The following is a 56,565-nucleotide window of genomic DNA, read 5'->3' as shown; positions in this document are numbered from 1 at the left end:
TTACTGCCATGTGTGTATGGGAATAGCCATTAAAAGTGATTTCAAAATCTCCTTTGTGTGTAGTGACTTCACAAGGGAGAGTTTCCACCTAGATGTATGATGGATAGAAAAGCCTCCCAGTTTGTATTTTCCACTGGGTAGGCTGGTATGGTAGATAAATCATAAATGCATACATTTAGATTAAAAACACAATATTTACTGTCATAGAAGCAGTCAAGCAGATACATATTTCAGTGATTCTGTCTTCATAGTCCGTATGGATTTTACTCTGTGTCTTCAAATGTCTGAGACTGTATAAGGAATTGGAAGGTTTATCTATAAGATAATTTATAGATAACATTTTGAAAGATTTGGCGCCTTATTGTGAAAAAGTGAATCTCCAGACGAAACCGATTGCATTGTAAATGGTGTTAAAGTATACACAAGCTCCCATAGACTTTATGCAGATGGCAGAACATTTGGTTTTTTGGCAAAGTGTGGTAAGGAAGGGCCACAGCATAATGCAGTGTAACATGTTTCACTTTGTTGTGTCATTTTCCTGCAAATATAAAAACAATACCAAGAGGGTACTTCCATTCTACATTATAATCCATATTTGCATGGGATGTACTGTGAAATGCTGCTGGGAATCCATGCAAATCAATTTCGTCACACTGCATTTTAAAAGCAGAAGTTTCGATCAAACGACTAGGTGCACATGGGGTGAAATTCACAACAATCCCTAGTATGGCTTTACTTCTACTTAGGTAATATCATTACATGAGAATAGATATCCTCATATCAATATCCATTGGAGTCTGTTGATATTATCTTTGGCGTTTTTTCCCCTAGTTATTCATGGTTCAATGTTGGCCAGCAACCAGCAGGGAGAGCCGTTCACCTACTCAGCCGAGTCCCTGCTGTACTGTCTACAAACGCTGGCCTGGCCCCACTTCAGAAACACCATCAGTGCAGCGGCGTATTTTACACAGGATGGAATTGAAAAAGCACACCACATTCTTGCCATCGCTGATATAGTCATTTACATTTACATTTAGGGCATTTAGCAGACGCTTTTATCAAAAGCGACTTACAATAAGTACATTTGTCATAAGAAGTGAAACAATATATCGCTGTCAGTACAGTAAAGATGTTCATAGAACCAAGTGCATGTAATAACAATCGCTAGGCTAACCCATTCCCTGTGTACAGCACTGATAGCAGCTACTGCAGATGCTACACAATTAAGTACTATAAATAAGTGTGTACAATAAGTATGTACATTAAGTGCCAGGACGTACAACATACAATGGTGGCCGGGAGGGGGCTGGGTAGCTATGCAGAGTCGAGGTGAACTCTGAACAGGTGAGTTTTGAGTCTTTTGAGGAAGCTGGTGAGCGATTCTGCCATCCTGACACCGGCAGGGACCTCGTTCCACCACTGAGGTCCCAAAACAGAGAAAAGTTGTGACTTTGCTGACCGACCATTGCTTGCTCTTAGCGATGGTGGTACCAGACGTCCAGCTGAGGTAGTTGAGCGGAGGGATCGAGCTGTGGTGTGTGGCTTGACCAACGCTTGGAGGTAGGCAGGGGCAGTTCCATTGCCTTGTATGCCAGTACCATCATATTGAATCTGATGCGGGCTACTACAGGGAGCCAGTGGAGGTCCCGGAAGAGGGGGGTCACAGGGGAGAAGGCAGGTTGAATACAAGGCGAGCTGCCGCATTCTGGATGCGCTGCAAAGGTTTAATCGCAGTGGCAGGGAGTCCAGCCAGGAGCGAGTTGTAGTTGTCGAGGCGGGAGATGATCAGTGATTGGACTAGAAGCTGAGCTGCTTCCCTTGTGAGGAAGGGCCAGATCCTGTGGATGTTGTAAAGTGCAAATCTGCAGGATCGGGCCACCGCGGTGATGTTTGCGGTGCAGCATAACTGATTGTCCAGTACCGCACTGAGGTTTCTGGCAGTTGGAGAAGGAGATACAGTGATGTTCTCAACAGTGACCAGTAGGTCCATGTTTGGGCAATCTTTCCCTGGCATTAGGAGGAGCCCAGTCTTGTTGAGGTTAAGCCTCAGGTGATGGGCAGTTGTCCAAGTGCTGACGTCTGCCAGACATTCAGATATGCGTGTGGCAACCAGGGCTTTGTCAGATGAGGGGAAAGAGAGAAATAGCTGAGTGTCATCAGCATATCAGTGATATGAAAAGCCGTGTGATGTCATTACAGAGCCCAGAGATCTGGTATAGAGGGAGAACAGAAGAGGCCCCAGTACAGAGCCTTGAGGGACACCAGTTTCAAGCGTGCAAGGTTTGGACAAGGAGCCATTCCATGTTACCTGATAAGTGTGATTCGTCAGGTAGGACGTGAACCAGGAAAGGGCAGATTCAGCAATGCCAAGTTCGGCGTGAGTGGCAAGGAGGATCTGGTGGTTCACCGTGTCAAATGCTGCAGACAGGTCAAGGAGAATGAGAACCGATGACAGGGACGAGGCTCTGGCAGCACGGAGGGACTCAGTCACCGTGAGAAGAGCCGTCTCAGTGGAGTGTGCCTTCTTGAAGCCTGACTGGTGAGGGTCAAGCAGGTTGTTAGATGAGAGATAGGAGGACAGTTGGTTGGCAATGACACGTTCCAGTGTTTTAGAGAGAAATGAAAGAAGAGATGCCGGTCTGTAGTTCGGGATGTCGGTGGTATCAATGGTCGGTTTTTTGAGGAGAGCCTTTATTCTTGCAGTCTTGAGGGACGCTGGAACAATGCCTGAAGTGAGGGAGGAGTTGATTAGCGCAGTGAGAAATGGCAGGATGTCGCTCAAGACAGCCTGGAAGAGAGAGGAAGGGATAGTGTCAAGGGGGCAGGTGGTGGCATGGTTAGATGTTATTATTCTGTTGACCCCGTCGGAATTGACATGTCACGCCGCATCCTGCTACGCGGTCCAATACCTCCATCTAGTGGCATCTTGATGCCAGTGGTCCTTCTCCCGACACATCAGTCTACAACCACCAATCACCATTCCCAACTTCAGCCGGGGATCTCCTATGAGCCGGCGCCAGTTCGTCGTTACGTCTACCCAGTTAGTATCGGTCCTACCAGCATTCTTGAACATCTGTTTCGTAGCCTGTCCTCGTGGTAACCATCTCTCCTCTTCTCTAGTTCTCCCCCTGCCACCAAACCCCTGCCTGCCTGACTACCCGCCTGTCGTCGAGTCCTTGCCTGCCTGACTGCCTGCCTGTCACCGGACCCCTGCCTGCCTGACTACCCACCTGTCGTCGAGCCCTTGACTGTCTGACTGCCTTTTGGTCCCGTAGAAGGCAGATTTGGCTGTTGACAGAGTTGAGGTGAAATCAGAGAGAAGGAAAAGATAGAGCGATAGATCATTAGGACTGATCTCTTCCATTTCCTCTCAGCTGCCCGCAACTCTGCTCTGTAAGTCCGTAGAGATTCGGACAGCCAAGGGGGGGGGGGGGGGGGGGGGGGGCAGAGGTGCCGCAGGACCTTGTGAATATCAGGTCAAGTAAGTTCCCGACCCCGTGTGTGGGAGGAGAAGGGGATAGTGTTAAGTCAAAGGTGGCGAAAAAGTAGGTTAATTCAGGTGAGTGCAACTTCTCTGGTAGGATGTTGAAGTCGCCAAGGATAACGAGTGGTGTGCTATTTTCAGGAAAGCAGCTGAGAAGGGCATCCATCTCGTCGTAGAAGTCACGAAGGGCACCTGGAGGACGGTAGATCACCACAATGAAGAGCTTGATGGGAAGGGTGACAGTGACAGCGTGGAGTTCAAATGCAGATCTGGCCATATGTTTTAGTGGAAGGACCTGGTAGGACCACTACGGTGAGATGAGGAGTCCGGTCCCTCCTCCTCGCCCTGATGGTCTTGGGGTGTGTGAGAATGAGTAGACGGTGGAGAGGGCAGCAGGAGTCGCAGAGTTATCTGGAGTGATCCAAGTCTCTGTCAGGGCCAGGAAGTGGAGGGTCATGAGGGACGCGTAGGCCGAAATGGAGTCTGCCTTCTTGACCGCTGATTGACAGTTGCTTGGCCTATTTGGACAATATTAGAGTGGTTATGGATGTTATTAGATTTGACAGATAACTCAAAATAACTTAAACTCAGTGTGGGGGGTTGGCGACGTCTGGCCTGCAAGGGGAGTATGGGCAGGTTGGGAGCACAGCGGATCGGCTGGGGGGGGGTTGGACCTGATTGCGGACACCTGCTCGCAATCAGGCCAATCAGGGAGTGTGTACTTATGTGCCTGCTTTGTGTTGTAGTAGGGGGAACCGGGAGCAGAGAGAGAGAGAGATTCCACGCGGTCCCAAGACGAGATCACCGATCGCGGAGCGCGGAACAAGAGGACTCTCCCGCCCTTTGTTAACTTATAGTTTCAAGCCTCTGTTCGGCTTTACTTTTGGTTGGAATAAACAAGCTCCCAGTGAGGGACGACAAACCGCGCGCTCTCTGACTCACTACAGTGGAGCCCAAAGTGGGGCTCGAGCGCAGGAAGGATGGACCAGTCCCCGTTTGGAAGCATACTCGGGCACCTGGCCTAGATGGCCAAGCGGCAAGGCCAGCTCCACCAGGTACAGAACGAGGTGCTCGCGGAGCTGGCCCAGTCCTTGGCCACCGATCGGGACATTCTCCGTGAGCTCCTCGCCTCCGGCGGACATGGCGAAGGACCCCGAGGGGCGGGACCCACCGCACATATCCATGTCCCGAAGATGGGAGAGGCGGATGACGCGGAGCCACTCTCCTGCCACTCCTAACAGCAGAGGCGCAGCTCGTGGCCCACAGTCTGCCGGCCGGGGCCCAGCGAGATTACGATGTCATCACCAGGGCCATCTGGGACCGGCTGGGCCTCTACCCGGAGGAACATCGGCGGCGGTTCCGGGCGCTGGCCTTCAGCGAGGGGGACCGACCCTTGACCTTCGCCAAGCAACTGAGGGATCAGGCAAGGAGGTGGCTGGTCCCAGACCGGAATACGTGGTGGGGCAGGTGGCCCTGGAGAGGTTTGTGGAGGGGCTGCCGGCTAGGACCTCCGCCTGGTTCCGATATCACCGGCCCGAGAGTCTCTCCGCCGCGGTCGTCCTGGCGGAGAGCCACCTGCTGCCACCACCAGCGAGCCAGCGACCACCGACACCGGGCCCACGTACCGGTGCGGCTGCCCCACAGCGGGATAGGCCAACCCCGGCGCCGAGGGAGAGATGGGGGGGAGGGGGGGTGGGCGGTCCAGAGCGGGCACATGAGTCGCCTCCCCCCCGCTCCACAGATGGGCGCTCAAATGGCAGGGGAGGGGTGTTGGCGGTGCAGGCGGCCTGGCCACTTCCGGCGGGAGTGCCCTATGATGGAGGTGGGTCAGGTCGTCCGCGTCACCAGTGCCCCGTCTCCTCCCCATGGTCCCGGTGAGGCGTAACGTATCCCGGTGAGGATACAGCGGGGTATGCACCAGGCGCTTTTGGACTCGGGCTGCATGCAGACCATGATCCACCAGCGCCTGGTGCGTTCCGAGGCATTGGTGGAGGCGTCGAGCGTTTCAGTGAGGTGTAAACACGGGGATGTGCACGAGCATCCTTTGGTCCCTATCGAAATTCGTTGTGGGGGAAGAAAATATAGGGTCAAGGCGGCGGTTAGTTCGAGCCTCACGCATCCCCTGATTCTTGGGTTGGATTGGGCGGGGTTCCACAGGCTGTTAGGGGGACTACGGGGATGCAGACACGACAGGTAGGGACATGTAAGTCGTGGGCTGTGTTCTGTGCCGAGGCGAGGGCGTCCGACGCTGCTCAGGGACCGGGGGAGGCGGGGGGTCCCCAACCCGAGGTCCCAGCGCAGAGGTTCCCACCGGTGGAGGACTTCCCCCTCGAGCAGTCTCGTGACGCCACATTGAGCTCAGCCTACGACCAGGTGATAGTTATTGATGGGAGTCGGGTCCGGCCAGACGCAGCGCTGACTTACCCACACTTTATGGTGGTTAGGGATAGGCTTTATCGGGTGAGTCATGACAACCAGAGTGAGGAGGTTACCACCCAGCTGCTGGTACCCAGGAGCCGCCGGGAAATGGTTTTCCAGGCGGTGCATTATAACCCAATGGCGGGCCATTTGGGGTACGATAAGACACATAACCGGACAATGGCCCAGTTCTATTGGCCGGGGATTCGGGCGGAGGTGCGCAGGTGGTGCGCATCCTGCACCGAGTGCCAGTTGGTGAATCCCCCGGCCGTCCCCAGGGCTCCCTTATGGCCCCTTCCCCTGGTGGAAGCTCTCTTCGACCGCATTGGCATGGACATTATCGGGCCATTAGAACGTTCCGCACACGGGTATCGATTTGTTTTAGTCCTCATCGACTACGCAACCCGATACCCGTAAGCAATTCCGTTGCGCAACATCTCCGCGAAGAGTGTTGCGCAGGCGTTGTTTCATGTCATATCGCGGTTGGGAATCCCAAAAGAGATTCTCACTGACCAGGGCACCAATGTCATGTCACGCACGATTAGGGAACTTTACGGGTTGTTGAAGGTCAAGGCAATTCGCACAAGCGTCTATCACCCAGCCACGGACGGCTTGTGTGAGAGGTTTAACCGGACGTTAAAGTCTGTGATCCGTAAGTTCGTACCAAGGATGCTCGAAATTGGCATCAATGGCTAGACCCTCTGTTGTTTGCAGTGCGGGAAGTGCCCCAGACTTCCACTGGGTTTTCCCCATTTGAGTTACTTTATGGGCGCAAGCCCAGGGGCGTCCTGGACCTCATTAAAGAAAACTGGGAGGAGGGGTCCAGTGACAGCAAAAACGAAATCCAGTACGTCATGGACTTGCGTGCAAAGCTTCACTCACTAGGGGTATTGTCACGTGAGCACTTGCACCGAGCCCAGGAGAGTCAGAGACGCCTGTACGACAGAGGGACTAGATCATGCGATCTCAACCGGGGGGACAAGGTCCTTGTACTGTTGCCCACCTCTAGCACCAAATTACTCACGAAGTGGCAAGGGCCCTTCTTGGTCACGCGGCGGGTCGGGACGTGGATTACGAGGTAGCGCGTTCGGACAGGGGCGAAAACAAGCAGGTCTACCACATCAAACTCCTTAAGAGGTGGAACGATGTGGTCCCTGTCGCGTTTGCGTCGACGCTGCCGGAGAGAGAAGAGCTCGGGCCAGAAGTCCCGGGCCCAGGTCCCATCCCTCCGGTAGGTCGGGGCGAGGACCTCTCAGGGAGTCAGGCGCGGGACGTTGCCGGCCTGCAACTCTGGTTCGCCGATGTCTTTTTGCCCCTGCCCGGTCGCACCCCGTTAATTACTCACGACATCGAGATGCAGCCCGGGTTAACAGTGCGGACACGCCCCTACAGGCTGCCCGTCCACAAACAAGATGTGGTGCGGCGCGAATTAGCAACCATGTTAGAGTTGGGCGTTGTCGAGGAGTCTCACAGTGACTGGTTCAGTCCCGTTGTGCTTGTGGGGAAGCCTGACGGGTCTGTCCGGTTCTGTGTGGATCATAGGCTGAACGCGGTGTCGAAGTTCGACGCCTATCCAATGCCTCGGATTGACGAGCTCGTGGACCGACTTGGCATGGCCAACTATTACATGACTCTGGACAGCACGAAGGGCTACTGGCAGATTCCGCTGTCTCCAGCAGCCCGGGAAAAAACGGCTTTCTCCACTCCGCTCGGTCTACACCAATTCAAGGTGCTTCTGTTCGGGTTGTTCGGGGCCACGTTTCAGTGACTGATGGACTGGGTATTACAGCCCCCATGCCACGTATGCTGCTGCCTACATTGATGACATCGTCATCTATAGTGGAACGGCTCCCCACTGGAAGGTAAGAGAACTATTTTTCAATAGATGTTCAAAAGAGGCCTGTGTGTCTGAGAAAGTCTCAGTAGGATGCTTGTTTCAGCATGCGTTGGGATGGAGGGGCTGTTTACTTTGATAGGCATGGGGTTTTTAGGGGGTTCAATTATTATCATAGAATGGAATAATGATTAATGGAATAATTTACATAAGTTCAACGAAACGTAAGCAAACAACACGGCAGTGGTTAAAGTCACAGCCTATCCGTACCAGTCTCCACAAGGTCACTCCCATCACCTTTGGTTTGTTAATATCAGACCTGCAATCCCACGATGTGAAAGTACCCCTTTCAGAATCATGGACACCCGATGTATCTCTGAAGATGCTTGGTAAATGCTGCAGGCGATTTAGCGATTGTTTCTTTCACAGTTTCGGGTCCGACAGCCCGGAAGAAGAAGCCCATGCTTTGATCAAAGACGTCAGCCCTACAGCTCAGAGACCTCAGAGACCTTTCTCCTACAGCTCCAAACAAAACTGGATCTGTGAGAAAATAAAAGAATGAGCTCACCATGGCAGGGTCCAGCCAACCCGCACACAGACACACTGATGTGGAAAATGGCATCATTTTAATAACATCACATACATTTGCTCATCTTCTTTACTGTATCACGTTTTCACCTAGAAAGCCCTTTGTGTATATATTGAAGTTACATAATTTGCCGTCTATACTTTCAACATGTGCACATTCCACGGTCCTATTTTGCTCCTTCTTGCACAGCAGTAAAGCTTATATTTAAATAACAAACAGACTGTTCTAAATCTCTTTTATATTCCTCAGATATTTGCCATATTGTTTTCTTAATGTAAATTTTTCTATTTTTATATTTATGTTTTCTGCTTTCAGTACTTGTGGCTTATTTTCTTACTCTAAACCAGGGGTCGCAACTGGCGGCCTGCGGGCCATAACTGGCCCGACAGACATAATATCTGGCCCGCCAGATTATTCTGAAGTTATACAGTGGGGCAAAAAAGTATTTAGTCAGCCACCAATTGTGCAAGTTCTCCCACTTAAAAAGATGAGAGAGGCCTGTAATTTTCATCATAGGTATACCTCAGCTATGAGAGACAAAATGAAAAAAAAAAAATCTAGAAAATCAAATTGTCTGATTTTTAAAGAATTTATTTGCAAATTATGGTGGAAAATAAGTATTTGGTCAATAACAAAAGGTCATCTCAATACTTTGTTACATGCCCTTTGTTGGGAATGACAGAGGTCACACGTTTTCTGTAAGTCTTTACAAGGTTTTCACACACTGCTGCTGGTATTTTGGCCCATTCCTCCATGCAGATCTCCTCTAGAGCAGTGATGTTTTTGGGCCTTCGCTGGGCAACACGGACTTTCAACTCCCTCCAAAGATTTTCTATGGGGTTGAGATCTGGAGACTGGCTAGGCCACTCCAGGACCTTGAAATGCTTCTTACGAAGCCGCTCCTTCGTTGCCCGGGCGGTGTGTTTGGGGTCATTGTCATGCTGAAAGACCCAGCCACGTTTCATCTTCAGTGCCCTTGCTGATGGAAGGAGGTTTTCACTCAAAATCTCACGATACATGGCCCCATTCATTCTTTCCGTCACACGGATCAGACGTCCTGGTCCCTTGGCAGAAAAACAGCCCCAAAGCATGATGTTTCCACCCCCATGCTTCAATGTAGGTATGGTGTTCTTTGGATGCAACTCAGCATTCTTTCTCCTCCAAACACGACGAGTTGAGTTTTTACCAAAAAGTTATATTTTGGTTTCATCTGACCATATGACATTCTCCCAATCCTGTTCTGGATCATCCAAATGCTCTCTAGCAAACTTCAAACGGGCCCGGACATGCACTGGCTTTAGCAGGGGGACACGTCTGGCACTGCAGGATTTGAGTCCCTGGCGGCGCAGTGTGTTAGTGATGGTAGCCTTTGTTACTTTGGTCCCAGCTCTCTGGAGGTCATTCACTAGTTCCCCCCGTGTGGTTCTGGGATTTTTGTTCACCGTTCTTGTGATCATTTTGACCCCACAGGGTGAGATCTTGCGTGGAGCCCCAGATCGAGGAAGATTATCAGTGGTCTTGTATGTATTCCATTTCCTAATAATTGCTCCCACAGTTGATTTCTTCACACCAAGCTGCTTACTTATTGCAGATTCAGACTTCCCAGCCTGGTGCAGGTCTACAATTGTGTTTCTGGTGTCCTTTGACAGCTCTTTGGTCTTGGCCATAGTGGAGTTTGGAGTGTGACTGTTTGAGGTTGTAGACAGGTGTCTTTTATACTGATAAGGAGTTCAAACAGGTGCCATTAATACAGGAAATGAGTGGAGGACAGAGGAGCCTCTTAAAGAAGAAGTTACAGGTCTGTGACAGCCAGAAATCTTGCTGGTTTGTAGGTGACCAAATACTTATTTTCCACCATAATTTGCAAATAAATTCTTAAAAAATCAGACAATGTGATTTTCTGGATTTTCTTTTTTTCATTTTGTCTCTCATTGCTGAGGTTTACCTATGATGAAAATTACAGGCCTCTCTCGTCTTTTTAAGTGGGAGAACTTGCACAATTGGTGGCTGACTAAATACTTTTTTGCCCCACTGTACGTATTTATTTTTTTTTACAATATCAAATATCTATATCTGTTAGCTTAAATGTAAAGGGCCGGATACAGTGAACTTTTTTTTCTTTCACAACCATTTTTGAATTTAATTGTATCAAATGAGCTCACCGTCCAGTTCCACGGGTCCACCACTTTCTCCAAATTAGACCTCCGCCAGGGTTACCTCCAGGTACCACTACACCCTGAGAGCCGCAACCTCACCACGTTTATCACCCACAAAGGGGTCTTCCGTTACAAACGCATGGCTTTTGGTCTAAGCTCTGCCCCCAGCTGCTTCCAAAAGATAATGGCCTCCATCTTCGCTGGGATCCCGGGTGTGGCCATCTACCTGGACGATATCGTGGTTCACGGGGCCACTGTCGAGAGCCACGACGAGCGCCTCCACAGAGTGTTCAGTGCACTGGCCAAGCACCACCTCACACTCAACGGCGAGAAGTGTGTCTTCGCTGCCCTGGCCATTGAGTTTGTGGGGTTCCGTCTCTCGGCTGATCGCATATACCCTCTCCACTCGAACACAGAGGCCATCCACCGTGTCCCGGAGCCCACCTCAGCCACTCAGTTGGCCTACTTCCTGGGTATGACAGCATTCTACCTACGTTTCCTGCCACAGTACTCGGCCACGACTGCACCACTGCGACAGCTGCTGAAACATGGTGAGCCCTGGTTCTGGTCGTCTGCCTGCTCGGACGCTGTGCGCCTTCTGAAGTCCCAGCTCACCACACCACCGGTCCTGGCGCACTTTGACCCAGCCAGCCCCACCCTTGTCACATGTGATGCCTCCGCCATGGCCATCGGTGCTGTGATGTCCCAGCTGCAAGGGGGTGTGGAGGGGCCGATCGCCTTCGCCTCACAGGCTCTCAGCCCCACGGAACAGAGATACTCGGTAGGGGAGCCGGAAGCCCTAGCGTGCCTCTGGGCATGTGAGCGCTGGCACATGTACCTCTACGGACGCGCATTCACACTGAGGACGGACCATCAGGCCCTCACCACCCTCCTAGCCACGTCTGGCACCGGCCACAAACCACTCCGTCTCCATCGTTGGGCCGACCGCCTGCAGCAGTACAACTTCCGCCTGCATTTCACGCCGGGTCGGGACAACGTGGTGGCTGACCTGCTGTCACGTGCAATCCCCAACTCACCCCCAGATCCATATTTGGCCCCCGGTCAGGACCAGGCCGAGCACGACCTTGTCCAGCTCCTCCACACACCCCTCCAGGAGACAGTGTCACTGAGGGAGATCCAGGACGCCTCAGCTGACGACGCCACCCTCTCTACACTCTCGACCTACATCAGACAGGGCTGGCCGGTGAGGGTACCAGATGAGATGCTCCCCTACTCCAGGGTCAGGGACGAACTGTCATGTTGGAACGACACTTGCATTGCTCGTGGGCTCTGCACTGTGGTCCCGAGTGCCCTTGCTATGGCGCACGAGGGCCACTTGGGCATAGTCAAGCTCAAACAGCGGTGTCGCTACATTGTGTGGTGGCCAGGCATCGATAGGGAAATCGAGACCCTGGTCAAGGACTGCACTGCTTGCCTTCTTAGTGGTAAGACCAGGGCCCCAGCCCCACCCCCACCCATGCAACCACTGGACTGGCCATCCAAACCCTGGGAGCACCTTCAACTTGACATCTGCGGCGAGCTGCATGGAGTACCGCATCACCAGAGGTTCCTCGTCGTTGTCTACGACCTCCACTCTAAGTGGCCAGAGGTAGCGCCTGTGGGCTCGGTCACAGCCAAGGTGTTGGTTGACATTCTCGACTCTCTGTTCGCGCGGTGGGGCCTGCCCAAGAGGATCACGGCCGACAATGGTCCCCAGATGGTCTCCCACAAACTGTCCTCTTATCTGGAGGGGAAAGGAATACGCCACATTCGCACAGCATTCTACAACCCGGCTGCGAATGGGGGGGTGGAACGGCTGAACCAGTCATTGAAAAATGGCATCAGGGCCCATCTGGCACAAGGGTGCACACTCACCACCAGCCTCCTCCAAACGCTGCTGCATTACCGGGCCACCCGACACGCCACCACAGGAGTCTCCCCAGCCTCCCTTATGCTGGGGCGGGAGCTCCAGCTGCCTCTGGATAGGCTCCGCCCTACAGCAGTTTGGGCCCCAGCCCACCCGGTTCGAGCCGCCGTCGACACACGCCAGCGTCGGATGAAGGACCGTTTCAACAGGGCCCGACGTGCTAAGCCACCTGCCATCGCTGTTTTGGACTGGGTCAGGATTCGTCGACCTCATCGGGACAACAAGCTCCAGTCGTTTTGGTCGGACCCGGTCCAGGTCAGCCAACAGCTTGGCCCGGCTACATTCAGGCTCGCCGACGGCACACGCTGGCATGCTAACCGCCTGGGCAAGGTACACGCCCCCCAGAGCCCAGGCCTGGTGGTGCCCGCTGCTAGAGTTCTGCCGGCTGCATGGTTAGAGGCTGCACCAATCCAAGCTCCTCCGGCCCAGCCCGACGGGCCAGTGGTTGTTGCTGCACCTGAACCCCGTCCAGCTCGGGCACGCGGCAGGCCCCAGCACCTGCGTGACTTTGTGACTGAGTATCACTCCTAGTTCTGTGAGGGGGGGGGAATTGTTACATCTGGCACTGCTGCGTCAGTGCAATGTGTTTTACGGTAACGTGCGATTCACGTGACCGTACCTGTTTTCAGCGAGTTGCGTTTTGGTGAATAAACGGAGAGCACGCTCCAAGTAAGCTCTGGCTTCAGTCTCCATTATTCAAACATAACACTGATGACAAAAGTCCACAAAAGATTTATGACACCAAGCTCTGAGACTTTGCTGTTTAACGCAAGTAGAGTTTCTTATGAGGCTACTTCGCCTACAGCTCTTCTAACGGTGAGTAGGCTAGGAACGGAGGCTTGTGTGTGTGCAGTCAGCACCCACCATGGTGTGTATATATGTGCGTGTGTGTGCGCAGTCAAACAGCACCCGCCGTGGTGTATGTGTGTGTGTGTGTGTGTGTGTGTGTGTGTGTGTGTGTGTGCAGTCAGTCAGCACCCGCCGTGGTGTGTGTGTGTTTGTGTGCAGTCAGTCAGCACCCGCCGTGGTGTGTGTGTGTGTGTGTGTGTGTGTGTGTGTGTGTTTTGTGTTGAGTTGTGTTGTGTGAAGTGTTTTAAGAGTGGTTGGCTGCTTTTTTAGGTGCGCACTACTGCCCTCTCTCCAGCATAAGGCCTTTCTACACTGCCAAGCCGGTACGGTTGAGGCTTGGCACGCCCCGGCGATTTCACCGTCTTATCTCAAGTTTCCTGTGTAAAACCGAGGGGGTAAAATCCCCTGTTCGTCACGGCGCAGACTTTCTTTGTTTACTGGGGAAGGTGGGGCTGTGCACGGAGTCTAGACCTCTTTAGAATAATTTGCATATTCCTGAATGTTTTTATTTTTTTATGAATGAAGACACCCGCATGCAAGAATGAGTTCACGTCTGAGTGTAGGCTACAAACGCAATTAACTATTTACAAGTCCAAAAACGCCAAGATATTCTTTATTTTGCTGACCACTTTTAGGTTAGGGACGGGTTAGGGTTTTTTATCCCGACAAAAGCCTTCTGCTCCCACATGATCAGCAGCTCGTGGATTTCACTTTCTCTCCAGTTAGAACTGCTCATGATGAAATCGCTGCGTTCTCTCTGTGGAGACAGTGCAGCAACACCTCTACCCAACATGATCAGGCATGACATTTACGTGATTAGGGCATACACTTGTTTATATGTACGTCTTTTAAGAGTAATCTAGTGCTTGGTAGGCATATCAATAAACCAGATGCACTTTAATTAATCAATTCCTTGAACTAGCCTTTGATTATGTTCTGGCCCGCCACCTACTGGCTGGAAAGAAATTGGCCCGAGGCTAAACTTAATTGCCGACCCTTGCTCTATACTATGTTTGTTTGTTATTGTTTTCACCAAATACCAAAAAAATATCCTTGTAATAAATAACATTTTGATATTTTTTTTGATTGTAATAAAGGACATTTTGAGGAGGATCCACCTGATTGGAGGTGGGTAATGCTTGTGACAGGGTGAGGGTATGTGTGTGAGGGATCTTGGCATGAAACATCTTTCTATCACGTAGAAAGTGTATTGGGCTAATTTGGCCTTCCGGCGGCCATGTTGTTGCAGGTAATGGGTTCCTTAGGAACATTTGCTCATCGTGCGGGGAGACAAATGTCTGGCGGCAGTGTTCTTTAGTCAATGGACTTGCTCTTACTTGAGCAGTTATGCTGCGATCCATTTGTATGGTACACCGACCTGCTCTAGTGAGAACGTGATGTAATTTCCTGGCTTGCAGCACTCATAGCGTTCCCGTTTGTCATTGGCTAGTCATTGTTATGGTTAGCTACATTAGTCTCTATAGCAAACCAGCTTGAAAACAACCACACAACTTTATATTGTATTGCATGCACAGCAAGACCGTGAAATCCATACATTGGTGACCGGAATAAAGTAGCAATGTAATCAAGCGTGGGAGAGCATTTAAAATCGCCATTAAAATTGCCAACGTGGTACAAATACAAAGAAAATAAATCTCTTTACGGGCGCAGCCATTTTTGTTGTCGAGTCGTACGGTCAGCCTCACTGAACTCGGTATACTCTCAGAATTCCGAGTAGGACCGACCAAAAGGGGGCATTCCTCTGTTAAATACCGCAAGAAAGCTGGGAGATTTCCCCACTTGCAACTCGTAAGGGTGGTGTAAGAGGCATCTGGATCACACCATTAGAGCCTTCGGCCCTTAATTTCCCAAAGGTGGTCAAATCAAACAATCCGTCTGAAACTAACAATTACAATTGAATCCCTCACACTTGGTGCTTGGCCCCCTATATGGTAAAGAGGAACTAGACAATCTCCAACATTTCTTTGTAATTCCCTGTTCTCTTTACTTCCCCATCACAATGGTTTACCTACCTACCTACCTTCCTCTACCTCTATAGATTAACACCACATAAAAGACACAATACCATGTATCTTTGACATTGTTTTGACTTTGTCTGTAAGCCTGTGAACTAAGTTTCCGCTGTATTTGAGTGAATTTAAAAAGTGAAGTTGAAAGTGCATAATGTCTAGGACTGAAAATGGGAATGTGGCCGCTGGGGTCACCACCAAGGGGGTTAAGGAGAGGATTGTGGATATTTACGTCAGTGTGGAAAGTCTGTTTGTTTACGATAAACCCTGGATGGAAGGAGACAGTAAAGTGGCAGCTGTGGATAACGAATACTCAGGTATGAGATTACAACACAATGCCTTGTAGTATTTAACACAATTGAGTACTAAATGTTTACGCTGCATATTTTTAAAGACATACGCTAGCACAGCTGTGTGAGAGACTCTTAAATGTTCTCTCCCAGATAATAATGTTAAATTATTCAATATATATTATATAGCACCTGCTTTCCTGGCAGAATGAAAACATTAAAATGTATAACAGAAATACAATCTATTATTTACTGCAGGACTGTTTCACTGTGTATCCATGGTAAAGCACTTTAACAACACAATAATCAGAATTGTATCAAGGATCTGATTTATTAATCATGTAATTCTTGTAGTAGCAGCCGTGGTAGAAGTAGTAGTAGTGGTAGTAGTAGTAGTGGTAGTTTTGAAGTAGTAGTTGTAGTAGTAGTAGTAGTGGTCGTTTTGTATAGTAGTTGTATTAGTTAGAAACAACATGGTCAGTATATTGTGTTCCATGCCCCACACTCCCACCAAGACTAGTGAGGGCTTGAGACTGCAGTCTCTAACTGGTCAGTTGTTCCTCTCTCACTCTCCCTCTTTAAGAGGTGGCCGAGGCTTCAGGGCAGAAGAAGGCCTGCAGGATCCGAGCCGTGCTCCCTTGGCTCCTCGTGGTTCTCCTCCTTGTAGTCGTCACAGGCCTCGGAATCGCCCGTGAGTAGAGCCAAGATGGTCGGATTCATACCCAGATGATTCCACTGCAGTATTTAGTGCATTTGCCAAAACAAACCTTGGATCTTATATAAGGGCTTATCTTTTATTGATTGCAATAGACCCATTAGATAGAGGACAAACACAGGAATCACTCATAACAATAATTATGGATCGGCTTCGTTTATGTACCAGGGCACGAGTAGTAGACTAAACTAGTAAAGAACAGTTTACTTCCCGTGCCCTTGTACATCAGAGGAGCAGACCCATCATTAGTGTGATGAGTGTTAAGGACAGGCCATTTCATTTAGGAGATCGTCACTTTAATCAATCATAGTGCTAGATGATCTCGGTCCCTAAATTAGTTATTCCATTATTTTAAATGTCTCCGGCTTGCTTGATGGGCAATGAAATGGGATTTGACAAGGCTGGGACTAATGTATGGGCTAGTTTGATTTGACCCCCCTGTGACCCGGAAGTTCTGGGGAGTTCCCTATTTACCAATCTGTATTTTGATGGAGATGGAGACGGGACTGAGACGGTACAACCTACCGCCTGTCAATAAGGGGAGGACATCTGAGAACCTTTTAGGAAAAAACATTGAAGCCAACAAAGCTGGAGTAGGGGTACCTACAATCCATTTCGTTGTTCAATTAAGCAAGCCTTGTTAGTTTTACATCACGCTAGAGAGCGATTTACGCCCTGACACACTATGAAGCTGGTGTTGCAGGAGGCTTGTGATTTCTCAACATAGTGTACCGTGATGTGAGTGCAACCTGTGTTCGTCCTCCAACAAGCCTCTCTGTAAAGAGTCTTGTTTGATGAGTTGGCAAATGACAAATTTAAGTTAACGTTAATTTGATTGACTCCCACCCCTACGTCCAGTCAAAGAAGAACAGGCCAATAATGTCAGCCAAACCAGCACACTAAGGGAGGTCCAGGAGAAACTATGTGGTGAGTGAAACAGCATTGCATAGCAACATAAATAACAAAGTTATAGTGTGAGTATGCGATTGTGTGTGATGCATGCATACATATACATTGCTGTCTTGGAAGAATTCATGCTAAAATGAATGTCAGATTATAAACAAATGATAACCTTGTTAACATTGTTACTAGTTCATCTAGAATATGAATTTCTACAAATTCTCCTTGCACCTACTAGAGATGGCTCCCTTTCTTGCTCTATTCAAGTTAAGTTAGTTAGCATTTGTATCGCCACTGTAGCCACAACGTCTGATACTGAGGCCATGCCGATCTCCTGACTTCTTTGATGTGTAGACTCCTTTAGCTGTCTTGCATCCTTGCAGACGGGTCCTCTTCCCCCAGTTGTGTATTGAAAATTAAGATTATCTCTCCCGTCATGACTGACTCCAGCCATGGCCAACCCTTTACTCTCAAAGATGATCACTCCCCCTCACCTTTGATCCTGACGTTACCCATTAAGAATCTTGTTCACTTATTGGCTTATTGAAGATTGTTTGGTAAATTGCCCATGATCATGCTTTATTATAAACAATGCTTTGCTGTCAACAATCATCCTAAATAAATGCTTCTTCATCAGTTGCCCTGCATTCAGGGAATTCCGTTCATTATTACTGTGTCTATCTATATACATGATTTCATATTGACAGAGCAGATAGGTTGTCCTGCTAATTGGGAAAGACATCACTGCAGTTGTTACTCCATATTCCCAAAAGAAAACAATGAAGGAAAGAAGACCTGGGAGGCAAGCCGAAAACATTGTGAGGGTAAACAAGCCGACCTTGCCACCATAACCACCACAGAGGAGCAGGTAAGCTGTGCTTGTCCTAAACATTCAGCATTCTGTTGTCGACCTCTCTCCCCCAACCCTGCTAATCAATGATCCCTTTCATTTGGTCATTCTCCATTTTTGTGAAACAAGGAATTTGTTTCTCAATTGTCATCTGATAAGCCAGCCTGGGTGGGTCTGAAGAGCAACGATGAGGGATTGTGGAGGTGGGTGGATGGTACTCGTCTCACCACTGGAAGGTAAGACGATGAGAACTATTTTTCAATAGATATTCAAAGGAGGCCCATTGTCGTATTATGTCACTATTGTGTCAGAAAAAATCTCAGTAGGATCCTTGTTTTAGCATGCGTCTGGGATGATGAGGACCTAAAAGTGTGTGTGTGTGTGTGTGTGTGTGTGTGTGTGTGTGTGTGTGTGTGTGCGTGTGTGTGTGTGTGTGTGTGTGTGTGCGTGTGCGTGCGTGTGTCATCCACTACAAGTGTCTAAAAGCCTTTTACTTTGTTTTGCATTGTGTTTGTAGGGGGTTAGATTAGTATTATTATTATAGAATGGAAAAATTATTAATGGAATAATTTACATAATTTAAACGTAAGCAACCAACACGGCTGCAGTGACAGTAACAGCCTATCCATACCAGTCTCCATACGGTCACTACCATCACCTTAGCTTTGTTCATATCAGACCTACTATCCCACTTTGTGAAAGTACCCCTTTCAGAATCATGGACACCCGATGTATATCTGAAGATGCTTGGTAAATGCTGCCGGTGTTCAAGCGGTTGTTTCTTTCCCAGTTTCGAGTCCAACAGCGAGCTGGAAGAAGCCTGTGCTTGGATGAAAGACATCAACTCTACTGCTCATCCATGGATATCTTACCCCTGCAGCTGCAAACTGCAAAACTGGATCTGTGAGAAAAGAATAGAATGAGCTGACCATGGCAGGGTCCATCCAACCAGCACAAAGACACACTGGTGTGGAAAATGGCATAATTTGAATCGCATGCATTTGCTCATCTTCTTTACTGTATCACTGTTTCACTTAGAACGCTTTTTGTGTATATATTTGAGTTACATCATTTGCCGTCTACTTAATACTTTGAACATGTGCACAATCCACAGTCCTATTATAAGGACTTATTAACCGTAATAAGCATTGTTCCCGCTTTAGATCCCGTACCTGCAAAATGCATAATTAGCAGTTTAATAAAGGACTTATTAACCTTAATAAGCATGGTTCCCGCTTTAGATCCCATACCTGCAAAATGCATAATTGGCAGTTTAATAAAGGATTTATTAACCTTAATAAGCATATAAAATGCTTAGTAAAGGTTTAACAATGACATAATTGGTAAGTTAGTAAGACTCAATAAATGGATTTGTAATGCGTTTATTAACAACTATAAGAATCTCATTATTATGTATAAGACCATTATTAATGTTATGAAGCAATCAATAAATTGTTAACAAGTTTTTTATAAGTGCTTATAAAAGTCTTATAATCTCACAATGAACATGTTTATTATGTTTATTATTATTAACAATTAATGATAGTCTTATTAACACAAATTAATTTTAATAAGCATATAATAAGGTCTTATTACATATTAACTAAGGCTTATTAGAAGGACCTTAATATAAAGCATTGCTGTCCATCTTCATCCATCTTGAGCATTTCAGTTTACAAATGTTGGAAACCACACACTTTTGCATAGTTATTGGATCCTGGGGGCTTTTTGGTGTAGAGACCTCACTTCTAATGAGATATAAGATATTGATCCATAGATGGTAGGTGCCAAAGGATTTTGATGTGTGTCAAAAGGCCTAGTGTGGAAATTGCATTAAATGAAGGATACAATTTCGCACGTTGAGCACACAGTTGTGTGACTCGTTTATTTAGTTTTAGAAAACAGGAATCAAAACGTGCTGCAAGTGAACATATGCAGCATCGGGCTCCGCGTCATGAGAAGCTCGTAATCCTTAAAGGGACAGCGATCCCTGAAACACAGAGACAGTAAACGACATGCCTAACACAGTGTAAAGAATAACACATAACAAAATACTGTAGGTGAATTATGTTACACTCACTACACTAGGATCCTTATGGTATTTTGTGTTTTTCGCAAAATTCTAAATGGAGGTAAATCCTTCAGACGGAAGTCTGAAGGTTCTTGAGGCATATTTCTTCAGTCACCCTCTACAACTGCGGAAAGTTTCAGAAAAAGTATGACAGCGGTTTAGGCTGTGTAGGTCTTTTTGGTGAAATAATAATAAAACTAACAATTAAAAAATATTGACTCACACTTTGTGCTTGGCTCCCTGTATGGTAAAGAGGAACTAAACCCTCTTAACCATTTATTTGTATTTCCTTTTTTTCTTTACTTCCTTAACACAATGTTTGCCTAAGGCTTTTCACTTCCTCTACCTCTCTAGATTAGCACCATATAAAAGACACAATACCATGACAATAAGACATTGATTTGACTTAGCGTATTTCCGTGAAATAGAAACTACTGTTACATAAAATTACATTAATTTGAAAACAAAATAGAAGGTAAATAGCTTGTAAGCCTGTGAAGTAAGTATCTTCTGTATTTGAATGAATTTAAAAAGTGAAGTTGAAAGTGCATAATGTCCAGGACTGAAAATGGGAATGTGGCCGCTGGGGTCACCACCAAGGGGGTTAAGGAGAGGATTGTGGATATTTACGTCAGTGCGGAAAGTCTGTTTGTTTATGATAAACCCTGGATGGAAGGAGACAGTAAAGGGGCAGCTGTGGAGAACGAATACTCAGGTATGAGATTACAACACAAGGCCTTATACTATTTAACACAACTCAAACACAATGTGAGTACTAAATGTTTAAACTGCATATTTTTAAAGACATAAAGATACAATGAGTCTCTTAATAGCTTTCTCTACAGAAATGTATTACTTTTAAGCATAACGCACGTGCTTCCCTGGCAGAATGAAAAACTAAAATGTATAACAGAAAAAAAATCGATGGCCTATTTATTGCAGGACTTTCACTGTTTATCAAAGGTAAAGCACTTTAACAACACAATAATCTGAATTGTAACAAGGATCAGATATTTATAATCAGGTAATTATCATTATTATTATTATTGAGTAGAGGTAGTTGTAGTAGTAGGAATACTACACTCGTAGTAGTAAAAGTTGTATCAGTGGTAGTATTAGAAATATTATTATTATTATAAGTAGTAGTAGTAGCAATGATAGTAGTAATATAATTGTAGTAGTAGTAATAGTAGCACTGGTAGTAGTAAGTGTAATAGTAGAAGCTGTATTGGCAATAATAGTAGTAGTATTATTAGTAATACTAGACATTTCCAGATACAACATAGTCAGTCTATTGTGTTCCATTCTCCACGCTCCCACCAGGACCAGTGAGGGCTTGAGACTGCAGTCTCTAACTGGTCAGTTGTTCCTCTCTCACTCTCCCTCTTTAAGAGGTGACCAAGGCTTCAGGGCAGAAGAAGGCCTGCAGGATCCTAGCTGTGCTCCCTTGGCTCCTCATGGTTCTCCTCCTTGTGGTCGTCACAGGCCTCGGAATCGCCCGTGAGTAGAGCCAAGATGGTCGTATTCACACCCAGATGATTCCACTGCAGTATTCGGTGCATTTGGCAAAACAAACCTTGAATCTAATATATGTCTTATCTTTTGATGATTGCAATATACCCATTAGACAGAGGACAAGCACAGAAAACACACAAACACAATAGCTCATCAAAATAATTATTGATTGGCTCCATTTATGTACAGAGGATGCAAACTATTGGCGAACAGTTTACTACCAGTGCCCTTGTACATCAGAGGAGCAGACCGATCGTTAGTGTGATGAGTTTACTCTAACACATTACTGTGTTTGCCCTACGATGGCGCCTCTTTGAAAAGAGTCTTGTGTGATGAGTTGGCAAATGACAAAGTTAAGTATTTGATTCACTCCCACCCCCACATCCAGTGAAGGAAGAAAAGAACCAGAGGAATTTTGAAAGAAAGGAGCCCATGGCCAATAATTTAAACAAAACCAGCACAGTAACAGAGGAGTCTGACCCGGTCCAGGAGAAACTATGTGGTGAGTACAACAGTACTGCATAGCAACAATAAAATAGTAATAGTGTACGCGCTTGTGTGTGTTGATGCATGCATACATATACATTGCTGTTGTGGAAAAAATCATCCTGATATTAATGTCAGGTTATAAACAAATTATAACCAAATTATAACATTGTTACTAGTGCATCTAATAAATGCATTTCTACAAATGATCCTTGCACCTTGAGATGACTCCCATTATTTCTCCATTAAGTTAAGTTACTTAGCATTTCAATAAATGCTTCTTCATGAATTGCCCTGCATCAGGGAATTCCATTAATTATTACTGTGTCTAAATTCATGATTTTGTATTTCGATAGGTGGTTGTGGTGAGTGGAAAAGATATCACTGCATTTGTTACTCCATCTTCCCGCAAAAAAAAAACAAGAAGGAAAGTACAAGAAGGCAAGCCGAGAACATTATGAGGTTAAACAAGCCAACCCCGCCACGGTAACCACTACAGAACAACCGTGCTAATAAATGATCCCTTTCATTTGGATATTCTCCATTTTTGTGAAACAAGGAATTTGTTTCCAAATTGCCACCTGACAAGCCAGCATGTGTGGGTCCAAAGAGACGATGTGTATATGTGTGGAGGTGGGTGGATGGAACTATTTTTCAAAAGAGGCCTGTGTGTCTGAGAAAGTCTCAGTAGGATGCTTGTTTCAGCATGCGTTGGGATGGAGGGGCTGTTTACTTTGATAGGCATGGGGGTTTTAGGGGGTTCAATTATTATCATAGAATGGAATAATGATTAATGGAATCATTTACATAAGTTCAACTAAACGTAAGCAAACAAGATGGCAGTGGTTACAGTCACAGCCTATCCGTACCAGTCTCCACAAGGTCACTCCCATCACCTTTGGTTTGTTAATATCAGGCCTACAATCCCACGATGTGAAAGTACCCCTTTCAGAATCATGGACACCCGATGTATCTCTGAAGATGCTTGGTAAATGCTGCCGACGACTTAGCGATCGTTTCTTTCACAGTTTTGGGTCCGCCAGCCCGGAAGTAGAAGCCTGTGTTTTGATGAAAGACGTCAGCCCTACAGCTCAGAGACCTCAGAGACCTTTCTCCTACAGCTCCAAACAAAACTGGATCTGTGAGAAAATAATAGAATGAGCTCACCATGGCAGAGTCCAGCCAACCCGCCCACAGACACACTGATGTGGAAAATGGCATATTTTTAATAACATCACATACGTTTGCTCATCTTCTTTACTGTATCACTGTTTCACTTAGAATTCCCTTTGTGTATATATTTAAGTTACATAATTTGCCGTCTACTTAATACTTTGAACATGTGCACATTCCATGGTCCTATTTTGCACATTCTTGCACGGCAGTAAAGCTTATATTTTAAAAAAACAGACTGTTCTCTTTTATATTCCTCAGATATTTGCCATATTGTTTTCTTAATGTAAATGTTTCTATTTTGATATTGATGATCTGCTTTCAGTACATGTGGCTTATTTTCTTACTCTATCCTATCTTTGTTTGTTATTGTTTGCACCAAATACCAAGAAAAAATATCCATGTAATAAAGCACATTTTGAGGAGGATCCACCTGATTGAATGTGTGTAATGCTTGTGACAGGGTGAGAGGATGTGTGTGAGGGATCTTGCCATAAACCGTCTTTCTATCACGTAGAAAGTGTATTGGGCTAATTTGTCCGTCCGGTGGCCACGTTGTTGCAGGTAATGGGTTCCTTAGAAACATTAGGGGGCGATATAGCAAACATTGTTTGCTATATCGCCCCCTATGGCCCAATCTGGATAGCCTTCACATAAATTAATCTTCACCCATGTGGCTTTAACTACACCAAGTTTAATGATGATTGGCTGTTTAGATAACTGCGATTTTTGGCTCCTTCAATTTGATTGGACCATTTTATGTGTCGGGCGGCAGTGTTCTTTAGTCAATGGACTTACTCTTACTTGAGCAGTGATGCTGCGATCCATTTGTATGGGAATAAAGTAGCAATGTTATCAAGCATGTAAGAGCATTTAAAATCTACATTAAAATGGCCAACGTGGTACAAATACAAAATTCAATGTCGGAAAATTCAGTGTTAACATCCGGGGACCCAAGGAAGAGCAATTGATCCTAGATGCTAGATCGCGGTCAAGCAAGGAGAGCGGGAATAAGAGCGTCACTCGATTCTTCTTTTTTGATACAAAAGTTAATTCCAAACAGCACTTTACACAGTAGCCTATAATAGGAAATGCTCAAAGGTAAATCAACGTCAGTAAACACTGACTAGCGTTTTGGCTTTTTATTTTCAAAATCCGATGGCACAGATTTACTTCCATACTGTTTACTCTCAGAATTCCGAGTAGGACCGACCAAAAGGGGGCGTTCCTCTTTGAAATGCCGCAAGAAATCTGGGAGATTTCACCACTTGCAACTCGTATGGGTGGTGTAAGAGGCATCAGGATCACACCATTAGAGCCTTCGGCCCTTAATGTCCCAAAGGTGGTCAAATCAAACAATCCGTCTGAAACTAACAATTACAATAGGATTTCTCGCACTTGGTGCTTGGCCCCCTATATGGTAAAGAGGAACGAGACAATCTCCAACATTTCTTTGTATTTCCCTGTTCTCTTTACTTCCTCATCACAATGGTTTACCTACCTACCTACCTTCCTCTACCGCTATAGACTAACACCACATAAAAGACACAATACCATGTATCTTTGACATTGTTTTGACTTTGTCTGTAAGCCTGTGAACTAAGTTTCCGCTGTATTTGAGTGAATTTAAAAAGTGAAGTTGAAAGTGCATAATGTCTAGGACTGAAAATGGGAATGTGGCCGCTGGGGTCACCACCAAGGGGGTTAAGGAGAGGATTGTGGATATTTACGTCAGTGTGGAAAGTCTGTTTGTTTACGATAAACCCTGGATGGAAGGAGACAGTAAAGGGGAAGCTGTGGATAACGAATACTCAGGTATGAGATTACAACACAATGCCTTGTAGTATTTAACACAATTGAGTACTAAATGCTTACGCTGCATATTTTTAAAGACATACGCTAGCACAGCTGTGTGAGAGACTCTTAAATGTTCTCTCCCAGAAAATAATGTTGTATTAGTCAATATATATTATATTGCACCTGGTTTCCTGGCAGAATGAAAACATTAAAATGTAAAACAGAAATACGATCTATTATTTAGTGCAGGACTGTCATTGTGTATCCATGGTAAAGCACTTTTACAACACAATTATTAGAATTGTATCAAGGATCTGATTTATTAATCATTTAATTCTTGTAGTAGCAGCCGTGGTAGATGTAGTAGTAGTGGTAGTAGTAGTAGTAGTAGTAGTAGTGGTCGTTTTGTATTAGTAGTCGTATTAGTTAGAAACAACATGGTCAGTCTATTGTGTTCCATGCTCCACACTCCCACCAGGACCAGTGAGGGCTTGAGACTGCAGTCTCTAACTGGTCAGTTGTTCCTCTCTCACTCTCCCTCTTTAAGAGGTGGCCGAGGCTTCAGGGCAGAAGAAGGCCTGCAGGATCCGAGCCGTGCTCCCTTGGCTCCTCGTGGTTCTCCTCCTTGTGGTTGTCACAGGCCTCGGAATCGCCCGTAAGTAGAGCCAAGATGGTCGGATTCATACCCAGATGATTCCACTGCAGTATTCGGTGCATTTGGCAAAACAAACCTTGAATCTTGTATAAGGGCTTATCTTTTATTGATTGCAATAGACCCATTAGACAGAGGACAAACACAGGAATCGCTCATAACAATAATTATGGATCTGCTTCATTTATGTACCAGGGCACGAGTAGTAGACTAAACTAGTAAAGAACAGTTTACTTCCCGTGCCCTGGTACATCAGAGGAGCAGACCCATCATTAGTGTGATGGGTGTTAAGGACAGGCCATTTCCTTTAGGAGATCGCTACTTTATTCAATCATAGGGCTAGATGATCTCGGGTCCTAAATTAGTTAATCTGTTATTTTAAATGTCTCCGGCATGCTTGATGGGCAATGAAATGGGATTTGACAAGGCTGGGACTAATGTATGGGCTAGTTTGATTTGATACCCCTTTGACCCGGAAGTTGTGGGGACTTCCCTATTTACCAATCTGTATTCTGAGGGAGAGGGAGAAGGCTTGCTCCAACATCAGGGACTGAGACTTCACAACCTACCGCATGTCAATAAGGGGAGGACATCTGAGAACCTTTTAGGAAAACACCTTGAAGCCAACAATGCTGGGGTGGGGGTACCGTCATCTATCCATTTTGTCGTTCAATTGAGCAAGCCTTGTTAGTAATACATCCGGCTAGAAAGCGTTTCACGCCCTGACACACTATGAAGCCGGTGTTGCAGAAGGCTTGTGATCTCTCTGTCCAGTGTACCGTGACGTGAGCGCCACCTGTGTTAGTCCTCAGTGACGCTTTTTTTGAAAAGAGTCTTGTGCGATGAGTTGGTATTTGATTCAAGTATCATTTAGCATTTGTATCGCCAACTGTAGCCACAAAGTCTGATACTGAGGCCATGCCGATCTCCTGACTTCTTTGAGGCGTAGACTCCTTAAGCCGTCTAGCATCCTTGCAGACGTGTCCACTTCCACACGCGTGTCCACGCACCATTGTGTAATGCAAATGAACTGGGTGTCTGCCACAATGGCTGACTTCAGCCATGGCCAACCCTTAACTCTCCACGATGATCACTCACCTGTGTTTCCTTGGTTGTTATTACTGTCCACGATTTGAACGTTTCCCGTTAAGAATCATGTTCACCCATTGGCTCATTGAAGATTGTTGGTAAATTTCTGTCTGTGTCTTCCCATGATCATGCTTTATTATTAACAAATACTTTCCTGCAACAAATGTCCTAAATAAATGTTTCGTCATCAATTGCCCTGCATCCAGGGAATTCAATTAATTATTAGTGTGTCCATGTAGGTCTATGTTTTTTCGTATTCTCAGAGCAAAAGGGTTGTACTGATAATTGGAAGACTTCCCTGCAGTTGTTACTGCATTTTGCCGCAAATTAAAAACCAAGAAGCAGTGAGGAAAGCCGAAAAGATTGTGCCTACAAACAAGCCGACCTCGCCACCATAAACACTAGAGAGGAGCAGGTGAGCTGTCCTTCTCCTTCAGCGTTATGTTGTCGACCTCTCTCCCCCCAACCATGCTAATCAATGATCCCTTTCATTTGGTCATTCTCCATTTTTGAGAACCAAGGAATTTGTTTCTCACTTTTCATCTGACAAGCCAGCCTGGGTGGGTCTGAAGAGCGGCGATGAGGGAGTGTGGAGGTGGGTGGATGGTACTCTTCTCACCATTGGAAGGTAAGATGCTGAGTACTATTTTTCAATAGATATTCAAAAGAGGCCCATTGTGGTATTATGTCACTATGGTGCCCGAGAAAATCTCAGTAGGATCCTTGTTTCAGCATGCGTTGGGGATGTAAAGGCTGTTTACTTTGCTTGGCAAGGGGTTAAATAAGTATTATAGAATGGAATAATTATTAATGTAATAATTATACATAATTTAAACTAAACGTAAGCAACCAACACGGCGGCAGTGACAGTCACAGCCTATCCATACCAGTCTCCATACGGTCACTACCATCACCTTTGTTTTGTTTATATCAGACTTACGATCCCACGTTGTGAAAGTACCCCTTTCAGAATCATGGACCTCCACTGGCTCCCTGTTGTAGCTCGCATCAGATTCAAGATGATGGTACTGGCATACAAGGCAGTCGATGGAACTGCCCCTGCCTACCTCCAAACATTGGTAAAGCCACACACCCCAGCTCGATCCCTCCACTCAACTACCTCAGCTGGACGTCTGGTACCGCCACCGCTAAGAGCAAGCAAAGGTCGATCAACAAAGTCACAACTTTTCACTGTTTTGGGACCTCAGTGGTGGAACGAGCTCCCTGCCGATGTCAGGATCGCTCGCAGAGTCGCTCACTAGCTTCCGCAAAAGACTCAAAACTCACCTGTTCAGAGTTCACCTCGACTCTGCATATATACCCAGCCCCTTCCGGCCACCATTGTATGTTGTACGTCCTGGCACTTAATGTACGCACTCATTGTACACACTTAATCTACATTGCACTTATTCATAGTACTTAATTGTGTAGCATCTGCAGTAGATGCTAGCATTGCTGTACACGGTGAATGGGTTAGCCTAGTGATTGTTAGTACTTGCACTTGGCTCTATGAACATCTTTACTGTACTGACAGCGATATATTGTTTCACTTCTTATGACAAATGTACTTATTGTAAGTCGCTTTGGATATAAGCGTCTGCTAAATGCCCTAAATGTAAATGTAAGTGATGTATCTCTGAAGATGCTTGGTAAAAGCTGCCGGTGTTTAAGCAGTTGTTTCTTTCACAGTTTCGGGTCCAACAGCCCGGAAGAAGAAGCCTGTGCTTTGATGAAAGACATCAACCCTACAGCTCAGAGACCTCAGAGACCTTTCGGCTGCAGCTCCAAACAAAATTGGATCCGTGAGAAAATAATGTAATGAGCTAACCGTGACAGGGCCAGACAACCAGCACACAGACACACTGGTGTGGAAAATGGCATAATTGTAATAACATTACATACAGTATGTTTGCTCATCTTCTCCACTGTATCACTGTTTCACTTAGAAAGCCCTTTGTGTATATATTTAAGTTATATAATTTGCCGTCTGATGGCCATTGTAACCAATAATGTTGGTACTGGAGCTGTATTCGATGACCCTCTTCCCATTCCAGTCGGTATGAATCCCTTTGCTTCTTCACCGTGGAAAATCACTTGGTTCCTCCAGCCATGACCACCTCTCCCTTTCCTAATATACTGTGTATTGCAGATACTTAATACTTTGAACATTAGCACATCACACATGCCTATTTTGCACATTCTTGCACAACTGTAAAGCCTTCTTTTAAAGAACATGTTTTCTGCCTTCAGTACTTGTGGGTTACATTTTTACTTTAGCCTATGTTTTTGTTTGTTTGTTAATGTTTGCATAAAATGCCAAGACGAATTCCTTGTAATAAGGCACATTCTGAGGAGGATCCACCTGATTGGAGGTGTATAATGCTTGTGAAAGGGTAACAGGATGTGTGCAAGGGATCTTGCCATGGACCATCTTTCTATCACGTAGATCAGGTAGTTCCTCATAGGATGCTGATTGACTTGAAGCCTGTGGGGTATACTACGAACCTCGATTAGTGGGTTAGCGAGGTATGTTGCGCTCAAAGCCTGGGTTAGCTGTGACACGAAAGTCGCTCTCATTTAGCGTCGCTGCATCACCATGGCTCCCTTACATAACCAACAGCTATGTCAGTGACACAATATGCATTTTTTATTCTGCAAATTCATATTATAGGTGTGAGAGTTGTTAAGAAAATTCACCTCCATAGTCACCCTGGACTCACAGGCCGACAGAGTCTCGTCATCATTTATGTCCTGAAAGAATCAGGGAAACCTATTATAGGCCATTCTTCCAAAATTCTGCCAACATTTAGAATAAAACATGACACTTTGCCTTGACAGTTATAGGCTACCTCTGCTTGGAGATTGAATACCACTGTCGGCAGCTCCCTCAATACAATGTCTGTTCCTTCAACTAAAAAAATACACAAATGAATTTACACTCTCACATTTGATAAGTAAGACAATTTTGTATATTCATTGCCCATACATGAATACATATCCATTACAAACGCATCCACTCAGGCCATCATCGGCTGCCCTTCATTATTAGCAAGGGCCAGCTCTGGCGAAACGGTGAAGGGCGGTGGAGTTGACCCCCATCCAGTGGTGTTGCTCAGGTTTTTTTTAACAACTACAGCTACAGCTGTACAGCTGTAGGTAATCAGCATCAGATTAAAGGTTAGTGCCTAGCCTATTACAAACCACAGGCTACATTTACCTGAAATTATTCTAATTGACGCCTAAAACTTACCACATTGAATTATGTTGTTGTGCTTATTCCGAAATTGAACCCATGTTCTCAAGGTCGTGCTGGCACCACATCTAGTTGGGAGGAATAGGCATGATGATGGACAGGCGAGATTTGATCCCTGACTAATGCTGGCATTCTGGCCTTATACTAATCCAATACGCCACCGCCGCTACCTCTCAGCAGTTAAAAACATATGCTATACATTTCTTACATAGGGTGTATTTAATGTGAATTCCCTAAATGATAGAATAAAGCAGGTTGGACGTTGCTTTTGCATTTTGAAATCATCATCATTCTATTGGGATTAATGGTGAACAATTCTGCATTTGGCATAGTTATTTTTTAGACAATATGCCAAAACTTTTCACTTACAAATTTACACAAACGGTTATTTTTTTGCCAGCATGCCTCCCTAGACATATTATGTGCAACTGTGTTGCCCCTAGCTGTAATCTCATTCTTGAACTCCTCATAGGAGTTTATTATAACAATCTGTTCCTTTTGAGTGAAATACAATGCTCTGGATCTATCCATTTTGTAAAGGGGAAAACCTGGCTTGACAAATTAACTCCTACGTGAGCTTTGTGGTACCATTTAACTCTGATTGTGAGTTTCGTCTTTGTCGATCCAGGTTATCCAAATCAAGCCTTGGTATGTTCAGTGTGCTTCGTAGTAGTGATGGGAGTTTGTGTGGACGATGACTGGTTGAAATAGCCTCACCTGGCCGAGTCTGATTGGACTCTGGGGCCAGGTGAGGCTGCAAACCTGTTGCACATTGAGCAATCAGTGTGCAACAGGTTAAACCAGCCAACACCACACACACTCAGGTTACAATAACACGTGGCCAGCTATTTTAATAAACGGCCATTTCCCCCTCTCCTTTTGAAAAAGTAACATCGTTCACACACTTCCTCTTTCTGAATATATACATAGGTCGCACTTTTGGCGCAGAATTCTCTGTTTGCATGTAAAAGAAGGCCACAAATGAAGGAAAATGTCTCAGCTTTTCTAAATAACCATGTACGTGTAAGCGGGGTCTCAGTGAGTTCTCCTAGATGGCAACATGTAACACCAGGCCAGGTAGAATTTATCGCAAACTTTGCAATAAACTCTGGAGGAGCACATCAACGTCACCTAGGTGGCATGAGGTACTTTAAGACAGAACATCCTGAGTCAATCAACCTCTACTTAGGCTCTACGTTTGTTTTGTGTGTAAGTGTGTTGATGCGGACCCAAATGGTGTCCGTTTACTTTTGGTACGCACAAAAAAACTAAATCCTGTTGACTGTGTTGAGCTTATTTGTTTCACAAATTTCAAAGGTCTGGTCAGGTTATTAACTCTGATGTTAAAACAAAGCAATCACACAGCGACACATTTGTGCAGGAAATCAATGGAAGAAAAATATCGATATAGGACAACATTTAAATAATCAATTTAGAAATTCACTTAGTATTTACCTTTCGAAACAGCGTGTCAGCAGATGGATAAATGGCAGATATCTACGTTAGATTGCTTTACTGCTATACAGCACTTATAGGCCAAGAAAAAGATGGATGCTATAGGTGTATGTCTATAGAGGTCAGAGCACACCAGTCAAAAGTTCTTGATATAAGTAATGTGAGGCAGAGTAAAACAAAACCAAAACAATCAGGTGAATGTACTGTAACAGTACTACAGAGCTGTATTATACAGCATTTCCTTTTCGAAGATTCATCTTATAAATGTTCCACAGGGCCGATGATATCAATCGCCTCTGTAGGACTTTACACAGTTGTCACCCTCTCCATAGTTATCAGGTGAAAGAGGTGCCAAGTACCTGTAGAAGTAGATTGTACACGCTTCATAAACCATTCACGTCGACTGAGCCAGGACTAAAACGTATAAACAATGTTGATTAAAAACAATGGAAAGTATGACATTTGATTATATAGCTAAGATTAATCTAGTCATGCCCTGGTTCACTAAAGGAGCAGAGCAATGATTAGTGCACCTGAGTTGGTTCTACCTGGACACCTCTGTGAATATAGTCTACTGAAGAACCACATGTGATGCCAGTCAAACACCAAAAAGGGTATTTTTATCAGGCCGATCCACGTTGACTCATTCAGTCAGCTCGTAGAAGTGATGAAACAGCAGACCAGGTCCACGCGTGTACCTGTGTAAGCGGGTAAACCTATAGTTGAACACACTGTGACATGTTGACCCTGCAGATATAAATGGAGGGTGAGGCTGCTCAAGCCAAGCCATCAACCACAGGAGCCATCAACCACCGGTGTTCAGTTCACCCAGGCCGATCCCTCAGACGGCACCGTCCCGTCACTCCTCTTGCCCTGTGAGTCATGTGACATCACTGCGGATTCACACCTTCCTCTCCTGCTCCCTCCCTCCTCCATCGGGTGACTTTGAAAACCAAAAGGGAAGAGATTAAATGAGGATAATAGACTTTGCATGAATATTGATGTAACACGTGCCATGTAAAATCGCTCAGCAGCATTGATTGTGTGTGACTGAAAATGGCAAAGTGGGCACCGTCATGACTCATGTATTCAGGATCCACCCCTTGAAATTTCCTTATATTATCGTATTCCTCATGCTATTCTGTGAAAAGTAACTCACGATCATGTGTTTATCAGACTTTTTTCTTTTCTCACTTTCAGCTCAACATTATTATTGTTTCTATGGTAACTTTTTACACTAAATGCAGTTGAATAAAAACACAATATCACCGTCATCTAGGTCATATTTTACCTATATTAAACAACCTTTTTAAAACATGCGTTGGACACGGACCGAGCCGCCGAGCCCCTGTGGGTTATTACATTATTACACCATTAGAAAGCGCAATAACACTCAGTGCGTGAGCCTCTAGATCAGTGGTTCCCAAACTGTGGTACGCGTACCCCCAGGGGTACGCCACGTGACACAGGGGGTACGCGAAAAAATGCAAAAGAAAAAAAATAAAAAACATCGTTTGTAAAGAGCGTCATTACATGTTTAAACCGGCGGATTAATAAGCGCCTGTTCACTCACTGTCATGCATAGACATGTATAGGCTACCCTCTGGTGGTCAGTGAATTAATTGCACTGCCGAAACAAACACGTTGCCCGCCGCCCGGCTAACCGCCGTAAATGGATAAATGGCTAAAAAGGATAAATTGCCCTTCCAGAGGGACATCCACTGCTGCCACCAGTCAGCTAACAGTCGAAGGTGCACTTTCCAGCGACAACAACCCACATTATTCGTCACCTTCAACGTCGTCTACCTTTGACCGGGATGCTAGCGATGCACCTGTGGCTGGTCACGCTGAGAGCATAGCCACGGACAGTGGTGAGGAGTCCGATGCAGAGCCTCCTGATGCGGGAAAGCATGCAGCGACGGGCAAAGGAACAACCTCGTCAAAAAGGCGAAAATATGATGAAAACTATATTGCTTTGGGGTTCACTAAGATTAATACTGGTGGATTTACTCGGCCACAGTGTGTTATATGTGCAAAAGTACTGTCTCACAACTCAATGAAACCGTCACTGTTGCGCAGACATTTAGAAACAAAACATGCTAATTTGAGAAATAAGCCATGGGAGTTTTTTGAGCGAGAATTGAGAGGACTTTCTACCAGTAAGACTTGCATACGGGAGACAGATACCGTTAATAGGAGCGGGCTACAAGCATCTTACATGGTGAGTTACAGAGTGGCTAAAACTGGCAAACCACACACTATTGTCGAGGACTTAATTGTCCCTGCTGCCATGGATATGGTCGGGACGATGCTGGGGGAAAAAGCCAAAAAAACTATACAGACCATGCCTTCATCCAATAACACTGTTTCTCGGAGAATCAGTGACATGGCCGAGGACGTGTTAAAACAACTACTACGTCGTGTACGAGCCAGTGAATTTTACGCGCTACAGCTGGATGAGTCGACAGATGTAGCCGGCCTGGCACATGTCCTGGTATATATGCGATACATTCATGAAGGGACAATTAAGGAGGACATGCTTTTCTGCAAATCTCTGGAAAAAAGGGCAACTGGAGAGGACATTTTCAAAATGCTGGACACCTTTGTGACATCAAACGGACTTATGTGGACACAATGTGTTGGTATCTGTACCGATGGCGCACGGGCCATGTCCGGGAGACACAGCGGAGTAGTAACGCGCGTGCAAGCGGTTGCTCCTGATGCCACTTGGATTCACTGCAGCATCCACCGAGAGGCTCTTGCTGTCAAGGGAATGTCTGCCAGTCTGAAAAATGTTTTGGACACAACAGTGAAAATGGTGAACTTTGTGAAGGCCAGGCCCCTGAACTCTCGCATTTTTTCTGCATTATGCAGTGAAATGGGCAGCGATCATGAGACGTTGCTACTTCATACAGAGGTGCGCTGGTTATCAAGAGGCAAAGTATTAACACGTTTCTTTGAACTCAAAGATGAACTTAAGATTTTCTTCAGTGATCACAACTTTCATTTGTCTGAGCATCTGCACGATGAAAAGTTTCTTACACGCCTGGGTTATCTGTCCGATATTTTTTCTCGTCTGAACGAACTTAATCTTGGATTACAAGGGGTTTCAGCAACCATATTCAACGTGCGAGATAAAATTGAAGCCATGATAAAAAAGTTGAACCTCTGGTTAAACTGCACGGAGAACAACAACACAGAGGTCTTTCCCACGTTGCATGAATTTTTATGTGCAAATGAACTCTGCCTGACAGACAGCATGAAACACGAGATAACCGCGCACCTCCGTGAGCTGGCTGCACAGCTGCGCAGGTATTTCCCCGAATCTGACAGCTCAGACAGTTGGATACGTCATCCGTTTACAGATGTGCCTGCTTTCTTATCAACATCTGAACAGGAAAGTCTCATTGAGATCACAACAGATGGTTCCCTGAAAATGGAATTTAATCAGAAGCCACTGTCGGATTTCTGGATCGGACTGTGCACAGAATACCCCGTGCTGGCCAAACGCGCTGTTAAGACTTTGATGCCCTTTGCCACCACGTACATGTGTGAGAGTGGATTCTCAGCTCTGACAAGTATGAAAACAAAATACAGAGCAAGACTTTGTGTGGAGAACAATTTAAGACTCAGACTTTCTCAAATTCAGCCAGATATTGCAGACCTATGCGCATCCTCTCATGCACACCCTTCTCATTAAAGCTGCGGTGAGTTTGTAATTTAGTTTCAAGCGGTTTATTATTGAATATGTTCTAGAAATGTAGAAATGTTTGGTAGATTACTTTTTTCAAAAGTGAACTGGTGTTGCACACTAAAAATGCTGGTAAGAATTGATCCATTTGGTGAAAAATAAAATAATATAGAAATGTATAGAAATATGTGTGTGTGTGTGTGTGTGTGTGTGTGTGTGTGTGTGTGTGTGTGTGTGTGTGTGTGTGTGTGTGTGTGTGTGTGTGTATGTGCGTGCGTGCGTGCGTGCGCGTGGTGATGGTGGTGGGGGGACTTACAGACAGGTTTTTTGTGTGTGTGGTAGTAGGGGGTACATGGCTGGAGGTCAGATGTCTAAAGGGGTACGTGGCTGTGAAAAGTTTGGGAACCACTGCTCTAGATAATAACAACAAATCCATTCCACTAGGAGGCGCCAGAACCATGGTAATTTATACATGTCGCACTGGCCTTTGGTTTGTACGTCAACGTCCTCGCCATGTTGCAGAGGGCAATAAACAGACTAAACGGGGGAGCTGCCGTTTTTATGGAAAAAAAGGCACTTAACATTTCTCAACCGATTTTAAGGTGTCGTTTATATATATATATATATATATATTTTTTTTTTAATTATTTTTATTTTTTTTAATATATTAATATGTAACAAATATATGTCATATAAATAAACATTAATACAAAACGATTAATTGAAATAGTATGACAAATGAAAACAATTTACTGCTTTTTATTTTACTGCCCCGATTACATTTTCCAGCCCAGCTTTGCCTCTCCAGTATGGCGGCTCCGTTGACGTCGACGTCCATGTTTATAAATATGTCCGGAACCCTCAGCGCTCTAGCTGCTACTCTCTTCCGCTCGACCCGGAAACTCATCAATATCTCTCCAGCGCTAGAATGGTTCCTCCAGTCGCAGTGTCACCGCTTATCAAGGTAAAAACTCATATTCCTTGACTTAAAATAACGCTTTATACCAATAAAGCATCGGCATATATGCAGTAGTCGACGCACTACCTTTTAAATGTAATACAACCAGCTGACCCGTACGACCCGCCTGCTGCGAAGCCAGCTCCTCATGACATTGACACCGTCGCGGTGCAACTACACGTTCTTCACACAGTGGCTTCTGCTGGAATCATATACATTACATTTTACCATAATCTAGATATGGAATTGTGGTTATGGTTTTATTTTGTAACGAGCAATTGTCCTTCGGTGATGAGGGATTAATCGAACTACAAGGTCAATGAGTCCTGTTCAGAGCGGACTTTGCCATGGGAATCACCTCCCTCCTCCACCTGCTGACGCTTTAAAATCATACAATACACCGATATGCATATCTATTGCTTTAGGTAAAACACACCGATATACATCTCTACTGCTTTGTGTACAGCTCTGATGTTTTCAAACCATACGATGCGCCGATATACAGTTGTAATGCTTTACAATCATTTGATGCACCGATATACCGCTCTAATGCTTTACTTTTAAATGCATCACGAAGATACTGTTGTGATATTTTAAAACCATATGATGCACCCATATGCAGCTCTGATGCTTTACTTACCTCCATACTATGCACGGATGACGTCAAATGCTTAACAACTATGCAATACACCAATATAGTGATTGATTGATAGATGGATAGATATAGTTGGACGATGGATACTCTTGCTGAAACGAACAACCGTTGTCATATTGGTATTGATTCGGCTCTAACCCCCCTCCTCCAGACGGCCAGATGGTCCGCCTTGTTCCTTGGCGTGCTGTATGGCAAGCAGCGGTTCGGTGAGTACGATGCCTGATCGGTGCACATCCGCATGAGTTCTGCTTCTTGTAAGACATCGCGGTCACTTTAAAGATTGGCTCAAGATAAGACAAGGTATTGTGCCAATATCAATAGCCTTGTTTGTAATCTGCATCAGTCAACACCTCACGACTAAACGTGAGGTGTTGACTGATGCAGATTACAAACAAGGCTACTTATTTGCCCATACTTAATAAAGATAGTTAAACAATGAACTGCTTTCACTGAACAGTAGACAGTGACCTTTTTTGTTTGTTTGGGATCTGTAGAATATGGGTTATGTTGGAGGGTTGGCTGTGGTTGACAGTATCGTTGTGTGTTCTTATCAAGAATACCTGGCGCCCATCGCTGCGGAGGAGAGGAAGATTGAGGAGGCGGAGAAGGCGACCAGAGAAGAGCAGGAGCGCATCGCTAAAGCACTTGCCGAAGGTAACGCATGCAGACACCCACGGCACTGTATTAAGACCTTCCGCTTGAGTCATGGAAACGTATCATTTAGAGCGATTACATTTTACCTGACCTTTTTTTTTTTCTTTCTCTGCAGCAAGTACTGACACCATCCTGAAGTAAAGTCCCCTTGCAGCTGTACAGTTATGATTCAACCAGAATAAAGATTTACTCAATTAAGAGTGCATCGGTTTTTTTGTGTTGTCATGGGTGGCCCTTGTGTGTGTGTGTGTGTGTGTGTGTGTGTTGCCCTTCAGTGGGAGATGAGCCCTAGGGTTATAATCCTCTGCTTTAGCAGCAATCCCAGGATTGGGGTCAGAGGCCTGCTGAGAAAGTGCTGTATGGACAATACCCCTGGACATGTTGCATGGAATATAGTAACCTCCTCTGTGACAAACTCACACTTTGAACTATAGAAGAAAAAGAAAATTGCACACAATTCTAGTGAAAATACATTGCTTTATTTACGTCATACATCCAAACTTTAAATAGTTTATTCAGCCAATGTGTACTAATACTCCATGGTATTATTACTCCCTATGATTTTGTGTTCATCTTAATTCTCAGAGCCTATGTCCTCTGATCAGCACAACACATTTAGTGGAGCCCCCATTGAAACACATCTTAGTGGAACATGCTTACCATAACAGACTTGCTGGTTCTTCACCAAAGAAAGCATTAATAACATGAAATGAGTAGTGCACTACTCTACTTGTGAACTAGAAAAATAATATTCTTGGGAAGGTATTTACAGCGGTATTTACAACATTTTGAATTACTCTGCCCTTTAGTCAACTTCATCTTGAAGTTGAGCAATCGTTCAAATAAAGTCATACAAATTATTTTATAATTCCATTAAGATTTGTACAAAACCAGGTTAGAGAAGCATTGTTCAAAATATATGTAGGAGTCCCCTGGTACTTCTGTGCTTGGGCTTCAACTAGAATTTCTGTGGCCTACATAACCTGATGATATACTTCGTCTTATGTCCTTGAATCTAAGTAGGCGACTCTTACAGACTTTTATAATATAAAGGCGTTGTTTAGGAAGCATCTAAACTTTGTTAATGTTGTGGGAAAATGAATCCATAGATTCCTTTAATGTAGATTATGTAGAACACTGGCCAGGGATTATATGGGTTGCAAAGGTAAACAATCTTGTTTGTAAATGTCTCATGACTGGATGTAATATTAAAGTAGGGGAAACCTTCTTTAAAAGTAGGGAAACCTTCTTTATGAAAATACAATATTATGTTACAATTTTAATTCTAATCCCTTTAATATAGTATCGTTTGCGAAGAAGCATATTTACAAGAAATGTATTTACTTTTGCTTGATTAAAGGGTTGGCAATATCTACTCTAAATTTGACAGACAGAAATATAAATGTTTGTAACCAGATGTAGTAGGTACACTACGGTCTGTAACCAGATGAAGGATGTAGTAGGTACACTACGGTCTGTAACCAGGATGTAGGATGTAGTAGGTACACTACGGTCTGTAACCAGGATGTAGGGTGTAGTAGGTACACTCTAGGTACGGTCTGTAACCAGGATGTAGTAGGTACACTGCAGGTATGGTCTGTAACCAGGATGTAGTAGGTACACTCTAGGTAAGGTCTGTAACCAGGATGTAGTAGGTACACTCTAGGTACGGTCTGTTACCAGGATGTAGGGTGTAGTAGGTACACTCTAGGTACGGTCTGTAACCAGGATGTAGTAGGTACACTCTAGGTACGGTCTGTAACCAGGATGTAGTAGGTACACTCTAGGTACGGTCTGTAACCAGGATGTAGTAGGTACACTGTAGGTATGGTCTGTAACCGTACGGATGTAGGATGGAGCAGGTTCACTTTACCCACTGATGATTGGTCGAGGGTCTGCGAGTCCTCTACCATTCTATCCTTTGTTTTTCATGAGCCAGAATAATTCCAACAAACAGGAAAACCTATAACTCATCATTTGGTGTCACCTAAATGTGAAGCATCTCATGTCTGCTGTGTGTAACGCCATCATTCTCCTCCAATGCATTGGATGCTTTCATGGCCGCCGCTCTGTATCCTCTAACACAGAGTACAGGTCTTAGCCCCACCTGCTGCCCCGGGGTTGGCCGACCCAGCTGTGAAGAGAACATGGGAAGGGATGGTCAACATGGGGAACTGTGTCTGGCTGGCTGGCTGTGTGGCTGTGAGTGTGTGTTGACTGAGGCGTCATGCTCAGATGAAATGACGACATGTACTGGGCTATTTTTATAAACGGTGTGATAAGATCAATTCAATGCTAGCTGAGAAATACAGGATAGGGGAAGGATACGAATGATAAATTATATGTATGAAAGTATCTATCAAGATCTTGATACTTATTATACTATATATAATAAGCATCTCTTATGTTATATCTTACATGATAAGTATCCTTGAGAAGCCTTTACAACCTTTCTAATCATAATGTAAATGAAGCTATGTAGATATATCTAAATATATCTATATGTGGAGAGAGAGAGAGTCATTTATATATAAAGCTACTGCTTAGGTATTGATATAATGTATAAACATCCCACCTTTGGGGCCTGCTGCCGGGGCCTTGGCCGCCTTCTCCTCCTCCAGGACTTTGAGCTTGGCCTCGTACTCCTCCTTGCAGTTGTTCCACTCCTTCCTGTTGTTCAGGATGCCGTCCAGCATGGGAGTGATTGTCGGGTGGAAACGGGAGAACTCCTAGGCCCCAAAAGAAAAGTATACACACAGAAATATAAGGTCTTGTTGACGTACGCGATGACATTGAATGTGTAATTGACAAAATAGGACACGGGACAAACAATCGTTTGGTTTGAACCACCAAATGATTGATGCTTTCGTTGTATGATTTGTATGATGTGGAGACCAGTACCTTATAGACAAAGGTGCAGACAAAGTCGATGAAACCACATTGCATCTTTGGAAGTTCGGCTGATTTAGTTCGATCCATCATGGGCTATGAGGGAGAGAGAGAGATAGAGGGGGAGAGAGAGCGAGGGGGAGAGAGAGTGAGTCAGAGAGTAGGCCAACAGACGGTGAACACAGCCTGGCCATACGAAAGATCATAACAGCCTGCTATGGTCACAGCTTATTTCATTTGATTAATTTAAGTACTTTTATCCTTGTTTTCCTTGTGCTCTCAATGGGTTTTACTCTCAAATTATGTATATTTTTTTGTCTCAGAAATAACCTTGATTCTAAGAGCGGACACCAGATGATTTTTAGTATAACAGGGTTGTAGAGGCGTCGGCGTTCACGCAGGCCTTTGGTATGTATAGTATAACGGCTGTGTGTGAAGATGTGTGGAGCTTGGTCTGGCCAGCAGTTGATTCAAGAGAGGGTTGAGCTTCCCGGACTCTTAAAGTTCCCTATAATTTAGTGGCTGGATGCCAATAAATTCTACAGACACACACATACATATTTAACCAAGTCTATAACCAAATTTTCATGTGTTTTTTTATGACATCTCATCCACGATAAGTCTCTGATAGTTTTGATGCGAGGGATATGTAAAGATGCTTATCTTTAAATACTACAACTCAAGAATTGGAACATTAACAGCAAGAAGCAGTGAAATAAAACAATGTTGATCTCACCAGGACCCAGCCAACAATGAGCCGTTGGGATGGATGAAAGAAACAACAGCTTCAATAGTGAAACTCACAATAGGCTGCTGATCCAGAACATTCCTCTCCAGGTCTCCCTGCTCCCAGAACTCAGCTGCCACCAACAGGGCCACCTGCAAGGATCATGAGCATGATCTCAACACAGGTTTACATCTACAGGGTACACACACATGACTTGATAACGGTGAGACTAATTAATATAGACTAAAATGTATTTGTTATTATTTGTGTTTGTTTGTTTGTTTGTTTGTGCTCCCTCTCTCCTAACCACCCTCCCCCTCTCTCCCTCTCTCCCTCCCTTCCTCCCTTGTGTAACAATAACAGCATCACATGGAGTAGCTCACCTTGCTCTGCACCTCCCAGGGCTTAGTGATAGCAGATAAGTCACAGGCTGTCATCATCATCGCCCTGACATACAATATGAACACGTTAGGATATGACTTATGAAAGCAGGCAACATACTGCACACCACGCAGGATGTGTTGGTGGGTGCTTGTCCCACTCACATGACAATCTCCTTCCTGGTGGTTTCCAGAGACATGAAGTCCACCCACTTCTTCTCATCTTCGTAGGTTTTCGATAGGTCCACGATCTTCTGGAACATGGTCCTCTTCCTGGTGGGCGGGGGGAGGGGGGGGGGGATACCAGTGTGATGTTCCAGTATTTAAACAGGTCATTCATAAAGAGCTTGGACCATCTGAGGCCCAGAGTATTAAAACAGGTCATTCATGAAGAGCTAGACCATCTGAAATAGGTTGTTCATAAAGAGCTTGGACCATCTGAGGCCCAGACTATTAAAACAGGTCATTCATGAAGAGCTAGACCATCTGAAACAGGTTGTTCATAAAGAGCTTGGACCATCTGAGGCCCAGACTATTAAAACAGGTCATTCATGAAGAGCTAGACCATCTGAAACAGGTTGTTCATAAAGAGCTTGGACCATCTGAGGCCCAGAGTATTAATACAGGTCGTTCATGAAGCGCTAGACCATCTGAAACAGGTTGTTCATAAAGAGCTTGGACCATCTGAGGCCCAGAGTATTAAAACAGGTCGCTCATGAAGAGCTGGAGTATTAAAAGAGGTCATTCATGAAGAGCTTGAACCATCTGAGGATGGGGAACAGGGAGATTGAGGAGCAGCCTACTTGAAGTACAGAGCCAGGTCTGTGGCGATGATGGCGATGTCCATGAGATGGATCACATGCTCATGCTGTCGCCTGTTGAGGTTCTGGTAGATATTCAATTGCTGCGAGTGAGACAAACAGGGATAAGGACATTGAAGGACACCCACTGTACAATATATAGAGATGGAGAGTTATTTTTTAAGAAAGTATGATACAGATACTATAAATAGGGAGGGTTCTGAAAATATATCGTCAGTTCTCACTGGATACCACGGACCATACTGCACATGACATACATCATTGACATTTGTTTCTGTTGCCCTCCTTCGGTTCTCACCTCATCAGCTAAGAGGAACTTGCCAATTTCTAGATGGTGTCTTTCCATAATCGAGGTACCGTGCAACTTGGCCAGAGGATTGCCTGATCTGTTGGATTAAAGGAAACTACCGTGAACATAACACCCTGAACACAGCAAAACGTCTCACACCAGGTCATCTGGGTTTCAGCGGTCCATCTATGGTGTAGCGAGTGGTCAAAGCGTTCAGAAGGGGATTTAAATAAGTGTTAGTTAAATAAGTTAAATAAGTTTTGGCTTGTCTTTCCGCCGGGGGGAAAGTGGACTATTGCTTGCCAAGTTTGTGTTCTCTGTTTTCTCCCAGCTCCAGCAACATGATCGGTTGACACAAATAGGAAGCAAAAGAAAGTGAAACGCAGCGTTGGTTGGCCCAGAACGGCCCAGAGGATGTCTGCTACCAGACTTAAGGTTCTTCATACATTGGTGAAAACACACAGCAGGGCCAGCCAAAGCGTCTGTTACTTACTTGGTCTGGTAGAGGTTGTTGGTGCCCCGGTGATCGATGTCATGCAGGAAGCCGGCGGTGATCATAGCCATCACCTCCAGGTCGGTGTAGTATCGCTTCAGCAGCCCTGTCTGAAACGGTGGAGAACAACACGTGAACTTTGGGTGAACAGGGCGGGCTGCAGCTGGTGCAGTGTTCACTGAGGAAAGGACAAGGATCAGGTTAGGAGGAACAGGAGAAGGTGCAACGATTTAGCCTGTTTAGTTATGACTAGTAATAGTGCCGTAACCACAGTGTGATCAGTCATCAGCAGAGTGCTAACATTTGTGATCTGGTATCACTACATAGGATAGAGCATGAATGATGGATGAATGCATGGACAAATACTGAATGCATGAATGGCACAAAGGAATGAATAAATGACTAGATACCGTTAGGAGTGTGAACATAGTTTGGCCGACATTGAAGCCGTGGCGCCAGTTATGGTAGGTGATCTTCCTGTATCCCTTACTGATGGAGTACATGAAGCGCACTAGCACCTGGACAGAAAGAAGGAGGGAAAGAAAGAAAGATGTACAAAGGTTTGTTTGGAGTGTTTAGTAGCTCTTTAAGAGTAAGGTATGAAGCGTAAAATATAATCAAAGAGATGCATAATCATCTCCTTGCATAATGACAGACCAGACAGTAATAGCAAAAGTCTGATGTCCCTGTGCTTACCTCCTGCGGTACTTGGAACTTCTTGACCACCCCGACCTCATAGTACATCTGGATCCCACACTTGACCAGCTCCATCTCTGTGCAGTTGAGGTCTGAGAAGTGGAACTCGTAGATCTCAAACTTCTTAATGAGCTGGGGGAGATTCTTTTTCTAAAGATAAAACGACCCAGAACAGTATAAAAAATAACATTAAAGAGAGCCAGTAGGACACACACAGAACCAAAAGAGAGGATTAACATATTGTACCAAAGTAGTACCCAACACTCCTGATGTCTTCCACAATACCAACAAGATACATAGCAGTAAGTGACAGCCGTTAATATATATGGATTCTTACCAGGATCTGCAGGAGTTCGTCCTCCTCACAGTCTGCTGGTTCAGACCCATACAGCTCTCTTGTGTTCTAAAAAGACAACAATGTTATGTTTGTAACCTCAATAACAATGAAAGAGCACTAGTGAATGAGCCATTAGCACCTCCCTGGTGAGGGGTTCCAGTCTCACAAACCGCCTATGCAAAAACTCTCTGCACACGGTAATGAATGACACCAAATGGTGGATGACTTGTAGTCATCCACCAAATGGTGTTTATTCATTAGACGGAGGCCTGTGATTAGAGGACAGCTGTCACGTGGGTGTTGGGACTGACCAGGATGTTCTGCAGCTCGTCGTCACGACACTTGACGTGGTACATCACCATGTCCTGGGCAATGTCTTTGCGGTTCTCCAGTTTGTTCATCTTGTCGTATGTGTCCGTGTTCAGAGCTGACCAGCCTAGGAACTGAGTCAGGGCCTGCAGATACAAAGCAACATGTCCTTAAGATAATGAGGTTCAAACTTTAGATAAACCTGCCCTGGTATATACTAGGGGTGGGACAAAATATCCATCTATATCGTCGCCTTTCTCGTGCGACAAGAGAATCGATGCACTGTTGCAAAATATCGAAAAATATAATATTTTTCTATACTTTTCTTTTATTTTTTAAGAATTCATTTTGCATTTTCATGCTTGATTCATCAAGAGTTAAACAGTAAATATCATACCAAATATTGATAATTTAATTAATAATGTAAGGCGCTCTAAACAGATTTCACTGCTCCTCGAGGTGGCACTCTTAAATAGTCAAGACAAGTAACTGAAATACTCAGTTCCAAACATGAATAAAGACCAAAATACAGCAATTTACCAAATTGATCTCACAGTCATTTTGTATTCATTGTTAGACATATGTCGTGATATATCGTCATAGGATTGTCTGACAATATATTGATTATTGCAGAATCGCTTTATTGCGATATTATCGGTAATGAGTAAAACCACACTAAAATTGCCACCACAGAACATGTAAGACTCAGACCTCCATGAGCTGTTCGTCCTGTTCATCAAAGGGCTTTCCATCCTTCCTGTTGTAGAAGGTGGCCACGCCCACTATCTCTTCCTTCTTGTTGACGATGGGAAGGGACAGAACGTTCTTTATGGTCCAGCCGCTGCTATCCAAAGGCTCTTTCTGCAAAATAGTTCAGGCCAAGTTTAGTAATTAGTAGACATCATATATTTTGGTCTGAATGAATAACAATATATTGACCAGGGGAATCTAGGCTGTTACCTGGAATTGAAACATATCCTCGGCGGAGGCATTCATAATGTTGCAAATCTACAGAACGAAATAAGAGAATGTAAGGTTAAAGTTGAAATCGTTTTTTGAATATAATATATATAAATAAACTTAGCACAAAAAGTAAGGAAATTTGTGTTTGGTCGATTATTTCTCTGTGGTAACAATGCTTTTTGGCAATGAGTCTTATACCGTTGGAAAGCCTGTATAGTTCCCTTTCAAATGGTCCCCCATTTGTAAGGAACATGCACTTGTGGGATGAGCAGCAGCGCTGAGTATGTGGGTTGCGCCCATGAAAAATTTGCCAAATCTTCTCTGCCAATGCCAAACAGCTTATTCTGCCATTGACTCGTTTGGTGTTTGGTGGATTGGATGATTGAAGTTTGAAGAAACAAGACATATTGGCAATTTAATAATTTATTCATTTCACAAACAGGAGCCTCAGTAGCGTGTGGAAGAACCATACACAGCCACAACAGCCTGGCACCTCCTCCTCATGCTGGTCACCAGCCTGGCAGCACACTGCTGTGGGATGGCATCCCATTCTTCAACTAGCATTTGTCGCAAGTCAGCCAACGTGGTTGTGTTGGTCACCCTGGCACAAACAGCACGCCCAAGCTGATCCCACAAGTGTTCGATGGGGTTGAGGTCAGGACTGCTAGCAGGCCATTCCATCCTCTCCACTCCCACATTCTGGAGGTAGTCTCTGATAAACCCCACCCTGTGGGGGCGAGCGTTGTCATCTTGGAGGATAGAGTTCGGTCCCAGATTGTGGAGATATGGGATTGCCACTAATTGTAGATCTCATCTCTGTATCTCTCTGCATTGAGATTGCCTCCAATGATGACAAGCCTCGTTTTTCCAGTGAGGGAGATGCCGCCCCACACCATCACACTGCCTCCACCAAAAGATGTTATTCTATCGGTGCAGCAATCAGCATAGCGTTCTCCGCGTCTTCTCCACACTTTGAACCTATGATCCAACTGCCGTAGGCAGAATCTGGACTCATCACTGAACATAACGTTCCTCCACATGTTCAGGTTCCAGTGCACGTGTTGCAGACACCAGCGCAAACAGGCCTGACTGTGAAGGGCAGTCATGGCAGGACTCCTGGCAGCCCTATGAGACCGGAGATTGGCTGCGTGTAGTCTGTTCCGGATTGTCTGGGCAGAGAGCCGTCGGTCATATCATCCTGCAAACCTTGACTAGAAATCTGTAGAAGACAGCCTACGGCACCTAAGTGCTGACAGGGTGACAGCTAAGTGCTGACAGGGCCACTTCGCGGCCTGTCTTTGACATCCCCCATTATATGGAACTTGGCATTCAGTTTGGAGAGGGTACTAGGGCTCACTCCAAATAATGCCGCAACTTGGTTTTGCGAAACACCAGCTTGAAGTTGCCCTATCGCAAGAGCCCTATCCAGATCAGTCAAACGCGCCTTGCCGATTCTTGGAGCAGACACTTACTGACTGTAGCTGTACTTACAGTAGTAGGGCCCATGCTCACAGGTGCTGCCAATCAGCTGTCAATCAGGCACCTGATTGGCAGCACCTGGGGGTACCAGAAGCTCAAAACAAGTGTCAATAGCAACAGCAAAATAACCTGTTTGGTAATGGCAGAAAAGATTTGGCAAATTTTTCATGGCCGCAACCCACATACTCAGCGATGCTGCTCATCCCACAAATACATGTTCCTTACAAATGGGGCACCATTTGAAAGGGAACTAAACAGGCTTTCCAATGGTATAAGAATTATTGCCAAAAAGCATTGTTACCACAGAGAAATAATTTACCAAACACAAATTTCCTTACTTTTTGTGCTAAGTTTATATATAGAACAACTCACAAATCCACTCTCAGCGACGTAGACGGGCAGGCCACTGACCAGTGCCCAGTGGTCTGCTGGTGGGGTTCTGGGACAGATGGAGAGGAGGCCTTGTTAGAAGGTTCAGCCACCATCATTGTGTCAATTGTTCTATCTTGGAATGGGCCTCATTCGCCTCACGGCAATCTTGTTCCTCGCGTTTAAAACCAAGATGGATGAATAAAGCCCTATGTATTTTACAGTGGGCCAGATAGGTAAGGATACAGGAAAAAGTAGTAGGATTTACTCACGGTATGACCTTAATCTCTTCCTTGCCGTGTAAAATATAATCAATCACTTTGTAGAATATGACTTCCTAAGTGGAAACAAATGAAGAAAATAGGAAAGGAAACGTTAAAAAAGCAGATTGAAACCAATAGCATTCTCTACTGAATATTAACCTTTAACCTGCACTATGTAAGTTGTCCCCTTAGCAGCCTCTAGTGGCTTGAGTTGCAGCTACAGTTGCAGCTACAGTTGCAGCTACAGTTGCAGCTACAGTTGCAGCTACAGTTGCAGCTACAGTTGCAGCACGGTTCAAGTGACGAAAAAAAAGTGGACCAGAATAAAACTTTATTTTGAGTATAATTCCCAGGATGGTTTGACTGGTGGATGAGCACATTCTATTCTCGAGAATATAATTTTTACGGAGTCAATAGCCTCAGTAGAAAAGGTACATAGTGCAGGTTGAATGTATTAGTCAGGAGTGTAACGTACCCTCCCATCTGGCGTTAATGGGCCAGAGTACGGAGGCTGCTCCCCCATCAGCACCGGCCAGATATCAAAGAACTCCTAGAGGAAAACCACAGAATACAAATATACACATTAGAATTAACTCATGTTACACCCTGTAATACATTCACATGAAAATAAGGCGCTTAATTGTCGGTTGATGGTATGAAGGAAGATCACACCCAAAATGTTTACACATGCAAGCATGCACACACACCACCCTTATTTACACAAACACACACACACGCGCACACACACTCACACACACACACACACACACACACACACACACACACACACACACACACACTCACATTCACACTCATACTCATACTCAGATTCAGATTCACACTCACACTGACACCCACTCTCACATCCACGTCTCCGTACCTTTTCCTTGGTCATGTCTAGCAGGCCTACGGAGTAGCGATCACAGTTGAGGTAGGCTCGGACCGTATACAAGGCTTTGTGGAACTGTCGCTCTATGTCCGTCAGCTCTTCAAACACCTTGTTGGCAGACCACAGAAGAAGCTGGGGGAGAACATGCACACACACGTCTTGATTTTCTGCATCAATTACACCTCAGCAAAGTCCTTTTTGTCTTAAAGTAGCAGCAAAGTGGAGCCCTCTCACCTGTCCTTTGCGTGTCTCACAGTTGTGTAAGTAGCTCAAGTGGAAGATCTTCAAATTCAAGGTGGCGATTTTAAGGTACTTGGTAAAAAGCTAAGGGACAAAGATTAAGAGTGTGTGGATCACATGAGAATGCAACTTATTATATATATATATGTTTTTAGATATATAATAGCCTACTAATCATAAATCACACGTGATTGAACATCAAGGTAAATTAAAGCAAAACCTTTTACTTTTACTATGAAACAAATCTATAAATAATGACAATACAAATATACATCATATCAATCCTACTGTGTACACTTTGGTTATTAAATAAATGAGTTAGCTCAAGTGCTTGAATGTGAGGGCGCTTGCTGGCATGGCTGAGTGTTGGTGGTGTAGTAGTCGTCACTACGTCGCAGACACGTAGGCGTATATCCATTTTACGGCTTAGGTTATTTCTGATTGGGATGACATGATTACGCCTGGTGGATTAATGACCAGATAGACGTAACAGTGTGAAGGATGTAGGATGGCTAAAAGGGAATTCCCTACTTGGTAGTGATTTCAGCCCACAGGTGAACTTTAGCTCTGAGCCTTAGAAGCAGGGCAGAAAGGTTTGTTACACAATAAGAACATTATGTATCGCCACTTCCCTACCAACCCTACTTTAAGAATTATCGCAATCTGCTTCAATATAAATGTCTGTTACATATTTGTATGTATGCGTGTCTGTATGTGTGTGTGTGTGTGTGTGTGTGTTCAGAATGTGTATATTTATACAGGTATACAGTATTTACTGTATATGTATTTACTGTCTGAATCCATATTCAACAGCAGTATTTTCCATATACATGACATTGGAGACTTTATAATGGGAATATAAATATAAATAGTTCTGCATGCGTGCATTCTTGTGTTGCGCATGTTTGTGTAAGCCTTCGTGTGTGCTATGTGTGCAAGGGTGTGTGTGCACACGCGCGTGCATGCGTGAGTGTGTGTGCATGTGCTTGTCCGTGTGTTTGTGTTCGTGCATGTGTGTGTGCGTTTGCATGTATGAGCCTGTGCATGTGATTTTCAATGTGTATGTGTGCATGCATGTGCGTGTGTGCATTCATATGTGTGTGTGTATGTGTGTGCGTACATGCGTACATGCGTGTGTGTGCGGTGCGTAGGTGCGTGTGTGTATGTGTGTGTGTTTACGGGTGCCGTTGTGTCTTACGTCCTCATCCTCTGCGTTGAAGAAGGGTCCGCTGGTCTTGTTCAGGGCCATGATGACGGCCACCAGGTCTTTCCCGTTCAGGATGGGTGTGGCCAGGACGTTGCGCGTCTTGTATTCCGTGAGCTCGTCCACAAAGTCACTGAAGTGCTGGTTCTGCATGACAACAATGTTTGGAGATGGCCACACAAACAGTGAATTCTTGACATTTACTCTCTTGACTCGTATGACTATGCATTGTTTTTATATAGTTTTTAAAGATTGAAGTTATGCAATATGTCCATATTGACCTGACAATATGAAATATGAAATCAATATGAAATATGAAATCTATAGTATCCATGCCGATGCTCTTTGGAAAAACCCTCACCAAGACAAAATACATGGTTTGCAAAGACAAAATACATAGTTTGACTAATTGCACTAGACAAGGTTTACAATCAGTTTGTGTTTTTCTCGTTTTTGGATCATGTAATTGCAGTGCATTGAAGCGAATACATCCCAAAAGTCTTGTGATAAACTGAAGCTGGGAGTCATTGGTATTCTTAACAACCCTTAATAACCTAGTCCTAAACCCACCAAAACCACTATGTAAAGCTCTGTCGTTTTATTTATTCAGTGTGAAACTGTTAGCACTATGGAATTCCAGCTGACTTAAGAAACAGGCCAATTATCCAAAGCATTGCATGATGGGATATCAAAATAAATGGATTAAGTCTCACAAGGGGATTTGGGTGGTTATCCCCAGAGGCTAACACAGGCAGTCCATCGCTGCTCACTTACGTAGTCTCCTTTCAGACCGTTTATAGACATAATACAGCGATGAAAAGATGATTTTCCTTATTAATAGATATGTGGAATGTTATTATAATCATGTGACTGAAGTATAGAATGGTTTCACATGACGTCCCACACATTCCAAGCCGCCATCTTGGCACTTTATCACCACACCAATAATACTAACAGGTTGCTTGGTATCCTCAAATATGTTGTCAAGAAGGACCAACATGGCAGCTCTGAATATACTCTTGGCGCTTGGATAGTAACTATCTCGGTGCTAGATTGATTCAGTTCTATCACACCTGGATATAATGAAATTTAAGAGCCGTGTAAACCACTGTAGATTAACTGTCGAACACTTAACATTGTCAAGGAGTTGCCGCCAATCTTTAGTGGCTTTTTCGTGGTATTATGTAGTGTTTATTCCTCACTCTATGAAAAGCTAAGCACGGGGATATTATTAATATAAATGTAAATCATTAGCATTAGTATAGTACTGTCTGATTTTTACTACCTCCTTCACGTCTTTGACGTTGACCGTCTTCTTGGTCTGAGCCACGTGGCCCACCAGCCCTAGGTCCAGCGGGTACACTATCTCCGAGTCCGGCTGTACCACGCAGTCGTCGAACTCCGACGTGGCGTTGACGTTGAAGAGCCGGGTGGCCAGCTCCCCAACGCCGTTGCGCTGCCGGTACATGAACAGGGAACACCGGTCGGCGTGGATGAGTGAGCTGATTCTTTTCAGTATCTTAAACACCACCTTCTCCATGTTGACGTTCTCCTGCATGTCTTTGATCAGGTCGTACATGATTTGGCTTTCCTCCACCTGGAATGGAGGGAAAGCAAACGAGAACTCTACTCATTCGGATGCTAATTCAACAGTGCACCTTTTTTTTAAAAAAAAAAAAGATTCACAATTATGTGGATAAATGTATGACAATCATGAAACTCATCCCCTACTTTATATTGATATTAACTTGGCCTACCCTGAAAAATGATAGAGATTCTTTATATCGTCTACCTCAATTAAGGTTGCTTACAAATTTCCCGCCATTTCTATGCATAAACCACACAGATGTTGAGAGATATAATAAAACGTAAGAAATATATTTTTGGGGATTATAAAGGGACCGGTAAAACGTACAGGTTCAGGTCATCAAGAAGCACATTTCTTGTTTCATAAAATGTGGTTAATTCTTATGACTTCTCACTACTGATATTTTCCATCCTACATTTTGTAGCATCAGTAACATACCTGGCTGAGCTCATCAAACTGGCTGAAGTCCACCTGTTTCAGTGGGATGCTCGCCACCTTTGAAATAGAGTCCGGGTTCATTTTTTTGGCAAAATATGTTTTAGTAAACGCCGGGTTTCCGTCCAGGAACTTCTGTACATCCTCCTTTTGTTCCGCCATCTCCTGGTCCTGATCTCAGACTCTTTTCCTCTAACTTTTTTTCTTTTTGGTCAGGTCTTCTCTTCTCAAGCGTATTGAGAGCCTTCCAAGGCAAAAACCAAACTAAGGCTACAATAATAAAAACAAACTAACAGCAAACACCAACAAAAAGAAACATCGAAGAGCTAATCAATTAATCAACAAAATATTCAAATTAAATCAAATTTTTGTATCCAACAAAATCGCCCATCTGACAGAACAAAAAACGGACACATTCAGAATGTGTGTATAAAAAAGAAACAACAGCCTGATTCTATGTTAGTTTTTAAAAATAGAAAGTAAGGAGAGAGCAACGGAGCCCAGTGTTGGTGGAGGCAGGGCGCGTGGAGGGGCTGAATCCATTCAATCCTCTGTCATCAGCAGATAGTGCTGAAGGTTAGCCGGGATCTGCCTGTACTAAACTGATCAGCTGATCACCTCCTAAACGCTACCAAGGCCAGCTGACCCACAAGCCCAATAGGCCCCAGTCCCCTGGGGTGAGGAGTGGGTTAGACAGTCACACCACAAGGCCAATCTGAAGGCCAGTTTGTGTAAAGGACCAATACACACCATTCATTACAGCTCATTTCTGGTTTTGGTTAAAAACAAAATCCACTTTACTGTTAACTGTGGGGGGGCTCCACTTGTTGAAAAATATGCATGACACATACAATGGTCGGAGTCACAAGGAAGTTAGTACATAGTTTAGGATATATATTCTTCTGTCCTGTTATGCTTTTACATGCATACTATGTTACTTTACATCAGCTACTACAGGATTCGATACACTGTATTTCTCTGGTAACTCTGTTCAAACACAGACTCACAAGCTCTTTAAGTTCTTATTAAAGCAACCATCCTCAGCCATAAGCCCTATTTGGTTAGGCCACTGGCTGATTATCTCAGCACCCTGAATCCATCTCCTTCCGTGCGTCTCTTCTGCAGGCCCTTTATTCGCGACTATATGAGGTTGTGTTAAAGAATACGTTGTCATTTTGTGTTTCTTTGTGTCCCCGTTTTCATGGGGTATCACATAAATGTCATAGGACCGGAATCAGGACAAGGTCAGTGAAAGAGGACACAGAGGGGAGAGATGTAGTGTGCTTGGTAAGAGAGGGTCTATAATCCCTCAATTCAAAGACAAGAACATGTGTCTATGTCAGAGGTCGGCAGCCCTAGGCACGCGTGCCACCACTGGCACGGGGCGGCATAATCATTGGCACACTTAAAATAGATATATATTTATTTTTATTTTATTATTATTATTTAAAAAATTTGCAACACAGTGCGGCAGCATAATCATTACTGCCGATTTTTTTTTGGACTTTATTCTGTTTTGGGCAATTCCTCCCAGTGCAAATATGTTTCAATTAGTTACAGAAAGCAGTGTTCTGAAATGGGATCAATTAATAGTATTTAAACCTATGTTGTGAGTAATAGAGAAGAAAATATTTAAAATATTGTTGCAAGTGGCCTGTATGCATCGCCTTCACATGGTTTTGCAAAGCTGTACATGTCTTAAAGATATTGATGTGGATGGTTCCAACATTCTCATATATTCTTGTTTTTCACATTTCTCACAGTGCAAATATGTTTTGAATGAGTTTCTGAAAATGGTGTTTTAAGATGGGACATATGTAATTATAATTTGTAAGCCCATGTTGCAAGTATAACAACCAAAAAAACATTTAAAATGTTGATGCATGATTGTGGACTATATAGAAATAGTACAATTCCAGGTCTTCTGGAAATGTTTTTGGTCGCTGTGTCATAATTCAGCTTAATTTTTAATATATTGTTGCTTAAGGCACACTCATTAACGAGAAAATGTCAAACTGGCACTGCATGTTAATATTAAACCGGCACTATTTTTTCCAATTTGCAGCCTCTAGTGGCTTGAGTTGTAGCTCTGCCTCATTCACTATATTTATATTTTAAATAGTAAAAAATAATTAATTGTTGCAGTAGAAAAGTAACATAGTGCAGGTTTAAGCTTCCATAACCAACCTAAATAAAGTTTCTGCTAGATAATCTGCTACAATACTAGATGACACCAGAAAATGTAGGATATAGAGATAGAGAAAAATAAGAAGAGTGACCAATAAACAAGGGATGTGTACAGATTGCCGCTGTTTGAAAAAAAATTGTAACATTTATTGATTTTCATGTTAACTCTTTGGTTACCCTTTGAACTTGAAGTATTTGCTTACACACTAGCATGTCGTATGGAGCATTACACTATTGTGTTTCCATTTGTGATGTACAAAGTGGGCGTGTCCGCACAGATGGATGATGACCCATCCCCAGTCTTCTTCCTGGTGGACAGTTCATCTGGTCCAACACTCCAGCTTGTCATGCCCCAACTGGGTGGAATTTGAAATGGCCTGAAAAGACTAATCAACCTCACACAAGGTGGTAAGATAGGAGCCCTTTAAACAGAAACAGATCAGCCCACATGCATTGAATTGAATATGATGCAATGTTCTCATAAACCACAAGGTGGCAGCAAACCTTCACCAAACAAGTTCCATTGACCTAATTCCTTACTGGGTGGAACACACAGTTATGAAACGCTATACAATTCAATATTTCCTCTTCAAAAACGTGTATGCATAAAAAAACATTCAAAGTGATTTTTAAATGTGCATATGTATCTGCAGGTGTTTGCATTACAAAATCATTATTGGTCTAAACATGTATGATGCACATTTCAAGACATCAACATATAATAACACAAACTACACAACTTCACAAAAACAAAGCACCCAGTTTGGCTTTCTTCTCTAGTTTTAATAGCCAGACACTGTATATAGCAGTCATTGGTTTCAAAAGTGTAGCTATGTGTTTTATGCATTAAGTTCACCATCATGTGGTTGTGGGGGAAGTATACCTAAACTGAATTTGGTGTGTGTGTGTGTGTGTGTGTGTGTGTGTGTGTGTGTCCAATATTGTGATACATTTGACAATTGTGCATGCATCAGCCATTCATAGATAAGTAAACAGTTTATGTGTTGCATTTTCCCACACACATATAAGAACACTTAAATGTTTTGTTGCTTTAGTTACATAAAGGGCTAATTGTTTTCTTTCAGCAGATCTTGACCTGTTTTGGCCATAGAAGACAGATTACGGTAGCTAGGATTCCATCCCAACGAGATTAACTCGAGATTTAAGCACCTTAGTTAGTTCCCAGCAATGAAAATCGTCCATAAGCTTATTGGTAAAGTGTCTATATAAAGCGGGTTTCACAAACAACTCCCAACAATCAGGGGATAACGATCGAGGAGATTTCATTTCTTGACTCAGAAACTGACAGGTAAGACACCGAGCTGTATTTGATGCAGGGTAAACCGTACCCTTCCTTTCATTGTTGAATGGTCATTTGTGGACTTTGTATTTCGTTCTGCATTTGTGACTAATTTGTAATCACATCTCATGAATCAGTAAAAGGGAAACTTCAACTAAATTTAACTGGAAGTACAGCCACAGTTTATATTCCCAACGACAGCAACTTGTAGTTCAATAACTAATCATTTGGACTGTGTTATATCTGAAAGAAATGTGTTTTACAGTAATTTAAGAGAAGATCATTTGCTCAGAATAAACGTAATCTAACGGTTAGTAATTTAGTGACTGTTGGGAATAACTTTGAAGCTGTTCACAGGTTGTGAACCCAGTTGTTCATTGGGAAGGACTTTGATGTTGACAACTTGAGATATAATTTCTGCTATCTCAAGTAATTCCAGTATTGTTGCCTAAACCTAGACCCTCATCTGTAAGACACGAGTGTAGTGCATGTCCATTCACCCTTAATACAACACAAGCCACAACCATGCATTCTTTCCTTTCAGGATGGGCTGCACTAAGATTGCCCTGCTTGCGTTGGTGCTGTGTTGCGTTGAGCGCTGCCTCTCCGCCTCTTGTGTGGTGGATAGCTTCACCGTGAAACAGGACTTCGACCCTAAGAGGGTAAATAAAATGCCTTCCCTCAAGCAAAACCCCTCACTTGAGAGTCACGCAAAACCATGTGTCTTTGAATTACTAAAAAAATATTGGATAAACATTTTTTTAATGATTAATATCAAGTAAAGATAAAAAATATATAATGTATCCACGTATGGAACAAAATACTCATCTGATAAATCACAAAAGCAAGAATTTTGTAGTTGGTTAGTTTGTTCAATTTTGAACTTTGAGATAATAAAAGTCAGATCTGGTTTGACGATATCCTGCCCCTCTGGTTCCCAGTATGCCGGGAAGTGGTTCGCCCTCCAGAAGAAAGATCCGGAAGGTCTTTTCCTTCAGGACAACATCTCCGCTGAGTACACCATCGACGACGACGGCACCATGACTGCCTCCTCCAAGGGCCGCGTCACCCTCTTCGGGTACGCCCTGGGACTCCAACTCCACGCTTTATTTACTGGGGTTTTTAGTTGATTTCACTGAAGGCGTAATGGAGATGTTTTTGCTATTTTCATTCAACATTCAAATTCGCTCTGACGCTGCCCCTCATGTCCAATGTG

At 44.3% G+C, this 56,565-nt stretch overlaps 4 protein-coding genes across 4 annotated transcripts in view; 3 read left to right on the top strand and 1 right to left on the bottom strand.

Moving 5' to 3' along the window:
- Positions 1–20,486: 20,486 nt before the first annotated feature.
- LOC307074090 (uncharacterized protein) lies at positions 20,487–23,705 on the top strand. Its single transcript, XM_079734094.1, has 5 exons — positions 20,487–20,828; positions 21,506–21,613; positions 22,017–22,130; positions 22,471–22,600; positions 23,143–23,705. Exons 1-5 carry the CDS (start codon positions 20,666–20,668, stop codon positions 23,273–23,275), a joined length of 648 nt encoding a protein of 215 aa, XP_079590220.1. The 5' UTR covers positions 20,487–20,665; the 3' UTR covers positions 23,276–23,705.
- A 12,406-nt stretch (positions 23,706–36,111) lies between these two features.
- Positions 36,112–37,689, top strand: atp5mea (ATP synthase membrane subunit ea). The gene is made up of 4 exons (XM_079734724.1): positions 36,112–36,188; positions 36,989–37,043; positions 37,393–37,491; positions 37,607–37,689. The coding sequence occupies exons 1-4, from the start codon at positions 36,153–36,155 to the stop codon at positions 37,630–37,632; spliced, it is 216 nt and encodes a 71-aa protein (XP_079590850.1). The 5' UTR covers positions 36,112–36,152; the 3' UTR covers positions 37,633–37,689.
- A 1,880-nt stretch (positions 37,690–39,569) lies between these two features.
- On the bottom strand, positions 39,570–52,024 carry LOC307074825 (rod cGMP-specific 3',5'-cyclic phosphodiesterase subunit beta-like; the record flags this gene model as incomplete). The annotated part of the gene is made up of 23 exons (XM_079735202.1): positions 39,570–39,625; positions 40,067–40,220; positions 40,393–40,476; positions 41,185–41,259; positions 41,491–41,554; positions 41,653–41,760; positions 42,291–42,391; positions 42,607–42,694; positions 43,091–43,200; positions 43,501–43,608; positions 43,787–43,936; positions 44,124–44,189; positions 44,435–44,578; positions 45,144–45,293; positions 45,393–45,440; positions 47,247–47,313; positions 47,516–47,580; positions 47,982–48,056; positions 48,387–48,527; positions 48,630–48,719; positions 49,834–49,986; positions 51,125–51,436; positions 51,866–52,024. The coding sequence occupies 23 exons, from the start codon at positions 52,022–52,024 to the stop codon at positions 39,570–39,572; spliced, it is 2,568 nt and encodes an 855-aa protein (XP_079591328.1).
- A 3,870-nt stretch (positions 52,025–55,894) lies between these two features.
- rbp4l (retinol binding protein 4, like) overlaps positions 55,895–56,565 on the top strand; it is a gene marked incomplete at its 5' end in the record, with an annotated part of 3,158 nt that continues 2,487 nt past the window's right edge. The window contains 2 exons of the mRNA XM_079735787.1: positions 55,895–56,011; positions 56,291–56,427. Coding sequence (XP_079591913.1) covers positions 55,895–56,011; positions 56,291–56,427 — 254 coding nt within the window. The remainder of the gene's footprint in view (positions 56,012–56,290; positions 56,428–56,565) is intronic.

The sequence above is a fragment of the Pollachius pollachius genome (genome assembly GCF_949987615.1).
Source record: "Pollachius pollachius genome assembly, chromosome: 4".
Classification (NCBI taxonomy): domain Eukaryota; kingdom Metazoa; phylum Chordata; class Actinopteri; order Gadiformes; family Gadidae; genus Pollachius; species Pollachius pollachius.
Note: the sequence above shows the minus strand (reverse complement) of the source record. Positions and strands in the feature narration are given on the sequence as shown.

Excerpts from the sequence above, each read along its gene's own strand:
- atp5mea (XM_079734724.1), top strand. The coding sequence starts at position 36,153 with ATGGTTCCTCCAGTCGCAGTGTCACCGCTTATCAAG. Across the intron at positions 37,044-37,392 it reads GTATGGCAAGCAGCGGTTCG|AATACCTGGCGCCCATCGCT; the intron begins GTGAGTACGATG and ends GTTCTTATCAAG. Across the intron at positions 37,492-37,606 it reads CGCTAAAGCACTTGCCGAAG|CAAGTACTGACACCATCCTG; the intron begins GTAACGCATGCA and ends CTTTCTCTGCAG.
- LOC307074090 (XM_079734094.1), top strand. The coding sequence starts at position 20,666 with ATGTCCAGGACTGAAAATGGGAATGTGGCCGCTGGGGTCACCACCAAG. Across the intron at positions 22,131-22,470 it reads GGTCCAGGAGAAACTATGTG|GTGGTTGTGGTGAGTGGAAA; the intron begins GTGAGTACAACA and ends GTATTTCGATAG. Across the intron at positions 22,601-23,142 it reads AACAAGCCAACCCCGCCACG|TTTTGGGTCCGCCAGCCCGG; the intron begins GTAACCACTACA and ends TTTCTTTCACAG.